General features: G+C 39.4%; 2 protein-coding genes across 3 annotated transcripts in view; both read left to right on the top strand.

Moving 5' to 3' along the window:
- The first annotated feature begins 19,044 nt into the window (after positions 1-19,044).
- LOC134650542 (anaphase-promoting complex subunit 11-like) lies at positions 19,045-59,066 on the top strand. 2 transcript variants are annotated; one of them, XM_063505506.1, is made up of 3 exons: positions 19,045-19,169; positions 19,255-19,512; positions 26,336-26,471. In XM_063505506.1, exons 1-2 carry the CDS (start codon positions 19,151-19,153, stop codon positions 19,488-19,490), a joined length of 255 nt encoding a protein of 84 aa, XP_063361576.1. In that variant the 5' UTR covers positions 19,045-19,150; the 3' UTR covers positions 19,491-19,512; positions 26,336-26,471. The 2 variants fall into 2 exon arrangements, with proteins under 2 accessions (XP_063361576.1, XP_063361569.1); XM_063505499.1 differs by lacking the exons at positions 19,045-19,169; positions 19,255-19,512 and adding exons at positions 21,113-22,533; positions 58,838-59,066 and having other exon boundaries at positions 26,336-26,513.
- Positions 59,067-64,431: 5,365 nt separating this feature from the next.
- Positions 64,432-64,798, top strand: part of LOC134653854 (protein dpy-30 homolog) — a 1,021-nt gene continuing 654 nt past the window's right edge. The window contains exon 1 of the mRNA XM_063509221.1: positions 64,432-64,622. Coding sequence (XP_063365291.1) covers positions 64,542-64,622 — 81 coding nt within the window. The 5' untranslated portion in view covers positions 64,432-64,541. The remainder of the gene's footprint in view (positions 64,623-64,798) is intronic.

Genomic DNA, 64,798 nt, shown 5'->3' with positions numbered 1-64,798 from the left:
GTGCTGGATAGTAGTTCTGCAAAAGAAAAAGTAAAAAAGATGAGTTATTGTTTATTGATTCTATGTATGCATTTTAGATGGTGCTGGAGTTCCACAAACTGTATTCAAAGGCAGCCAAAGACCGTACACGAAGGAGTGCGTGCTCATCATAGACAGAGTCACCGGGGAGATAACCCTGGAGAAGCTCTCCAGCAATATACAGGTTAAGAAGACAAGGTGGGTGTTAAGGTTGTTGGTAATAGTTTCATATTTGCGAGTTTAAATATGTTCTAAATTTAATTTCTTTCAAAATACTTTTTATACAATAAAATATATTTTATGTATTTGTCCAATTTGCAATTCTAGCTTAGTTAATAGACATTTGAAACATTCTCTATGTGTCAGTTGCTCGCATTGTATGCAATTTTGCATTAATTAATAATGTTAACTGACTCATTATACACCTTACATAGCAATCTTGAAAGGATTTGACACTTCTTTTTATAAATACCTGCAACCTGTAATACACAGAAAACTTTGTAAACTCCAATTGTTAGAAAGAGAAGTTTTATAGGCTATGAGGGTTTACATCTGTTGTGGAATCAGCAACATGGTTATCTAATGTCTTGTAGCCCTAAAAAATCGTAATTTGCTACTTTAACTTGGCTCCCATTCCCGCTGTGTCTGAATGAATACCCTAAATATTTTCATGTTTGATTGTTATTGGTGCAGGCAAGAGTCGGCGCAGAAGCCGCGACCGCTGACACCGGTGACCAGCGAACTCACCAACACCACGCAGCGCTCCACGAGCCGCACGCGCGTCGCCACCAACCGCCGCACACACACCCCCGGTACGAATGTCAGAATTCGGTTTGTTATCAGACAAGAGTCGGCGCAGAAGCCGCGACCGCTGACACCGGTGACCAGCGAGCTCACCAACACCACGCAGCGCTCCACGAGCCGCACGCGCGTCGCCACCAACCGCCGCACACACACCCCCGGTACGAATGTCAGAATTCGGTTTGTTATCAGACAAGAGTCGCGCAGAAGCCGCGACCGCTGACACCGGTGACCAGCGAGCTCACCAACACCACGCAGCGCTCCACGAGCCGCACGCGCGTCGCCACCAACCGCCGCACATACACCCCCGGTACGAATGTCAGAATTCAGTTTGTTATCAGAGAAGAGTCGGCGCAGAAGCCGCGACCGCTGACACCGGTGACGGCGGTGACCAGCGAGCTCACCAACACCACGCAGCGCTCCACGAGCCGCACGCGCGTCGCCACCAACCGCCGCACACACCCCCGGTACGAATGTCAGAATTCAGTTTGTTATCAGAGAAGAGTCGTACAGAAGCCGCGGCCGCTGTGTTTGTTATAGGTGCAGATACGCTAACACAGAACGTTCGGGAAATTCGGCGACTCTTTCTAAGACTCACCGATCTCACCATACAGATTTTAAGAAGTAGAAGATTCTATCATGCCTAATGAGGATAAGGTACGAAAGTTAGTTATTATATGAAGTCCACAGAAAAGAAGACCTTAACTGGGACTAAAAAAGTTTTTGACTGCTATTATGTGCCTTATTTACAACAATTGACTGATGAAAGTGATGAATTACTGACTAACGCAACTGAATTATTAGGTCAAATGTTTAAAATGGCGGTCACTTCCAATTCTGGTTTATCTGGGGGCACGGCAGTGCCCCCGCCAAGTCGAGCGCGAAGCAAACACTGCCGTACCATCCTTTACTGGAACCATTTCGCCGCATTTTCAGGCCCCTATTTGAGAACCTCTGGATAAGACCAGAACGCAGAAATTTTCGTCATCCAGTAATCTATAATCACGTACTTAAAATCCAAAATTTCAAGTCTGTAGGTCATTTAGTTCCGAAGTTAAGCGAAAGCAAAGTTTCGCATTTATGACACTCATTCATTCACTCATGATCATCAGAATAGAATTAGTACTTCCCATAAACTCAGAGAGCTGAAATTTGGTACAGAGTTAGGGTTTATTGGCCACATAAAGGGTAAACCTAAAAATATTGCAATATCAGTCACGTTTTAAAGATCTAAGAACTGCATAAGTAAGTTTGTAATCCCATATAAATATATGATATTACAAAGTTACTGTTGCAGTTCCTACAAATAGTAGGTAGGTACACTACGATGTACGATGTGAGTCTGAATGAAGATATGTTTAGAGACAAACCAAAGAAAGTCTGCAGCGCTAGATTAAAAGTAGTTTTTAAAAATCAGTATGCGACAACACCACAGAAAATGGATTAAATAGTCTTGATACTTGTGAAATTTCTACCATATTTACCGTCTATGAAAAAATTAAGCTGTATGCACAGCTTAATTTTTATGGTAAAATAAATTTCATTCCAACAATAGATGTCGCTATTAATATGTAGACATATACTAATATTGATAAATAATATTGGGAGAATGTGACATTTGGCTTCATCAAAATTAATAAGCTTTTGTAATATCCGCGACGGCGGTAAATAGGTACAGAGGGCCTACCGCGAACACCGAAGTTCTCAATATGCGAGCATCTTTCTCTTTTACTCCCATTAACCCATTCATGGCCACGAACCGCCGAGCGTACACAATACGCCAGGCCACCATACAAATCGTTTTTAGCTAAAACGCATGACTCAGCTTATGGGTCTCGAGCCTGGCGCGAACGGTAAATAAATCGCCGCTTATGAAGCCGGCCAGTTGGACAGCATTATGCAACATTTTTACTAACCACCGATTTTCTGTCCCTATCAAAAAAGAAACTAATTATTGCAGTTTGTAGGAGTGAATATTTTTACTTTCTACAAGCGTTTAATGTCTGACCAAGCTAAGTTGGTAGCAAATTTTATAGCCCAGCCTGTGCAAGTGTTAATTTAAACGTCATAATTTCATATAAGTATGACATTTAAATTACACTTAGGTACTCAGCCTGTGCTATCAAAATCGCTGCCAACTTAGCTTAGTCTGATTCTATTTAACTTGCCGTGTTTTTTGTTGTTGTTTTTTAGGGCAAATCTTGGAAGTTAAATTAGAACCGTTTCCCGATTTAGATGAAATTTTGCATACGTATGTAAATCGAATGCAATATTATGATGAACAAAATACGAAATCGCTAAACAGCACAGGAGGAGTATAAAGTCGCCAACGAATAAATCGTGACTAAATAATATTTCCATGTTACTCCAAAATACATCTCTAATAGGGGGGATGGGATGAATCACATCTTGAACTCTTGTGACAAATACCACATGAAAGATAATACCGCCGCCGCCGTTCGGATGCATTCCTTGTTTATTGTCCAAGTGTGTCCGATAAGCTTACACCTGGTCGGTCATTATCTTTGTTTTGGTAAACGCCATTATATTAGTAACAATAGAGAACTTAAAATGTATTATAGTACTTACTTTCTAATCTGCCGTAGAAACCACGATGTTTGAAAAAACTTGTAAATATTTGTCACAAACTATTTGTTATACAATACATATTAGTTAGTGGTGACTGTTTCAACCGCCTTGTTCTATATTGAAACGAAAAAAAAATAACTTTAACATCATTGTTAGTAGGTAATTGCCTAAGATACAATACAACGATCACCAAATATTATGACATAAAAGTACAGTGGGAAAAAATCCTCGTTGCCTTACCCCTCATACAAAACAAAATATTATTATACTACGGCTTGGTTCCTACAAATTGTTGCTTACCATCATCCAAACAGTAATCAGTTGTAAAATGGTACAATATCAAACAGCTTCAACATGAAATAAGCTTTAAAACCAGCCAATAAAGTTTATTTTAGCCTGCTACGGAAACATTAGCAGTTTTTACAAGTAGCGCCAGGCCACGGTGACCCATACCTTGAGCCCTGTCAATAACTTCTGAAATATATATATTTTTTGTATTTTTTCAATATAGATTTTTCTGTTTGCTTGCATCGCATTATGTATCTAGAATTTCAGTATATTTACTATATTGCACTGATAGTAAACCGAACTTGAATATTCGAGACCCTGTTTTCATTAAAAAAAAACGTGTTTATAATTTTTATCCTAATATGCCTTATAGAAATGATTGTTAGCTTATATGTTACTTACGTTATTACATCAAATTACGTTTCGTTTAAGTTTAAATCAGAATTTATTCAGGACTCACATGTGAGTCACTGGCCCTGCGGAACTGTTTGAGCATGACCCATACGCTGAGTCGCTGGCCCTGAATGGGTTAAGGCGTAATTAGATTGACAGAGAAATTGCCCGCAATTTGCGAACTAAAGTTTTCGGAAAAACGAAATAAACCATTAAAACAATAAACATATATTAAAAATTAATTTTAGCTTTAACTAGTAGGTACCCATGCCGTGAGCATAAGCATGGAGGTTGTGGGTTCGAGCTCAAAACCCTTGGAGGATACAACTAAACGGAGTAGCCATTAACAGGCTTTCCCCTCTGTCGAAAATAGGCGGCCAATGGTCATACACAATGTATGGACTGACGTTTATCTGACATGGTTATTTTTACGTTACGCATACATTTGACGTTCCCCTCCCCCGCAAAAATCGGCAGACTGTTTTGTACAGAAAATTACAGACATGGCGTCTCCGTTTGATTATATCCTCCAAGTCAAAACCCGGCTAGTACCAATGAGTTTCTCGAAATGTTAGAGGAAGTTCATAAGTATGCCTATACCTATTAGGTGTGTTCAATTTGCTGTGAAACCTTAGTCTAAACCAATATTATATTATCTAAGTAGGTACATATGGTGAAGTATTAAGATGTTTCATTCCACTTACCCGTCATCAACTCCAAATTTTGTAAACATTGTCGTTTTTCAGCTTGAATCGCCTCGTGCTGACTTTTTACAAGTGTAAAATTATTCGTCATGCGGAAAAATAACTCCCGCACGCCGGTTTTGTAAGGTTTCACCATGTTTATTCCGTTCATCACAAAACACAATGAATATTTAAACGATTTTGACAAACACATACCATAGTGCATGACGTTTACTGACTGCTTAAAAAACATTGCCATATGTAGTCTTTTAATTCGATGTCAAATTATTGCGCTGCAGACTTTCTTTGGTTTGTCTCTAGTTATGATATGTGTATACATAGTATGGGTATGAGTACCCGAAAAGAAGGACTGCCTACAAAAAGAGATGAGATCCCATCAAAAACATTACATGTAAAAAGGTGCAAGTCTCGCAACGCTTTTACTACAAAAAAGTTTTGAGATGTAATGTGAAACCAAGTCGGTTATTCTAATCAGTGCCAGCGGGTGTTAAAACCGTATCAATAAGATATCTTTAATTTGTAATACATATAATGACTTGGCAATCGCACATAATGCTTTACTCGTACCGTACTCGTAAATATGTGTAATGCTCAAACTGCAATTAGCGCTAGCGTTATGTTCAATTAGAATTATTTTTAATAGGTGACGATGATCCTTTTGTCATTATGCAGCCGTGCGATGGCCAAGTCATTATACGTATTACAAATTAAAGATATCTTATTGATACGGTTTTAACACCCCCTGGCACTGATTAAAATAACCGACTTGGTTTCACATTACATATTACATCTCAAAACTTTTTTGTAGTAAAAGCGTTGCGAGACTTGCACCTTTTTACATGTAATGTTTTTGATGGGATGTACTGTACAGCGAGCTGCAAAAGTGCATACCTACATTATGAATTAATTCCATTCATAAATTGGGTATGTATTTTTGCAGCTGTGTGTACATATTTGTATCAGACCTGTCATATACTCAAATGTTGTTGATTTTGATATTGGTTTTACCTACCTTTTGAAACTTTAGATTTCAAGTGCAATCGGATCATGCACAAAAAGTTCGAAATGGTGTCACATTTGATGCGGCCCATAACCGAATAAAGAAGACGACTTTTTTGGATTTTTTTTTTGGCATTAGACTTATTTATGATGATATAAATTACACATACTCTGATGACATACCATACCTATATTGTAATTTTATGTAGTAATCATCACAATTTTAAGAACCTGGTTCTTATTATTATCGGTGGAATAATCACCATTCAGTTCTCTCAGCCACTGTTTTGAGCGCCTAATACGTTACAACGATGACTTTCTCTTTAGCATGGTTCAAAAACGAGCGTCTTGGTTTTCCTCTCCTTATTTATTTATTTAAACCTTTGGGAAACAAACAGGCCGAATCAACACACATAGTAAGTCAGATAACACATTCACAAGCCACACAGTTTCCACTAATGAGTAATAACAATTATGTTGCTCAGAAACTAAAATTCATACAATTAATAAGTGCTTATGTTTTTTTTAAATTTATTTAGAAACAAACAGTCTTATAAACATGTAGGTAAATAAGCTAAACAGCTAGAATTTTTTATAATGTAGACCTATAGTTTCCTATATGCAAAACATATTTTGTAATAAACTTAATACTATGAAATGCTATCTGAGTAGGTATAACAACTGTAAAAAGTAACAATTAATAAGTGCTTATGTTGTGCAATAAATAAGTGTAAATCATCGTGTGGTGTTTCAGCGGCGCCGGCGCCGGGCAGCCAGGCGGCGCGCTACGGCGGCGCGCAGAAGACGCCGCCCAACATGGTGCGCTCGCCGCAGCGCTTCAAGACCTCCCCCCCGCAGGCCGCGCCGTGAGTAACAAACACTATTTACACTACACCGTTATCTAATAACTAGCTGTTGCCCGCGACTTCGTACGCGTGGATTTGTATATTGGTGGTTATAAATTCTACATTAGCTTAGAACATTACGCAGCAAAAGATAGCAGTAGGAACGGTTAATCATTTGTTAATTATTATACAACGCATGAGATTTGTCTTTCACAACCTGGCTACGAAGTTTCAAGCCCCTAACTGAATAAAATTGTTCTCGATAATCTCGATATAATCTCTCTCAACCCCCAGAAGATTTTCAAGTCCACTATTTAATAAAACCTACTACCTAACTACCTATTTACGAAGTTTGAAGTTCCTAGCTTTAAATAAAATTTGAACTCTCAACCCCTGTTTAAACTTTTAGGGGATGAATTTTTAAAAACGCTGAAATTACTTTTCTGGTATTGTAATAATATGCCTTTATACAACGATTCAAGTCCCGCACTCCAATAAATATTTGGGTTCCATACAAATTTTCGACCCCCTTCACCACCTTGGGGGATGAATTATCAGACTCTGAAATTAGTTTTCTTTTCTCTTAATAAAATACCTTTTTACGAAGCTTCAAGTTCCTAGCTTTAAATAAAATTATAACCTATACAATCTTTCAACCCCTTTTTAACCCTGTTATGGGATGAATTTTGAAAAACTCTGAAATAAGTTTTCTTCTGTTCTAATACTATGGCTTTATACAAAGATTTAAATCTCGCACTCTTAAAAATATTTGATCTCCATACAAACTTTCAACCCCTTTTTCACCTCCTCGGGGGATGAATTTTTAAAAACGCTGAATAAGTTTTTTGTTTTTTAATAAAATACCTTTTTACGAAGTTTCAAGTTCCTAGCTTTAAATAAAATTTGAACCCTATACAAACTTTCAACCCCTTTTGGACCCTTATAGGGTATGAATTTTTAAAAACGCTGAAATTACTTTTCTCGTATTCTAATAATATGTCATTATACAAAGATTCAAGTCCCGTACTTACAAAAAATATTGACCTCCATACAAATTTTCAACCCCTTTTTCACCACCTTAAATATTGAATTTTGAAAAACGCTAACATTAGTTTTCTTCTCTTATAATGAAATATCTTTTTACGAAGTTACAAATTCGTAGCTTAAAATAAAATTTAAGCCCTATACAATCTTTCAACCCCTTTTTAACCCTTTTAAGGGATGAATTTTTGAACACGCTGAAATTACTTTTCTTGAGAATTAATAATATGGCTTTATACAAAGATTCAAGACCCGCACTCTAAAAAATATTTGATCTCCGTACAAACTTTCAACCCCTTTTTCACCACCTCGGGGGATGAATTTTTAAAAACACTGAAATTTGTTTTGTTGTTTTTTAATTTAATACCTTTTTGCGAAGTTTCAAGGTCCTAGCTTAAAATAAATTTTGCACCCCAAGACAATGTTTCATCCCCTTTTTTACCCTCTTAGGGGTTGAATTTCCTAAAACATCGCAATTCCTTTTTTTGCAATCGGCTATTATGCATTTCTAAAAAGTTTCAAAGCATTTGTAATGGATTCAAACTTTCAACCCCTTTTTAACCCTGTTAGGGGATGAATTTTTAAAAACGCTGAAATTACTTTTCCTGTCTTATAATAATATACCCATATACAAAGTTTAAAGCCACACACTCACAAAAATATTTGATCTCCATACAAACTTTCAACCCCTTTTTCACCACCTTGGGGGATGAATTTTCGAAAACTCTGAAATTAGTTTTCTTATTTTTTAATATAATACATTTTTACAAAGTTTCAAATTCCTAGCTTAAAATAAATCTTGAACCCCATACAACCTTTCATCCCCTTTTTAACCCTTTTAAGGGATGAATTTTTAAAAACGCTGAAATTACTTTTCTTGAGTTTTAATAATATGGCTTTATACAAAGACTCAAGTCCCGCACTCTCAATAATATTTGATCTCCGTACAAACTTTCAACCCCTTTTTCACCACCTCGGGGGATGAATTTTTAAAAACGCTGAAATTAGTTTTCTTGTTTTTTAATTTAATACCTTTTTGCAAAGTTTCAAGGTCCTAGCTTAAAATAAATTTTGCACCCCAAGACAAAGTTTCATCCCCTTTTTTACCCCCTTAGGGGTTGAATTTCCTAAAACGTCGTAATTACTTTTTTTTGTAATCGGCTATTATGCCTTTCTAAGAAGTTTCAAAGCATTTGTAATGGATTCAAACTTTCAACCCCTTTTTAACCCTGTTAGGGGATGAATTTTCAAAAACGCTGAAATTACTTTTCCTGTCTTATAATAATATACCCATATACAGAGTTTCAAGTCCCACACTCACAAAAATATTTGATCTCCATACAAACTTTCAACCCCTTTTTCACCACCTTGGGGGATGAATTTTCAAAAACGCTGAAATTAGTTTTCTTGTTTTTTAATATAATACATTTTCACAAAGTTTCAAATTCCTAGCTTAAACTAAAACTTGAACCCCATACAACCTTTCATCCCCTTTTTAACCCCCTTAGGGGTTGAATTTTTCAAAATCGCTTCTTATCTCTTGTACACTTTACAAATGCAACCTAGTGTGCAAATTTCAACTTTCTAGCTTTTGTAGTTTCGGCTCTGCGTTGATGAATCAGTCAGTCAGTCAGTCAGTCAGTCAGTCAGTCAGTCAGGACACTTGCATTTATATATATAGATTAGACACGATTTCAGAATCAGAATCATTGATTTTGGTAATGTAATATCGTTGTTATTTCTTAAGGCATGCAATCTGTTATTGAATTTACACTGGTAATTGGATTTGTTTTTGAAAATAAATATGCTAACCAAGAAAATGTATAATGAAATAACGGTCATTATTTTATGTTTAACAAAAAGTGGGTGACAGTGTTCCAGGGGCTTAGCTTTATCAATACATCTTACATCTTACTAATATTTAGAAAAGAACTATATCCTATCCTATCCTATAAAGAAATATAGTCTAGTTAATATCTCGAGTTATCAAACTCGAGATATTTTATTGAAGAAATTTTAACTTAAAAAAAAAATTGCATAAGGTTTAATTTTTTTAAATTTTTTCCCGCCAGTTGTCAACTTCTACCCGCCATGTACTGATATTTACTTTTGTAACATTATTTTTCAGCTGCTTAGTATTTCCTAGTCCGATAATCTTATGTTTTAGTACAAAGGAAGAACTCCAAAAGAGGTTATGTATGTGAATGTTTCACTTTTCCACACAACTTTTGTAATTGTTTCGAATTTACGTCAGTACGTGGTCGATTGAAATAAGCGGTCGCGGTTCCATGCTAAATCAGTATCGGAAAAAGAACTCTTATGTGATTTATCTAGGATTCGAGGTGGTTTGTGGTACTAATACAACAGGTAACCTATTGTGGGGTTGGCCTCACAAATCATCGGGTGGGACGGGTCGAAAATCATCGGACGCTCGTTAAAATTCGGCAGAAATATTGATTTTTCCCCATAAAATATTCGGTGTTAGCACAGGTGTAACATTAGTGTACATTTCCAGCTGGGCGGGCGGCGGCAACAGCACGCTAGCATCGCTGCCTATGATCGGGCTGGATGAGCTGGCGGGCCCCGCGCCGGCGCCCGCGCCTGCGCACAACGGGTACGCCGCGCCCGCGCCGGCGCCCCTGCCCTCGCTGCAGCTCAACGGCCACGCGGCACACACCGGCCACACCGGCCACGCGGCACACACCGGCCACGCGGCGCACACCGGCCACGCGACGCACACCGGCCACCCGCGCCACCACGCCGAGCGCGCGCCCGAGCCGCGCGAGCCCCGCCCCGAACACCGCGCGCCGACCGCCCCCGAGCCGCACAGGCCGCCGAACCCGCAGATCAATGTCGTGAGTACTTTGCCCCCAGTCCCCACAGCCGGCACAGACACATCACTCGGAGCCAGATTGTCTGTTGACTGCTATATTGTACATTTTATATAGAACAAAAAAAGACTAGTCATATGACTACTGAAACAAATTCAGTTCAATTCACTCTTAGTTTAAGTATAATATTATCATATGTATTAGGTATATTTTTTTGTATTTTTATATGGACTTTTGTCTGAAATAAAGTGTTTTATTTTTAATTCAGATGTGTCTTGCCTCTATGCTCTTTCTTTCTATGCTGCCAACGTAAAAACTTTCCTCTTTACTTAAACATTTTAAAGCTCCATTTACCAATTTCAAAGAAACAGTTGTACGCTTCGCTCGTCAAGCGATACGTTTTAATCATTTTTCCTTTCGATGCAATCGGATCATTTAACCCCTGAGTCGCGCGACTTCATATCTGAACGCACCTTATACGTGTCCTTATAAAAGTTCGTGAAAATAAACAAATGTTTGAATACTTCCACAGCAGCCGCCCGCGGACGACAGCTCGTCGTCGTCGTCGAGCGACAGCGACTCGGACAGCGGCAGCGACAGCGACGATGACTCCGCGCCGCCGCCCGCCAACGGTCAGTCTCTCCTATATTAGTTGTGTCGATTCTCCCACAGTTCGCGGACGGCAGCTCGTCGTCGAGCGACAGCGACTCGGACAGCGGCAGCGACAGCGACGACGACTCCGCGCCGCCGCCCGCCAACGGTCAGTCTCTCCTATATTAGTTGTGTCGATTCTCCCACAGTTCGCGGACGGCAGCTCGTCGTCGAGCGACAGCGACTCGGACAGCGGCAGCGACAGCGACGACGACTCCGCGCCGCCGCCCGCCAACGGTCAGTCTCTCCTATATTAGTTGTGTCGATTCTCCCACAGTTCGCGGACGGCAGCTCGTCGTCGAGCGACAGCGACTCGGACAGCGGCAGCGACAGCGACGACGACTCCGCGCCGCCGCCCGCCAACGGTCAGTCTCTCCTATATTAGTTGTGTCGATTCTCCCACAGTTCGCGGACGGCAGCTCGTCGTCGAGCGACAGCGACTCGGACAGCGGCAGCGACAGCGACGACGACTCCGCGCCGCCGCCCGCCAACGGTCAGTCTCTCCTATATTAGTTGTGTCGATTCTCCCACAGTCCGCGGACGGCAGCTCGTCGTCGAGCGACAGCGACTCTGACAGCGGCAGCGACAGCGACGACGACTCCGCGCCACCGCCCGCCAACGGTCAGTCTCTCCTATATTAGTTGTGTCGATTCTCCCACAGTTCGCGGACGGCAACTCGTCGTCGAGCGACAGCGACTCAGACAGCGGCAGCGACAGCGACGACGACTCCGCGCCGCCGCCCGCCAACGGTCAGTCTCTCCTCTATTAGTTGTGTCGATTCTCCCACAGTCCGCGGACGGCAGCTCGTCGTCGAGCGACAGCGACTCGGACAGCGGCAGCGACAGCGACGACGACTCCGCGCCGCCGCCCGCCAACGGTCAGTCTCTCCTATATTAGTTGTGTCGATTCTCCCACAGTCCGCGGACGGCAGCTCGTCGTCGAGCGACAGCGACTCGGACAGCGGCAGCGACAGCGACGACGACTCCGCGCCGCCGCCCGCCAACGGTCAGTCTCTCCTATATTAGTTGTGTCGATTCTCCCACAGTTCGCGGACGGCAACTCGTCGTCGAGCGACAGCGACTCAGACAGCGGCAGCGACAGCGACGACGACTCCGCGCCGCCGCCCGCCAACGGTCAGTCTCTCCTCTATTAGTTGTGTCGATTCTCCCACAGTCCGCGGACGGCAGCTCGTCGTCGAGCGACAGCGACTCGGACAGCGGCAGCGACAGCGACGACGACTCCGCGCCGCCGCCCGCCAACGGTCAGTCTCTCCTATATTAGTTGTGTCGATTCTCCCACAGTCCGCGGACGGCAGCTCGTCGTCGAGCGACAGCGACTCGGACAGCGGCAGCGACAGCGACGACGACTCCGCGCCGCCGCCCGCCAACGGTCAGTCTCTCCTATATTAGTTGTGTCGATTCTCCCACAGTTCGCGGACGGCAACTCGTCGTCGAGCGACAGCGACTCAGACAGCGGCAGCGACAGCGACGACGACTCCGCGCCGCCGCCCGCCAACGGTCAGTCTCTCCTCTATTAGTTGTGTCGATTCTCCCACAGTCCGCGGACGGCAGCTCGTCGTCGAGCGACAGCGACTCGGACAGCGGCAGCGACAGCGACGACGACTCCGCGCCGCCGCCCGCCAACGGTCAGTCTCTCCTATATTTGTTGTGTCGATTCTCCCACAGTCCGCGGATGGCAGCTCGTTGTCGAGCGACAGCGACTCGGACAGCGGCAGCGACAGCGACGACGACTCCGCGCCGCCGCCCGCCAACGGTCAGTCTCTCCTATATTTGTTGTGTCGATTCTCCCACAGTCCGCGGATGGCAGCTCGTTGTCGAGCGACAGCGACTCGGACAGCGGCAGCGACAGCGACGACGACTCCGCGCCGCCGCCCGCCAACGGTCAGTCTCTCCTATATTTGTTGTGTCGATTCTCCCACAGTCCGCGGATGGCAGCTCGTTGTCGAGCGACAGCGACTCGGACAGCGGCAGCGACAGCGACGACGACTCCGCGCCGCCGCCCGCCAACGGTCAGTCTCTCCTATATTTGTTGTGTCGATTCTCCCACAGTCCGCGGATGGCAGCTCGTTGTCGAGCGACAGCGACTCGGACAGCGGCAGCGACAGCGACGACGACTCCGCGCCGCCGCCCGCCAACGGTCAGTCTCTCCTATATTTGTTGTGTCGATTCTCCCACAGTCCGCGGATGGCAGCTCGTTGTCGAGCGACAGCGACTCGGACAGCGGCAGCGACAGCGACGACGACTCCGCGCCGCCGCCCGCCAACGGTCAGTTTCTCCTATATTTGTTGTGGCGATTCTCCCACAGTCCGCAGACGGCAGCTCGTCGTCGAGCGACAGCGACTCGAACAGCGGCAGCGACAGCGACGACGACTCCGCGCCGCCGCCCGCCAACGGTCAGTCTCTCCTATATTTGTTGTAGCGATTCTCCCACAGTCCGCAGACGGCAGCTCGTCGTCGAGCGACAGCGACTCGAACAGCGGCAGCGACAGCGACGACGACTCCGCGCCGCCGCCCGCCAACGGTCAGTCTCTCCTATATTTGTTGTAGCGATTCTCCCACAGTCCGCAGACGGCAGCTCGTCGTCGAGCGACAGCGACTCGGACAGCGGCAGCGACAGCGACGACGACTCCGCGCCGCCGCCCGCCAACGGTCAGTCTCTCCTATATTAGTTGTGTCGATTCTCCCACAGTCCGCGGACGGCAGCTCGTCGTCGAGCGACAGCGACTCGGACAGCGACAGCGACGATGACTCCGCGCCGCCGCCCGCCACCTTGAGTCAAAAACAATTGCTTGTTTTTCACTCCACTATCACAGATTCATATGTAGATCGACGTTAGGGCTCCTTAGGGCGCAAGTATTAAATTAAGCCCCTTGGCTATCTTTCGTTTTTACCTTGTTTTGCCGGAAATTTGACGTCTACTTGGCTTCCATTTCCAAACAAGAATTTTCCCTGAAATTTGCGCTCACTGCTACCCTTTTACATCTCGTGCCTTCGAATCCCTCGCTACGCTCATAATTCAAAAATGAACATCTCGCTTCTTTAATAACCAACTTTTCCCTTGTTGCGTCACAATTCTTTCGTTATTTTGACCATTCTTAAGGTACTATATGTTTTGTTGTCTAGGTGATTTTAGTTATAGTTTCCTTATGACAATAATGTACGTTATCCAGCAGGTCCAGGTCCCACGCTGCCCAGCGAGCTGCTCAACGACGATCTCTGCCTCTCGGAGTCCGGCAGCGACTCCGACTGACCTCACGGAAACGCTTTTCCTTTCACATTCGCTACGGACACGCCGAGGCGGCAAGCGTGACGTTTGCCGCGTGAGTTATCTTAGGCTAGCACTTCACTACGCCTTATATGCCCGACTTTGTTATTGCATCTCTTTCCTTACTGTAAAAAACATAAGAGATGCAGTGCCGTATTTGCGCACGTAAGGCAAAGTAAATTGCCAGCATTAGACTTGAGGTAAGTGGCAAGTGTCAAGTGTGTTGTAGACTGTTCTGATTTTCACATAAGGTTAAATTCACCTAACTTGTAAGCAAGGTTTTCTGATCTGTACCTCGGCCTGGGTTTATCAGTGATGGTTTGTGTGAGAGACCACTGGAAATAAACTCCTATTTAAGAGTCATAAGAACCCACCGGCAAAAAGCGGTTCCCAAACAAAAGTTTATGCCCTCATTTTAACCTCCTAACGACCGTCGTCCTACATTAGATCATCACCCTAAAGTCCAACTTCGACTTCAAATTCGAATCAGCAAATATTTAATATGTATAACTAGCGACCCGCCCCGGCTCCGCACGGGTTAACAAATTATTGAAATTATACATAACCCTTCCTCTTGAATCACTCTATCTATTAAAAAAACAACGGGTTGCACTCCGGGAGTGCCGGCAGAAGTGAAAACTCAATGACATTGTAACAGTTTTTCGATCGTAAGACGGACACGTGACCTGTCGCGAGTTTAACGTTTTTTCCCCACCTCAAAAAGTGCACAGCGCCGCTAAAGAAGTTTTCACTTCAAAAAAACCTATTTTTAAACATATAAGCATGCATACAGACAGACAGACAGCGGGAAGCGACTTTGTTTTATACTATGTAGTGATACACTAATACATACAATAGGTACCTAACGATAGACTGAAATTAGATGAAACTTGGCATGAACATTTTAAGTAAAATAAATCTATCTGATACTAGTTTTGGTTGCTAAAAAGTGTAATACCAAGAAAATAGAACGAGTAGAAGTTTTGTATCACAATTTTTAGCAAGAAAAACTAGTACCAGACATATGTAGATATAATTATGTTATGTTCACGCCCAGTTTCATGTTATTTCAGCATGTCGTTTTAAAATGAGAGTGTTCCTTCGATTGTATAACAGCGGCCAGGTTCTTATGACTCATTTTATTGTTTAAAAGTTCAAAAACACCGAATTAGTAATTTTTGATGTGGTGGAATTGTTATGTTAATTGATTATTTTTGGCGTATTTATTGTATTCGTCCAAAAGTTTTGCATTTTAGCATTTTACGGTTGTGTGATATAATATAATATTTATTTATTTCATAATATTACATTGTATTATAATTTCTGCAGTGCAGTGCAGTTATGAATATAAATTTCACGTGCTTAACTTTTTATTGAAATAATTCAGTGGATTAGTTCATTGTTAGTAACCATATCAGTTTGATGCCTTGACGCTTGCCATGATTTCATCACTTGGCCGCATTTGCCATATACGCGGTTATCATTATCACATTGATGCGAATTCGCACGTCGCTCCGGTGTATGAGCGTGACAGCGCTATGGGCGTATATAATGTCTCGCTCACACACCGTATCGCATCTCTTGCGCGCGATATTTGGCTGATGTCCTGCTAAGTGAAGTGCCACTCTTAAATAGTAAGTAACGGTTCATAATCTGAATAAGTTGATTAATGTATTAGTCATTTTAGCAAATCACAACTAATATCAGTTATGTATTCGTGACATAACAGATTAAAAAAATGTGCCTCAAGTTTATACAGATGCTTATATTTTATGCCAATATTGTAATACATTTACATAGAATACGCCAATATTGTTTATACTTTATAGTAATAATGTTATATCTTAACATTACGTTTTATTTATAATATTATTTTTAATGAAATTGCAATAATATATTTTGTGTACAGCTAGATGAAGGAATATTGGAGGTATTACGTAATACAAATCGATTTTATTATTATTTAAAAGTGAATTTGAACATTCATTGGGGTCCATGGCAGAATTCGATCTCACTACTAACCGGCATATTCTTGGAATATGCCACAAGGTAGAGCGTTTTCACAAAATAGCATTTTGCAGCATGCAAACCAGCATTTTGAACAGTTCCTCTTGAGTTGTCAATAATCATGGCCTGTTAAAATATTAGTCTATTATTGTCCATGGCACATTCCAGAGATTAACGGACATACACAAGCCCTTATTCGTCTGGACAATTTATAGTTTTACTTGATGTCAATATCAAAAGTTGAATGTGTCTCATAAGTGTGGTTCTTACGTGTTCAAACAGTGTCCTTCACTAAACTAAATCCATACTAAATTACATACCTATCTATCTATTTCCTATTCACGCTTAATCCCAATACAATGTAATATGTTTATTATTGTAATCAAAGAGTTATTGAATGCAGGAGAGGTGTAAAGCGTAAGAAAAAATGGCGCCCTGAAGTTTGATAGCTGAACTAGATGGCGCTGTACGGCATTCTCAATCGTCAACTTTCAAAGTTCAAAGTAAGGAATAATGACTAGACTTAAGCACAGCACAGGTTCACTCCACCGCATCAGTTTTACAGTCACCTGCAATAATATGTTACACAACGGAGGCCGCAAAAATATCTGACACGATCTTATTTGTAGAGCCATAAGAGCGAGTCACATATTTTTGCGGCGATCGAATAGTAACATATTATTTCAGGTGACTGTACCACTTGCACTCATACATGTCAGCAAGGGATTATAAATACACATTATGATTTGTAGTCCCGTCTACGATAACAATAAACGTCATTATTTCAAACACAAATTACATTTATGGTGACACCGCCATACTTTGTTATTCTCAAGTCTCAGCAGAGTTGGGTTTGTCCTATTCTACTCCCATACTGAATATATTATATTCAAATTAGGTTGGTTTAGTTAATGGTTCTGTTTAACCGAAGAGGGCAAAACATTTCTTTTTACGAATTTAGATATAAGAATATGGGAATCATGTTTCTGATTGTAAAAGGTTATTGTTTGTTGCGTATGTATGTACTAGCAAAACCTGAAATTGTGTGCCTTCAGAGAATTTGGTTGCTAGTGAAGTGTGTTGCTACATATAGTTTTATAAGTGTTAAGCAATAAGGCCCGCAATTCGGTGGAACGCGTTATTTTTGAAAAATCGTATTAAACTACACATTAATTCTCAATCTGTGAAAATATATAACTAAAATCCTTATATATTGACCTTTTTAGTAATAGTGTTTGTATATTATGGTTTAAATTGAATTATACTTATTAACATGCGGATAAAAGAACTGCGTAGCAGACATTGATCTTGTGAATATTCTATCCTCGACAAGTTGAACCTTCTTGGATATATTATGTTTTAGGTTTTAGTTAAAAATTGTTTGCTCAATTTTAGGTTTTGCCGAATATTTATATTATACACGTGTCAAAGTTATATGTGCTTCCAAGCCACGTCATAGTACACTAACTCTTGTAAATAGTTACAGTACAATAATTGGACTATAACATCTTTTTTAACAAATAAAATAATGTTTTGAATCTTTTTCGTTTCATTTAGTTTTCTCTGTATTACCCTGTATTATGTATTTAACGAATAGGTACCTGTATTACGAGACAAATCTCACGACATTACACCAAGGGGAAAGAAGGCCCAAATAATCCTCAAAATCGTCGCACGTAATTAATGGACGCGCCCTAACAGGCACGGGCTACTGTTTGCGCAAGCAGCGTGAGCATGTTAGTACGCTCCGCTTGCGCAAGTGACATGCTGGACCCGCATGCTTCTTTAAGTTTTAAGGATGGAAATAACCGAGAGCTTATTATATTCAGTCTTTCTCGCTCTCACTTATAAAAATGAAATTAAAATCTTTATAAAAGTGTCTACAGATTATCGGACCGGACAGCGACTTTGGTGCGGTGCGGCGCACGTATCGATTTTACCTGCGGCCTTAAAAGCCTTAACGGATTACTACACTGGAACGCGACCTTGGTGCCTTTAGAACGTGTACGTAGCTATAAGTTAGGTCGAGAAAGAGCAATTTTGACCGCACCAAGGTCGCGTACCGTACGGTGCGCTAGTCTATTATGGCTTTAACGGCGGCTACCTTACACACGATCGAACGTGCGCAGGGCCGCACCAAGGTCGCGGTCCGGTGCGGTCGTCTGTAAATGCTTTAAGGTCTGGCGAAAAAGTTTGTAATTAGAATTTATTATTTTATTTTGGATCCCATACATTTCACGACTCTTCTCTTTTCGCACAAAGAATATATAGTGTGTTAAAAGGTCTGTTTGATTTCAAACATAGACAGAGAGAATCATACTATCTTTGTCTTACACTAGTACTAGCACCCAAAAGAAAAGGATGAGTATAGTTTTTTTTGTTCCTATTTACTGACAAGATTTGGTTGACCCAGTATAATACTGCACAGACTGTACCAAAGAGTAAAGTAATGGGACTTTTATTCAACTGGTTGGTTCACTTGGTTTAAAAAACCTAAGTGTCAATGTCAAAACCTAACTGTCACTGTCAGACGATACGATTTACACAATGAGTGTTTTTAAGTTTTTTAACCGCAAGACGCGATTTTGAGTGTTATTGATTATTCCTTCAGAATTTTTCATTTTATTTAACGTCTTTATCTTCAGCCACGCACTACGTCTAAAACTCTACCACCAAACAGTGATGCTATCGACACGATATGAAAGTGACAGTTAAAAGTCAGTGCCGTTCCAGACCTTGAATCGGTTTGTTTTGTTTGTGTCGCGTCGTACGGGAATAATCCATAAATACATTTTTGTGTAGGCTGGACGGGGGTCGCGACGTGGCGTTGGATAGCCAATGACGACAACTGCGGGATCTGTCGCATGCCCTTTGACAGTTGCTGCCCGGACTGCAAGTTGCCCGGAGACGACTGCCCGTTGGTTTGGGGCGCGTGTCGGCACTGTTTCCATATCCACTGCATCGTGAAGTGGCTGCAGTCCCAGCCCCAACAGCAGTGTCCTATGTGCAGACAGGACTGGAAATTCAGCCACAAGTAGTCAACCAAGCAGCCCTCTACTAGTAAGTATTTCATATATTTTATCTACTCAGATCAAACAAAGTTTTGTTGTTTAGTGGTATCGATTTCATTGGCAGACAGGCAACTATTTAACAAAATTTAATGTGATCTTTAATGGTATTGGGTGTTAGCAAAGCTTATAAGTTAATCACAACACCAAAGAAAGATATTATATGTCTTCTTGTTTTTAACAAATTTTAAATTGTAGTTGCAATAAGAATTGTGTACAATTGAAGGGATGTTTACAAAAACAACATAACTGCTTAGAGCGGTTAACACTTTTTTAAGAACATTGTTAATTGTTTCAGGTGTCAACCAGTGTAGTCAGTTATGTTGTTTTTGTAAACATCCCTTCAATTGTACATTGATATACATAATCCTTATTGCATATAGATACTGTTTCTTGTTGGTCAAATAAGGAGTCTAAAAGATTACTGCTATATTTACAACCAACATACCATATTTTGTGTATTGAACTCTCACATAGAGTCTGTGAGGAAAGAGACGAGTCGTGGAATGTATGGGGCCCAATACATACCACAACTCTTCTCTTTCCACACAGACTACTTATTTGTGACAATGCCTTATAGTTTATGTGGACATACCTTTAAACGAGCAATTCTTGTTTGTTTATTTATATTTATTTCGGCGATCTCAGAAACGGCTCTAACGATTTCGATGAAATTTGGTATATGGGGGTTTTCGGGGGCAAAAAATCGATATAGCTAGGTCTTATCTCTGGGAAAACGCAAATTTTTGAGTTTTTATAAGTTTACCGAGCAAAGCTCGGTCTCCCAGATATTGTGGGCATAAAAGTAAACAAGTAAGTTTGTCATATGTTATTGGTATGAAATGGAAGAAGTTTTTACTTGAAAATAGTGATGTATAACTAGCCTTATGAACCAATTTTGCATGTATAACCAGCCTTAAAATGTATAGTTTATGATGGTTCATTATTTTTGTATGTGGGTAGTTTTGCACATTGTAGTTTTTGCTCAGTCACCCCGTTGACCACAAATGCTGTAAAGGGTTCGAAACGTTGGTTGTAGTAAATCTAGCACCACTTTAGAATTGTTTTTTGTGTTTGTTATTTATGATTGAAATGGGTCCCCTACAAATTCTACAAGTTACACAAATTCAACTACAATAACAATACTCTGTATTTCGTTAATATCGAAAGAGTGGCCGGGGGTATTGTGTCGGCAAAACAATAGCGTTTCGCGCCGCAATGTGGACACGGCGAGTCGCGGCCGCGTCCTGTACGCAACAATCACTTCACGTACGAGAGGTCAACTTCTTTCCAAGTAGCTTAGTACGGAACTTTTTATAGTAAAATAAAAACAAAACAATTCGCTATTACACTGCTAAATAATTACAAATAATAATTTATATACCTACTACTTATTAATTAACGGTTTTTTCATCAATTACCTATTAGATAATCATTTCATTAATGCTCATTTAATATATTACTCGAAGTCATAAATAACAATAACAACGTGTAGGCAAAGTTGCATAAGGCGCAATACACGAGTACGCAAGTTTTAGGTGAGGTGTTAGGGCATTCAGACACACGACAAGGTGCTCGGTCGCGCGGGCTGCCTGCCGGCCGGCCGCCTCAGTCCGTGACGCGCGTCCGCGGGGACGGCCGTATACCGCACAGCGCGAACCCGAGCGCCCGCGAGTGACTACTTACGTACACATGCGCTCCTTATACTATAACTCTCCTTTTATAGTACGAGTGACGCTTCAATAATGCTGATGGTACAGACCAACACTCAACCCATGAAGAACAGCAAAATTAAAGGTCCACCTCCTATCCCGCCGCGGCCCAACCAGAGCGTCGTCGCCGAGGCCCTAGCGAAAACGAGGAAAGCGGTCGCCGACTCCAAGGCCAGCCTCGTCAAATCTCGGACGCTGTCTAAGGATCGGCAAGCCACGACCAAAGCCAAAACGTTAGACCGGAGTTCCGCTAGCCCTTCGTCGGTTTCACCCAAACAGAATGGTTTGGCTAGAGTGAAATCGTTCATTAAAGATGTCATCAGCGACCGAAGCTCCTCGTCCGATGAGAGAAAATCAAGCGGCCAAAACTCCAGGCGGAGCTCCAGCGATAGCAGCTCCATACAATCCCCAGCTTCGAATAAGAGATCCAACGAATCACTTAATTCTAAAGCGGTTAAAACATGTAAACAAATTTTAGTAAGGTCCTTGTCGACATCGAATAAATTAGATCAAGACGCTAAGGGTAAAGTCACGAAATCATCAAGTTTCGTGGAAAAAACCTTACCTTTGCGTAAAGCACCACCGCCGCCTTTATCACCAAAACCTAAGTTGAAACCAATGAAACCCTTACCTGTACATAGGAATTCCTTAGAAAGAAAGAAATCAATACCATCGTCTCCAAATTCCCCAACGACTTCAACTCCCGATGTAAGTCCGTATTCGTCGCCAGTAGATGCTAAACCTCCACAAAGCCCGACGATAGAAGCACCTTACGCCACGGTAGAGGAAGTTCAGGAATTCGACGACAGATTACGAAATAGCCCGTCAAAGCAAGTCAATAACCTCCCGGATACACAAAACGCCCCCGACACTCCTAATCGTGACGAAACTGTAAATAAAAATAACAATTCACTCGAACGAAAAACCTCTCGCGTCACTGAGATGCTAATTTCAGAAATAATTGCAAGTAGAAACAATAAAAAGAACGAAGCTAATACAGTAATAGATAAAGGCAAGGATTCCGAGAATATGAGTAACGGCAATGATTCGCCGGGGATAGTGATGAAGGATATGAATAACCACGAAATGTTGATATACGAGCTGCAGACGATGCGCTCGCAGTCGAGCGTGCCAGAGACGTTGGAGCCAAAGGACCCTGTGGTCGAAACAAGTGAAAAGTGTGATTCTGAGGACTCCGAACAAAACTATGCTATGTCGTCAGTGTCAAATTACGGTGGGAACACAGATGATGAGAGTGACCAGGCCTATGCGTATATTGTAGACGATGATCTCAAATCAAGGTAAGATGATACTTATAAAGTTCAAACAAACTTACAAATTACTACCTAAAACACTGACTCGTAACTCATTTCTACGGAATGTACTCGTAACTCATACTATAATATATTAGTGACAAAAACCTCCTGTGCCCGAGGCTGGATTCTAACCTTGATTCAAACCAGCAATTTCAGCATTTGCTACTTTTTCTATTGGAATTATTGTGTTTCTACATTCAAACAACACCAATCGAAATAATCATAAAGTTTTATGTCTATAAATTCTACGGCAATGTAGGCAGATTTTGGCAGATTCGTATTCGAAGACGTGTAGGTACCTAAACAATAGACGCTTAATCCGAGTTAGTGTACGTACGGAAATACGTTTGTACGCCTAATTTAACCAAACAATCGTGAAAGGTAAAGCCACTATCTGCGTTGTATAAGCGGCGCGTTATCTTGTTAAAGCTCCGCTACATTGTTTTGCTCGTGTCCGTCTTCCGCCGTTACTGTTTACGTGCGAGTACGTGGCGCAGCTAGCCGGCTCGAAAGGTCAGTCGCGATCAAACCCGGTTATCTTCGTCCGGCTTAGCCTCCGTACTAAATATCACCTTTCCAGGTCACTTTTATGGTCAGTGCATCCCTTACATTATTATTGTTATGGCTATAGTCCATATAGCTATAATCTTTGAGTATATAGCCTAAGGAGATGTGATACACGGGCGACCCCCTCCGGCAAAGTACATTGGTCAACTGTTCAAACACGTTATATAAAACTACTTGAAGTCGCTTCACCGCCATTTTGCATCGTTCCGTGTCGCGAGACGTTTCTCCTAAAAAATGGAGACTTGTTCAGTATTATCGTGTAAAAGGTGATCTGATAGCTCAAATTCGCAACAAGATTGCGTTTCCTATCATAAATAAGTATTTATACTAATTATTAAATGTATATTGAAGTACAATCTCCATTTAAAGAAAAAACCGTTGCGATACATAAACGACAGAAAAATGTAAACATGAATACAGTGGTACGGGGACGAATCGGTCTTAAGGGATGTGACAAAGTCAAAAAAGCGACTCAACATTTGAATGATTGAATGAATGATTCATTCATTCAATAACTGCAGTTTGTTTAATATAGCTGATCAAGCAAATAATGTCAGTAAAAAAAAGGCGCGAAATTCAAATCTATATATATAAACGTGAAAGACCTGACTGACTGACTTAAATCAATGCCCAGCCCAAACCGCTGGGACTAGAAAGTCCAAATTTGGCAAGTAGGTTCCTTATAAGGTCTAGGGGTCCACTAAGAAAGGATTTTTCAAAATTCATCCCCTAAAGGGGTGATATGGGGGTCCAAAATTAAAAAAAAACTCCTGCGCGTGCGAAGCCGCGGGCAAAAGCTAGTTTTCTATAAACCCGGAAAACCCGCGGGCGACAGTTCATTCCACAGTTTAGCTGTGCGTGCGGGCTAAGACACAAAGACACATAAATACAGACAACCATACATACAAACAATCATTTTATTGGCTACCTAATATCTTCAATGTACAGAATTTTCACTTTTACAATTTTATAATAAATAGTATAAGACAATTCAGTTCATTCATCAAACTGATTTGACTCATTCTTCAGATGTGACCCATCACTATTATGTTCGTATGTATGCTGCATAGTTATGTGAAAACTCTGTCTGTGTGCGTGTAATTTTTGATGTGTTGAATTTTATTGTAGTGTGCGTTTGTCGCAACAGCAAAATCTGTGTCTGTTGAGTTACTTATCTTTTGGTGGTGTGCTGTAGGTGTTTACCTTGCCCTCCGCTAAAAGTGGTGAAAAAATTTGTTCGAAGAATTTACGTTATCACATCTCCTTAGGCTATATACTCAAAGGCTATAATATACTGATAGACTTTTAGATAGATTTAAAAGTTTTCTTGGCAAAAGGAGCATACATATTTAGATAGCTTTTTAGTAGGTGTTCCGAAGTTGTAAAATCTGTACGATTCCTAATCTAAACGCGCTTTATGCAAATAAAAAATAAAAGGAGAATCTTTTTATAGCAGTTTAAGTTTAGATCCGAATGTTTTATGATATAAGTCCTTTTAATTTAAATTAAGTGTTGCTAATCGTTTAAATTAGAGAATAATGTTACAGCAAAAATGTTAACCTTAACAATATTTTGTTTTAATCAAATTTACCTACATACTAATCAGCACCACACCGTTAGCGGTCTGTGAACGTTGTAGTATGACTTGTATGCATATTACGCGCGCTATAAATGGACATGTTTCCTGCTAAGTCAAAGTCAATTCATGTCAATCGAATTCTGATTTACAGACCCTATATGCTACTCATCATCTTCCTCGCGTTGTTGTGGCTCATGGGAGCCTGGGGTCCGCTTGGCAACTAATCCCGAGAATTTGCGTAGGCACTAGATTTTACAATTAAGCGACTGCCATCTGACCTTCCAACCCAGACCTTATTGGGATTAGTCCGGTTTCCTCACGATGTTTTCCTTCACCGAAAAGCGGCTAGTAAATATCAAATCAGATTTCGTAGGTACATAAGTTCCGAAAAACTCATTGGTACAAGCCGGGGTTCGAACCCGCGACCTCCTTGAAAGTCGCACGCTCTTACCGGTAGGCCACCACCGTTTCCAGCTTTCCCTATATGCTACTCTTTAAAAAAACTCAATACATATATCCAGAACATTATACAATACGAGTATAGACAGATCACTTAGGTACTCGTACCTATCAAATATTTTACTTGGGTCATTTTAAAGTAAAATGATAAATGACCTAAATAGCTACTTAGATATGTCTCAAATGTACGTAATAACTAATAAGTAACTGCGTAATACGTTTAAATTCAAAGTTCCAGTTATTATTTTTACTATTTATGTAAACGGTATCTAAGTAACTAAACTATAATACAGGTGGTTGTGCCAGTTGTAATGTGTGTACACACTTACAGACACTTAATACTATCGCATTCCTTAAATGACTCCTATATATACTTATCCTACTAAATACGGTCGGTTTTACCAAACCGTCTGCCACTGTTAAAAAGGGGAATTTTGTGAATTTTCATAGTAATTATGGGATTTTGGAAAAGATTCTGTGACCGGCCCTTAATATTTATTGTATTTTACTACTAGATCCCGAACACTAGTGTGCTTAAGGTGAGAGAAAAAGGCCTTTTTCAATATAGGTACTGCAAGAAAATTTCTATGAACAATGTGCAAGATTCAGCAAAGTTGGGTAACTGGAGCAAATTCGGTGCAGCAGTACCTGTTAACAGGCTCTATTAGAGATAAAGCACGGATTCGTTCCCGCACTGCGCCAGCCCTCACATTTGCATTGCGGCCACAAAACACCGGTAGACTCAACAGTCTACTGTGCAACCACAGTGATATAGGTCAATTAAGTTTGCCAAATTAGCATTTTAATTCATTCACTTTATAACTTACAAAGTTTGTATTGAAACAGAACTAATAAACGTAACTAATTATAATTTTGTTTATTTCCATGGCTTTAATGGTAAAGAAAAACATACTCTAAGAATCTATCGCATAAAAAAGCCTAAATTTCTCTACAATCAACATAACATCTCATAAGTTTCCTTTCCACTAACAGTTTTGAATGATTCACGGTTAGTTTCACTAGGCATATCGACCGGGAACAAGATGCATGTAACGGGAAATATCGGGAGCTCGAAAACAATACAAAAGGTAATCACGATTCATATCCCGATCGATATAAGAAGAATTTCCACTAAACTGAAGAATTAAACAACAGTTTGTTCTAATGATGCATTTGTTTCAGGTTACGCAAACAGTTCAAAGCCATCAGCACGATGTCGCTGCAGGGCCTCCCGCCGCTGCCCAAGAGCCTGAGCGGCTTCGCGGACAACGAGCCGGAGTCCCCGCCCGCCGCCCCGCTGGACGACGAGCGGCCCCCCACTGATCTCGACTCGCAGCTCACCTATTTGAAAAAAGAAATGGTAAGCATAATATGACGACGATATGATATGATATGGTGACGAGTGGCGAAAGCCAGGGGAGGCCTTTGCCCAGCAGTGAGACACAATATAGGCTATTAAAAAAAAGCATAATATGTTTGATTTTATCGGTCCATGTAGGTATTTAAGGTGTTTGTGTGAACGTGCCCAAGAATTAAAAAATATATATCTTAAAAATAATAATAGCCGACATAAAAACAGAATTAGAATTATTTCAAAAACAGGTACTTAGTATGGGAACAGAGATGAATGAGGAATGTATGCAACTTAGACTTTTTTACGATAAATAAAGAGACAGAGGCGACTAGGGGTGAGAAGTTTGATGTGTGATAATGATAAGATGATGATTTAATTTGTTTTTAAATGAACAAAGTGAAGCTGCGTTTCTTATTGGTGGAGGAATATTATTCCAGCATCGCGTGGCAGCATACCGGAAGGTGCCACGAAAGCTAGTCGAACTGTGTCGCGGGCAGATAAGGCGGGAGGCATGTCTTTCGAGCATTTGAGAAAATGTAAATGTAAATTAGATAACTAACAGATGGTGCTGTTATAATTTGGTCGGATGTTTCCTAATTTCAAATTTAGTGTAGTGGGTAGTATTTGGCCAACAAAAGCCAATACTTTATACCTACATTTTCAAAGGTTCCCAAACGTTAACTCGATGTGATTTAGTCACTTGTTTTAAGTTTATTTCTAAACTATTGAAAATGTTTTTTTCTAGTATGTTGGCAAATTATCTACATCTGTTTTTTATAATGTTTATTAAAAAAATGTGACGAGCTGTGTAGAAGGGATAATTTTAAAAGGTGGATTTTACGAGCAAACTGCCTATATTAATTTTACAAGTTTCCTCTATTACCGCGTCCAGATGTTATTATTGCCTATTAAAGTTATAATTTTACACTATAATACAAACGGAGGATGTATCGTATATATATATATATATATATATATAAACGGTGGATGTATCGTTTATTACAGGAACCTATCGCCTTCTTTATATGACTCACTATACTATGAAGCTAATAGTTACTTATATGTATACAGTTGCCAGTTCTTATCATGTTTACATGGATTCTATGATTGGATGTACATTCCGTATATTTTTGTTATTTATTGATTTAAATGAAATGTAGAAACAAATTAATTATACAAGTATCCCTTTTTTTATTTAATACGAAAAAGGTAAGCAATGATAAGTAAGTAGAGAATAAGTAACAATTTGTTAATGGTAATTACTGTAATAAGTAGAAATTTGGTTGAAAAGCGAGTATGTATCGCATAAAAATATTTGCAATAAAATCTGCACAGAAACACCGAACATGGAAAGGCGGTCAATCATAGCATACCCGTTTACCGTTTTAGTAAATACTTGATGAAAAACTTGCGTATCGTGACACCGAAAATAGAATAACTCCCCTGTTACCTACAGCTCGTACAGATATGGTAACATGACATAAAATAAACACTGACTACAGACATGCACTCGTACCTACACAAGGTATACAAAGTTCGCTTGAATTTTATGATTTTATCATTTTTATGTGTTTATACACGGGTTATTTCAGCATAATGTATGTATCATAAAAAATAATTAGGATCCGCCTGCTACTTCGTCGGCATAGAGTGGCGGTTTTCATGGTACCTAATAAATAATCTATGTCATGTCCCTCCTTGAGACTCCAATCTCTATACCCTTTTAAATTGCTTCAGCGGTTTAAGCGTGAAGAGGTAACACCATATTGAATTCTAAATAAGTACTCTACGAAAATCCGTTACTCCCAAAACAAGTATCGCCGCGCGTTGTAGCAATGCAAGCAATTACAGATTGCAGGCACGTTTGAAAAAACAGATGTTGTACGCATTTTCAAGTTTATCGCCGGCCGCTGGTTCACGGAGTAATGTGCGTTTCGGTTTACGCGTTCCCTTTTACGTGTTTGGCAACATTCAACATGTGCGTAGCGTAGGCGTAGCACCGATATGTTTGTTCTCTCTTGCCATCAAAGAATTCGTTTGAACTATTGTATTGGTACAAAAAAGTCACGTGACTACTTCCATGCATTATTTAAGTTTCAATAGGGAATATTACGCAAAAGTCTGTGTAGGGGGCGCCACATCAACAACAAGTAAACAATCTAAGGGTCTACCGCAAACGAGAGAGTCGACATTTTGTTATCTAACCTCTTTATCACTCTTGCATATTCGAGCGATAAAGAGGCAGATAGCTGAGTTTGGATTTCGCGTTTCCCGGTAGGCCCTTTGTAAGCAAACCGCCTTGATGTATCAATGTCATATTTGATTGTCTGTGAAAACTTGTCAAAAAACAGTTTAAGGTACAGTATGTATAAGTTACTCTATGGTATACTTAAGTCGCCAGTGCTGCACTCTGGTGGCAAAACATTGCAGTAATACTCCCTATTGGCGTTTCCTAATTCCTATCAACGATTCTCATCTTGGCTAAGCCTTGGGTTACCAGTAGGGAATGCTCCCGGGAATTCCCGGTACCGAAAGTACCGGGAAATCCCGGGAAATTTCAACTTTTCGGGTACCGGTACTGATACTGAAAATCCCAGTTCTTCGGTACTTTTCGGTACTGAAAAATGAGTAAAGTAAAGCGCATTTAAATTAATTTAAAAGTTGGCTCGTAATCTCCGTAGCACCCGTGTAGTACGTGACCTCGGAAGCGATAACTATTAACTACCCAAAGTCCCGAGCCTGACGCACTTACAAGTACTTAGTTATAAGTATTGTAGCTGTTGTAGTTTGATCGTATATATACATATATGAGAAGAAATAGACTAGCGGGCCAATCCGAACGTACTTTATGTCTAAAATGTTATTTTGTTATTATTCGCGCGTACATTACCTATGTGAAAAAGAAAGACGCAAACTAGAAACAGTTCAGTATAGTTTTAAAAACTTTAGGTGAATCAACTAGTGGATTACGCAAGCATTTAAAAAAGGTTATTTTAATTGTCCTTAACGTGCAGCCAGACCCACAACCAGGACCCAATACAAGACATAACTACTCACATACTACTTCGAATCTGAAGGTAAACCCAAAAATAACAAAAATGACATAATTTGTCACATGCTTGCACTCGTCCGAGTTCCTTTTAAACTTTTTATCATATCTCTCGATTTGAGACAGCTGTTTGAAGAAGCTGGTCAATCCCTGTCAAAATCTGCCAGCACAATCAAGAAAATTTTACTCCAGGTATATGACCCAAAAAGAGAATATCTTTGTCAAGAACTACAAATTTATATTTTTTCTTGATTAGTGATAGGTTACAAAACTGTTTGGTCTTAACAGTCGTTAATTTACTTTTCCATTTGTTGATTATTTAAATTATAGTTTATGACATCTTTTTCTTATAGATTTTGTGCAAAGTAATTATTGAAGAAAGTAAGAAAACTTCACACTTTTTGCTAGTGTTGATCTTCGCCATTTTGTTCTTTCCTAGGTTGTGCTTAAACACTTATTTAAACTGAAGTACATAAAATTGATTCTTTATTTTCTGTTTTACTTATGTAAGTAATACTCAGTACCTACCGAAAAGTACCGAAGTACCGGGAAATCCCGGGTCTTTCCCAGTACCGTAAATGTCAGTCCCGGTTCTGGGAACAGTACCGGTACCGCATTCCCTAGTTACCAGGGTGCCTATGCCTAGCCAAGATGCCAATCATTCGCTCCGTAGCGAGAGATACGGTAATCTCTAGGGAGTGCTCCCGGTACTGGTTTTCCATACAAATACAGTACCGGAACCGGTAATTCCCGGTTCTCGCCATACAAACTCAGTACCGGGAGCACTCCCTAGTAATCTCGCTCTATCAGTCTTCCATATTAGTGCGACAGAGACAGTTGCGTTTTGTTCGCTACGCAGCGTGAACGATTAGCATCTTGGCTACGCACCCTGTCCGGAGTATAGTCCATTTATAATCAAATTACTAATTTAACTCATCCGATATAATAAGCAGTAAGCTCGCTTTAGGATAAATATTTTATTACATTTCGTATCTTTTAAAAGTCTTCGCACCCTTCACATTCACACTTTCTTTCCGACCTGTAAATTCCATCCATATGTTCAATACAAAATTCATTCCTTTAGTGAGTTCAGGAGAGCGATTAAGTGTTTTCGTACCACTTATTCCATTGTCGTAGTCGCATGCTTTGCTTTGCTTTTTTAGCCAAGGGCAATATACTTTGACTATAAAACAATTATTCAAAAATTAGAGAAATAAGTACATATTCATAGATGTATGTTTATTCGCAGAAGTAACAGAGGACCGCAAGAGGATAGCTCTTGCTATCGAGCGATAGAGAAGCAAATAGATGAACGAATGAACGAAGTGCTTCGCAGTAGGCCCTCAGATAATCGCCGCCGTCATTATCGCAATACCGCTCAGCAGGCTGTGACGGTGACGCAAAAACGCGTAATGGCAGACCACGATGCCTCATGTGCTCTGTATCTGGTGTGTGAACGATGAGTGTAATGCATTTGTGAGTGTCATCATACCTTTAGATGCCATCATAGCTATGAGTACATAAGTATATACAAGATAAACAATAGATAGTGCATACTTGTAATGTGTAAAGAAGCATTGTTTAGTTCTTAGGGTACCGACACCGCAATCGAAATCGCCTTAGGTTCAAGTTTCGGCTTTTTCATAATGCAAATAATGAAATTTAGAGTCTTATACGCAGCGGGTATTTTTCCATAAAAACTAAATGAATGTCATCACGCTATATCTCGACATAATGCCGCATTCTATTGTTTGTTCATTTATCCGCTCATTCTAAGAAAGGATATATCAGATAAGTATTTGATTGTATTTTTTTTTCTGTAGCCCGGTCGTCCGTCTCCTATAAAAGCTGTAAACTGCTGTTTTTATAGTAACCACAGTATCCGAAACCTTGCCGCCTTGTTTTCCTAGTTTACCCCACGCAACAGATAGGTACTATCAGCCGTATTCACTGTTCAATAACAAGTTTAAAGCAATTATCAAGTATTTGCACGCAGCCTTGTGCCGGTAATTAATTTTCATCCTACTAAGTTCTTACGTTATATGCAAAGTGACTAGATTCGAGTTGTTTTTGCAGACAAACATTACCTACTTAACACTTTTTTCTCTTGTGCATTATGAACTTCACATCATACCGATTTCCCTGTTGCATGCAGTTACATTATCCCAATCTGCAGGCCTTTACAAAAGCGTCTACCGATTGACTAATTAATCTAAATGACTAATGATTATTTAATATGCTTTATGTGTGCGTTTTTCTTGACTAGCCTTAAAGGTTAACTGGTAGAGAATTTGTGGCATTAAATCTACCTTTCGTATGATACGTTATTTTTTTATGCGAAAGTGATTAAGCACAAATAAATCTATGTCTCTATCCCTAGGGAAGGAAAACCTAGGCCTAGGGATGAACTAAGTCTAGTGCTCTGTGCTTGTGCTCTATTAAACTTTGGGACCTATCTAATCAAGAGTCGGGTAGGCTTAATTACTAAACTCTGATTAGTATTATTCTACTTAACTTAATGTTTAAGAAAACTAACGATATTATCAAAGTTTAAATTGACTGTTCACTTACAGTTTGACCAGTGTTTATTGCACGTAAACGTAATTAACAACGTATTAACTATTATCAACGTCCATCAAACATAATGCAACTCTGTTAAGTAAACATTACATACAGCTAATATAGGTGAGTAAGTTTTTGTGCCAGTTTGGCCGCGATTATTATGACACGGTTACACACAATTACCTATTCAGTGATAGTTTCGAATCCGATAGAGAGAGGTGTTATTAAGTAGAATATATATAGAAAAGAAAGAAATACTAACTAGTAAAATTTAAGATTTTGACTCCACACTAGGGAGTCTGTTACTAGGCGTTAAATCCAACCAGTTTACGCTGAAAAATTAGCTGCCTAATATGTTGGTATTGTGCACTCTCTGTTGAAAAATAATCTCTTAATCTGCATTATTATTTATTTGACCGGGAGGATGCTTGTAAAATGGAGAACACTACTAAAGTACTAGCAGGTGGTCATGCGTATTTTGAATTGATTAAATCTTAACACGACACTGTAATAAAAATATGTCTAGATATCTAGGTAACGTTGTCTACGTCCGGCTTGCCCATAAAATCAAATTGACACTCGTTATTGTTTGCATATATTATCTTTAGATCTCTTACGTCGGGTGTAGTGGGCGTAATTGCATGCAGCTCTTGTTATGGCTCCATTTACGGCGGATCCATGGCTATTAAGGAAACAATAAAAGATCAATAATATGACAGCAGGTATTATGTTTGAATTATCTACTCAGAGTTGTAATAAGTTTGCACTCCCAGTCCCAGTCCCAGCATCCCGTCCAAACGATATCATATATATCATCATGTACATATACGTAGCGTCGCGTTAGGTTTTTTGACAAGTTCTGAGACTATTTATTCAAATTTATGGGGATCCCCATACTCTTGCTTGCAACTTTACTAAAGAGTCTCAAATATAAATTCACATAAGTTCGAATCGAACTTGAGATCGCTGACCTCCCAGAAATAATTTGTTCGCCTAGCTATTACCTAAACGTTTGCTGTCAGTATCATCATCTGTTTATTAAAGTGTTATCGTTTCTCAAAACAATGCCTTTTACTTTCCTTTTAAGTTCTTTGCCGAGTGCGGTGCACCTTATGTTGCCTGTTCCCTAAGTATATACACATTTAGAAACCACTTAGCCAAATGGATCCCTTGTAAAAAGTCCGCTAACAGTGACTTGTTTTCTCCATCTGCCTTGTTTAACTTTCAATCTTAAACTTACTTTTCACGTAGCTGGTTTTATAAGGAATGTAATGAAAGCCGAATTTTATCTGCGTGTCGAATAAAGTCAACTTTCTATGCTCTTTTGTAGACGAGCCGTCTTCCCACGCAATTGTTTTCCGTTGCCCAATATGTACCGTAGCTGAGCTTGAGCAAGCCGATACAGTTATATCATGTCCATGTAAACAACTCTTGTTTGCGTCAAATTAACTACATACCTACTTAATAGATGCAATGCAATATTTTATTTACCTACTCATAAATTTGCGTAACATATTAAATATAACAATAAAAACATTACAATCCTTTGCTACTTCTTCCATGAAATACATAATCCTAGCTTTATTATACAAAACGTTGCTTGATTACAGTATTCAGATTACGGCTACACAATATGCAAATTCAAATTAATAAATATATCATTACATAACCCATTCAAGCTTGTTTTGGTTACAGCTAAATTAAACCTGTTATCGAATCGCTTACATAGCATCTTCGATTCTGTTTAAAAATACCATAGCATTTAATTAGAATATTTATATGGTCGACATTTAGTATCTAGTCCGCGGCGTGTGCCAGCGATTGATGTTGTACATTTGGCGCTGGCTGTTAACCCTCCCGCATTGTCTGTCATACGGTCACATCCGCATCTCCGGCAGGCAAGCCGCCAGGACCAAATAAATCCCATACTACGATTATTGCTTACTCGAACCTAGATACATATTTAATGTTAATAGTTTACGTCGCAAATACTTAAGAGATAATAAGGCATCCGTAAATCTACATTGGTTAGTCAACATCATTGGGATTAGAATGTTTAATATGAGTTCTACGAATACTCGAATAGGTATTCGAACTGCCTATTAACCCTGTGCCCGCATTGTCCAATATGATGTCATTCGACCTCATCCGCGTCGGGCAAACCGCCAGGGCCAATATAATCCCCTAAAGCGAGGTAACGAGCTGCTTGCTTCCCGAAACTGCTTACCACAGTCTAAATTGTTTGTTTATACTATTTAAACCAGTGGATTCTTTCAAATTTTGATATTTAGGGCAAAATGGGAATATTAAACATGTATTGGCGACGGTTGACCAGATCAGCAAATGATAGTGATAGAAATCTCGACCCTCATCATTAAATTCGTTTTCGGATAGAACATGGAGCTATTAAGGAAGGGCTTGTTAAGCTAAAACTGATCGATAAAAACCAAAGATCCAACCGAACTCTGTTAAAAATACAGTCCAATTAAAAATGTGAAGTCGGTACCTTTTGTAATAAACAAGTAGTAAGGACTCCACACTATTACAAGACCGTGGCATGCAACTGGGCTGGAGGGAGCACGTGCCAGTATTTTTAGCACAAGCGACACCCGGGGGCGGCTTGCGTCACATCGCACCAAATCTCCGGAGTAAACAGGACTAACGGGAGTAGGGCTACCAGATTCAATGTCTGATTTCCTGACAAAATTCTTTTAGCAAACTAAAATCCTAACAAATGTCAGTATTTGAGTTAGGTACTTTTCCCTAAGCTCTGCTTCTTACTACGTACTTATATCATGCGATGATGTTTTTTCTGTTTAATCAAAGGGTAAGACATAAAACCTCCACCTTTAGAAGTCGTTAAAAAATCTGATTTTACGTATCCGGTTCAGCGTATTGTTGGGCTCTGAAGCAGCAGCTAATGATGCATTCGGTAGGTATATAAACTCCGGTATAAGATGAGATGTATATACCGTATTCGAAAATACAAACAATGTCAGGAAAAATCCTGACGTCTGGTAACCCTAAGCGGGAGGATGCGTCATTCCTTACCACACGTTACTAATTTAGCCGTAATCTGTCCGGGCGTGTTAAAGGCTTGACGAACTACTGAACAGATTTAGAGATAAACGTTTATCCTCATATACTTCGAATTAAATTATCGTCACCTTTCAATTGCGTTATTGATAAACCCTTTTAAGCTCCGTTAATACTTCTTCAACTTCGATGCAGTTTTTTACTCAACTTTTGTTATTCTACATATTAAATCGTCAACAGTTCATAGAACTGCGATGACATTCTAATTTCGAGCTCGATTTAATGCTCCAGCTATAAATAACCGTGTAAACGGGGCATTAACTAATACAAACTAATGTTAGACGAAGCTTTTAAAGAATACGACACGCCTCGTTTATTGAGTGATGTTTTTGTCATCAGTTCCAAACAGATGGTTTTCTTATTAAATTAGCTTTTGTTTATGTAACAATCACGTATCCCTGCCACCAATGATTAGTCAATTTGTTACTCCCATAATTAGAATAGCACATCTTTGATCAGCTGTCCCGCTAAAAGAAAGGCCGTCGACCTCGTGACAGCATCAGCAGTGACATAATGCGTCACGATTGGATTACTGACGACTAACAAGTCATTAATTTACTTGTGTTGGCAGCGTTCCTGTTGCTTCCCGAGTCGAACGGTCAGGCAAACCACTGCGATCGTAACTTGAAGTCCATAACGACTGCGGGATTTAAACGATCATTACTATTTAGTTTGACTTAGTGACGTCGACTCGCTCGGTAAGGCAATTCGAATAACAATTCTAAGCACTCACTAGCGTAGCGTCAATACCTAATTGGATTCCTTTTTTGGTGCCGTCCCACTTCTCAATCGGTTTTGTTTTACTCCTATTTTTGGACTGTTATAAATAGTCATGTTTCTGAATCAGTACAAATGCAATGACCATTGCGCTTAATTGGATGACAAATGTCAATGTTCTTTATTTGATTATACGAATCGTTTAGATATGTAATTCCTCTTGTAAGTTGATTACTAAGCGTTGTGTTGTTCCGTTCAGATTGGGCCTTTATGGTAACAATTTTTTATGTAAACAACAATAAGTATATGTATGTCTTTAATCTTTATATATTATGGGAGCAATAAGAGTGGACATGTTATGAATTAAACTGTGCAAGTAAACGTTGTACTCGCTCTATTTTCTTTGTAGGTATTAAATTTTCTAGAAACGAAAACTAATACCAAACATCGATATGTCTTACCTACTTTAATTTTCATGCCTAATGTTATTTCAGCATGTCTTTTTAAAATATGAGCGTTCGATTGTATGGCAGCGGCTATATTCTTGTGCCTCTTAAGCTCTCGTAGCGATAGTAAGTGTACTTGTAGTCCACCAGAACAATCGACAAGGTGATGTTACATGTCATTAGCGCCCGAGCTCGTTACCGGTTCCATAACGTTGCGTCAGTGCGAGTCTCTTCACAACTGCGGTTGGCAGTTGGCACCTGTCCTGCTGTGCTGTTTAACGGTTCTATTAGCACGTTATGCACTTATATCGCAATTCTAATGCGGACCCTATTTAAAACTAGAACGTGTCATGATACTCATGATGCGTTCTGTTCTGGTCTTCCTTATTTTTGCCTGAGTGTTGGCGACGTCAAGTATATCTATAAGTACATCTTATACCTGCGGGCTCAGCACGGTTCCATTTTTATCGACTATCACTATACCCGCCACTTTCGCACTTACATACTTGTTAGAACGTGACAGGCATGGTGACAAACGATAAAAATGCGACCGTGCTATACTAGGGCTGTACTACATATATGTATATTCGCGATAAACACAAAAACTACTGAACGGATTTTCATGTGGTTTTCACCTATCAATAGACTGAATCTTGAGGAAGGTTTAGTATAGGTACATATAATTGGTTAGTGTATAATTATTACTATTACTTAAGTATATATTGCATAATTACCATTGTAAAAATCAAACTAGCATAAGTTTTATTGAATAAATATTATCTTATCTTATTATCTTATCTTATCTTAATTTGTTAAGGGTAACCCATGCGAAGCCGGGGCGGGACACTAGTATCAGGTTTAAAATAATCTTTTATTTTAATATTAACGCGCCCCAAAAACGTGTTACGGCAACGGCTTTAGTTTTTAAGCCCTGAAAGCGTCATTATATTGGTAGATTATCTAATATATTACAGTTAATTTGATCATATTGTCCAGTCACATTAAGAATAAAGGGAAGAAATAACTTGTCTACTTATATTGCACAAAACTAAGTACTTGCATCCACATGTAATGAAACTGTAACCACATTTCGTTCAAGCGTGTACAATTTTGTTCGTATCGATTACTGGAATCCACGCAAATCACCCACATCTGGTGTATTACACGGCTCGAGTGGTTTATTAGTAGAATTTATTGCATTCACTTTCTTTCTCTTAACATCAGTCAATAGATCATTGATGATGTTGACCATACTCATAGAGGAAAAAAATCTCGATATTATCAAAAGTACGAGTTAGCATTTAGGGAGAGGAGATGCATAGGTATAGGTCTACTTGTAAAGAAAGGAAAATTGGACATTGCGATTGTACTAGAAATTGATTACTCAGAACTTGTTGCAGTGAACACAATTGGACATATGCCATGTCTATGAAAAGTAAAATGCTTTCGAAGAGAAAACCTGCATGAACGATATTTTCTTCCCATTTGCATACTTAATATCGAAGCAGTACTTGTGGCATTTCCTTCCATCTTGTCTCGCGTGTCCCTTATCCGCGTGTGTTGAGTTGACGTTGACGATGATTAGGTGGTTTTTGTCGCGATAGTCTGAAGCGCACACGCAATGAAGCGCGTCGGTCGCGCCTCGTGCCCGCCGGACGCGCAGGCGCGCGCCCGCTATGTAATACTTTCACACATATTCGATAAATGCAATTTCACCTACAATCCATCTGTCGATTTGTTAGCCGTTCGTCTGGCTCGCATTTGGTCCAGGTCGCTGTTTGTCCAGTTCGCGTTTGGTCCAATACGCAATTTGTCCTAAAATCCGGACCAAAAGCGAATTGACTTAGTAGCAGTTGGTCCCAATCGGAGTTCGCCATATACGCGTTTTGACACACTCGCTGCTCGCCCCAAATGCGGTTCGTCCTATACGCAAATAACCCTTTTTCGTCTTTCTTTGACTAATTGGACGTTATATAACGTAATATTAATGACATCGTCAAACAGACAACAATGTGTTTTAGCTACATTCCATGCTTCGTTAACAAGTCTGTTACTTGTTGATTTTAATTTCCTTCTATCTTAACGCTTATAGTGTTTTAAAGGTTAAGGAAGTGTAAAACATAATGTATCACTGGTGTTATAAAGCCAAGACAAGGTCCTAAGTATAGGTTTTTTTTGTTGATGTTAAGATAAGTTTTAAGTTGTTTTTTAAATAAATAAACTGTTTTGCCCAAATGAGAGTTTTCTTTCAATTATTACGCTGCTTTAGGATTGTAGGTATATTATCTGATTTTAACATCTCAAACCGTGCAATAACTCCCCTGCCTACTCGTATCTAGACGAGTAGGCAGGGGAGAGTGGTTACCATTCGTATATTTTCTTATTGAAGGCCTTGTAAAACAAAGGCTAATACAATATTTAAACGTCCAATTAGTCAAAGAAAGACGAAAAAGGCTTATTTGCGTATAGGACGAACCGCATTTGGGGCGAGCAGCGAGTGTGTCAAAACGCGTATATGGCGAACTCCGATTGGGACCAACTGCTACTAAGTCAATTCGTTTTGGTCCGGATTTTAGGACAAATTGCGTATTGGACCAAACGCGAACTGGACAAACAGCGACCTGGACCAAATGCGAGCCAGACGAACGGCTAACAAATCGAGATCTCAGATTTCGCTGATGAATTCAGTGATTGTAATCTTTGTTATGTGGAGCTTTAATTGCGCCGTCCATATTGCTGTGTTTGTGCTGCATAACTATTTACGCAAAAAATGCGTTTTTTTACCAATCTAGAATGATTTAGTTTAATATCCACTAAATATGATCCACTTAAAGCGTTAATTGGAATAGATGTTGCTCAACAACTAATGGGGCTTGACCAGTCCATGAATATAATTTGATTTAATATGCGATTTGAATTCATGCTAGAGAAATTTAACGTCCCTGGAGAAACTGATTATACAGAGGGTCGCAATATTACCGAATGTTTTACATAACTCCGTTTATCAAGTTAACGGTCTCGAGGTAGTTGGTGGGCCCTAATTGTACATCAAGGGCTCCACGAATTTACATATTTCAGTCCGTTGTTCTTACTTTATACAGTATATATTTCGAATGTAACGTTCGTGGGCTGCTTTTATCGTGTTCACATGTTGAAGGATTGTAAAATACATATCAGCCATCTTCAGCCTACATTACAAGTCCCACTGATATGCACTCGTGTACCAGAGAGTTAGAGCTTAGGTACAAACCCAATGCTGAATGGAAACGCTTTTCTTGGCACTTTCCAGGGGTATGCGCTTAAGAATATGAGTTATATCTATTGATTGCAAACAACATTACAAACAAAAAATATTTGTATCATTGTATCACTTACAAACAAAAAATAATGATAAATGTAATGCTTCACGGATGAAGTAAAAATGACGTAAACTATTTGGGTTAATGACATACTCGGATAGTCGACTCGTGGGCCTTATGTCGATGACGTATCGTTGCATAACTTGATGCAAATCCGCTCCGTTGTTTATGATAATTCTTTCTACCTATTTTTGCCATAAATTGTGATAAAACATACACACCGGCCCTACATAGCTGGCGTTAAAAACTTCCAATACGAGCTCTGAATATTATTTCACTTTGTCCTTTGTAGGTTGTAACTTGTTATGAAACAAGTTTCGAGGGAAATTTCTAGGAAACATTTCGAGTAACAACACCCGGTTGCGAGCTATGTTGTTATAATTTTAACGTTGGGGTTGAGTTCTTGAATTTAGTTCGTTGTTTAACTTGACGACCCAGTTTGCTGTTGTTCTAATACTGGATCGCCCGGGCTTACTTACTTTATAATTTGTTATTTTTAGTCCGTATAAGAATGCAGAAGATGCTGGTTCGAGGTCTACTACTTGGAATCGTCCAACGTTTCGTATATTTTGTACTCTTTCCGTGGTGATTAGATTAGTTTTCAGGCCTGACTGTCAAAACTGGCGTGTGATGTGCAACACTTTCGGCTCGTTCCGTTCCCGGTTTGGTCATGCTTTCTTCGGCGCTCGTTAACGAATCTTAAACTACTTATTATTTTAACAACGCTTTGCTTCCAGAAAAGGCAAAGCAACTTGTTTCAGTTTAGACAAAAAAGAAACGACCAAATGTAAGTCGCTTGGATACTTCTGCTCATCCATATGGATTCAAGCTTTGTTAAATTTAGGAGCGAAAAAAAATGGAGAACTTTAAACTGAGAACATTTTCCTAAAACGTTTCCAATAACTTTATTGATTTATTAATCGCCCCGGCAGTCGCAATTAGTTGGTTGGTACTCTTGTGCTTAAATATCATACCTGGCTAGTGACTATCGTCTTGCTAGAAAGGTACAACATAATATTTATATTTATCTACTCGATTAGATTCAAAAGCTTTGAAATGTTTGAGGAGGCAAATATTGATAACAAATGCTTTAATTGTCATTCATCAATGTCGCGGTCGCGGAAGCGTTTAGGCGAGCCCCCTAATGACCCATTCATGCCTTTTCTTTCATTCCGCCCGTTGGCCGTGACTCACGGTTTTCATGCGCGACTCTCATCGCAATGCGTTTATAACTTCATATACAGGCATTACTTATCACTGGCATAAATGCGTCATGTAATACACGCAGTGAATGGTAAAATAGTCTTTAGTACCTGTAGTTACTACTTATGGTTCACAATACAAGGTGTAAAACAGACAATCTTGTCGTTAACTATCAAGTAGACAAACATAACGGTTTTGCAGGGTTGCCATTATTAGCAAGTAAATTGTCATTTCATTCTGGAAAACAAAGAGTCCAGATTTATACGAAGTTATCCTCATTCGATAAAAAGGACCGCTTATTATAACTATCAGAGTTCAAGGATTCCATCACATCAATAAAAATAAAAACTCTTAGCTGTGATAATGCAAATGTGTATGTGCTGTATTCTGGCAAATGAATAATTTTTATTTGTATTTGTAATGTCCGTGGGTCAAGGTATTAAAAATCTGTTTATAGCGTTCATACCTATATTGCAGATGATTGAATCCATGCAAATAAACAACCTCTACGCAGGCACTTAAACTTTTATAAGGCCAGATCAAAATGCATCTCGCAGACAAACACAATTTCTAAATAGTGGCACGTGAAAGTTGGCGCCGGATGTCCACGGTGAGGTGAGGCCATATTCAAAATTCAAGTTACTTGCACATTCGGCGAGCACTCGAACCCGGCATACGTGAAGGAAACCGGGTCGCCAACAAGCCGACTTGCGCTAGCTGTGCTGCTATTGCTCATGCTCAGGCCGGTGGGACGGTGTGATAGACCAGTGTATTTGTGACCTCAAAATACTAGAGGCGGTATCCTAGGTTGTTTTTTTTTAAAGCGTTTTCTTCTACGGTCGCATTTAGACTTCTTCAGAGCAGTTATAAGATAACAACCGCTTCATGTTGTTCTGCTTCTACTTACGTCCACCAACAGTGATCACCTCGTCATATTCTAGCTTCCCACTTGTCGTCACAACGTTGGCACGTTGTCGCAACGCACGCAAGTTCGCGATTCCGCCGCGAATTAGATATAAACAAAAGAAACGTGCTGGTTCGGAGCTGGAGTTTGCTGGATCTCGTAGGTTAGGTTCGACCTGTATGTACTGTACCAACAGTAGATGCATATCGGATAGCACACGTTTTACACACACGCTTTTCGCTTCGCGCTTGTTCCTCTCCGGAGCTTATAAAGCGTTTGGAATTGCAGTACCCCTGTTCCCACGGCGAAGCGATACGATACGACGCCGCTGAACAGATTCGTTTTGCAATTTACGCTTACGTACGCTGAAAATATACTCGTAGCTGTGAAAAAGAAAGTGAACACTGTAACACTACACGGGTTTCGCAAACCCAAGAAACAATAGAAGCGACGTTTCTGTAATGGACTTATCTGCTGACTAATCGTTATATGATCATTGCATACAAAGATTAGTACAGTCAGCTGCAGAGATAGTTGGACCTCCCTGCAAACTATACATATAATAGAAGACGATGCAGGAGTCAGTTATCTCTGCAGCTGACCGTACATATCTGTTGTGTATACAGACATATTGGTTGATGTTACATATTTAAATGTTGATATGAATTCCATATGGGCATTTCTGTGGCCGTTTCCTAGGCTATAATATGTAGGTATTTGCATTTTTTTACAATGTACAAGCATTTGTTAGTTCCTGTGCCCATACACGATATTATATGAGGAGACCAATAGGTATACAGAATATACTTTGTGGGAGCTCAAATTTCCAAGGATGGTTTGTAATACAATGTAACCTTGGAATTAATTAGGTTCTTATTAAATTCTTACCAAACTGAATAATTTTCATTATGTTTTGTTAAAGAATTATTCTGTAAAATAAACCACTTACTTTCAATTTAACATTACTATTTGTCTAAGGTTGACAGTATTAATGACGACTTTATACTTAGGAGCACACGGCAAGTTCCATCGAACTGAGCCTACAATGCCCCAAAAAACAGTGTTATAGTATAGAATATGCTCCCAACCGTGGGAAGGGTATTGCAGCTATGAGGTCTTTGGGTGGTCATCAGAGCGTGACCGAAGGCCTCAGATCTCAAGGCGTTTATGACTCACTGTGACTACTGCGTTGTTATTGTTACTACCATTACCGGCCATTCAAGTGAACCAGTGCAGACAGATCTCCGTAATACATTGTTAGGGATTTCGATGTTACACTTAGATTTGTTCCACCAATTCTCGGTGTACAAGAATAACATGCTTATTAATGGGTAGCTATTCGGCCGTGGTTAAGCTTCCTTCCTTCGTCTATATCATAGAGTAATTGCTTTGTTCGTTTTTGTGTTATCTGCGGTTGAATCGAATAAAATGGAACACCAGCACCACTGTACCTTTTACTGAAATGGAATTATTCCAAGTCCAATGTGCATTATTTAGGCGTTTTTACTTCCTCCGCTACGTAATTGTAATTTGATGCCCCAAACGTATCAAATGTGCGATTGAAAGTACATATAAACGGAGGAATTTATGATGCATTGTTTCAAAGCAAGACCACCAACCAAACTCGTTTTCACCTGATCATGTTTCATTCATGCCCGCTACGGAACTCTCGTCGGTTCCAACTCTGTCATTCTAACCGTTTACGAGTCATGTGCGAGTCGTGGGCTCGGGGGAAACAATATAATCTCATTCTTTGATTTCACATAGTTCAGAAGTCACTTTACACTGGTCAGTGCGAGAACTCTGCATGCTAGCTCTTTCATTACCAGTTGGAATACGCGGCCAAACTTAACCCCTATTGAAAATGTTATAATGGATGGAAATATGTTACTGTCACTTTCTGCCAAAACTCCGGACTTAACTAATTTAAAATTCTAAAGTATTAGTAAAATATATTCACTAATTTGCTAAAATTATGGAGACCAATGAACCTATCAATAAAGCCGTGCTCTGGTTTTGTATCGTTGCTCCAAATTGTTATTGTAACCGATAATTTTTTTATCATGAAATTTTGTATCGTATTTCCGTTTGCTGAAATAAATGGCGATATCTTTCCTAAGGGCGTTCATATACTAACTATGATTTCATTACTTCGTCAGCAAGAGATATGAAGCCACCACGCGTGTTGTCAGAGTCATATGATATGAGTCATCTTTGTCGACCTTTCCCGCGTCTAAATTCGCGCAGCCAACGACCGCTGCCGCGGCGAGGATCCCCCGCTAATTGATAATTAAGATCGCATCAGTCTGCTCTGCTTAATGCAACCACCACTTCATCAGCCAGGTATACTGGTAGTCCTACTCCTGATATTTTACACTACGGAAAATTTTATAGTTTCTCGTCAAACGACACTTTATGCCTGTTTATTATAATGATAATAAAATAATGATTATATTTCTAATTAACTGGATGACCTATAATATGCTAAAACATTATTTCATAACATCATATTTAATTCGCTATAACTATAGCTGACATTTCGTAGAAATCCACCATTTTAGGTCCTCTTTGACGAAAGGTCACGGTATTTGGTGAAATGTTAATTGTTTGCTATGCCAAGGTGATTGGGGCATAACAAAACCAAATACAATTAAATTTTGTTAAATGAATATCAATAACTAACATATTTATAGACGATTATGTTGTTTTTAATAAAGAAATTTTAATTTAATTTAATAGGTCAGGTTGGAAAGTTTGATCAAACTTCGGCCGACCAAGCGACCAATTGTCGTCAAGCCACCGGGTACCGTACCGTCCTCAAAGTCAAACACAGTCAACATTAAGACACCATTCCGTTTTCATTATTTAGTATCATTGTAGCAACCGAAACGTAGATAATGTGTGTGATTGCCAATTTCATGAATATCATCACCGTAATTTTTTCTGCATTCGATTGAGTTGAGTTGCTAAAGAAAGTCCTTCACAGTCGTGAAAAGGCCGTATAAGTATGTAAATCGTAATGATATCTCTTTCGCTCGCTTGGTTCCATTGCGAGATTCTAAGTTGGATCTAGGTTTCTACGCCTTTAATTCTTAAGTATACGTATGTACTTTAGTTCGAACGATGGCACCTTGTACTACATAGTCAGTCGAGGTCACTGCACAAAGAGCCAAATCTGGGCACGTGTGAGGAATACAGATGCAATGTTTATAATGTGCATTGTGTCGTCATATCGTATTCTATGCGCCTCCTCGACTTACAAGCGATGCACGGCACGCCTCTAAATTCATGTTTTGATTTTCCGTCGATTTGTGTGGTAATTGAATCTCGACTGTATTAGGTTTATTTTAAAATAAATAGAGTAGTTACGTATGCATGACAAGAAACTGCTTGATACATTTTTTTAAACGCACCGAGTTTTTATGTAGAAATGTATTCAGGAATCAATACATTCTTAAACAAGTTCTGTGTATATAATTACCACTAAAATCGGTTCAATTACGAGTATATGTTTGCAAAAATCTCGAGTAAGGCTTACACTGTGCATTCTAACACAAGAGCAAAGATCATTGAACACGTGTAAAAACCGGACCAAATATATTTAATTACTAATAGACTCTTAGCTAAATTTTAAAACATCTTCATTTTATGAAAACCGAACGTTGTAAAAAATAGTTGTAGGCCTTGAACGCAGCAGTTCGCTTTTAAGACACTTTTGTAATCTCAGTTTTTTTGTAGTGGAGATGTTCAATCTTATTACATTCGCTTAGCCCGAATTGGGTGATTCATAATGCCAGCCACGTCTGTTTGCAATATCTCTTGGCAGACTAAGGGGTATGATTCAGCCCAAATAGCGCTACATTTTATATAGGGCCTTTAGGAGACTTTGAAATCAGGACTTCATCTTCATAAATATTTACGAAGAATTAGCTCATTCGTTTGGAATTCCGTTGCAGGTAGTTTTTACACGGCTGTAGGACAACGCAGACTAAAATATGTTTTGGTTACACGACAGAAAAATCGGTTATTGATGAGTTTTGACTATACGTAATATATCTAAATATCTAAAAAATATTTTTCATTCCCTAGAATCGTCAAAACTACGGAATAGTGAATTATCTAGCGATGTGTCAGTCAGTTTAGGTAGATGACTACAGCCTAGCTATGGGCGCCGCGCCGTCAGACCGCGGCGCGCCGCCGCCGCCGCCTGATCAAAGCCCGGCGTGACGCCGTGCCATTGACAATCCAACCTCTAGACTGAGCTTAGGCCAATTCTTTCATAAAACCGATGCTGCCAAAAATACGGGGGCGCGGGGGGACGAGGTGAGCGAATCCCGTGCCGTGATTGGTCCGTTCAAAGACACGTACCAATCACGGCACGGGATTGACTCGAAGATGGAGTAACGCTACCGTATATGTGGCAGAGGGGGTAGCGCGACTATGCCATGTCTAGAGGTTGGATTGTCTGTGCGCCGTGCACTCCAGCGCCAACTAGCGGGAGTCACGGTTCGCTATCGAAGCGCATCAGAGTTGAAAATAATATCTAGTTACGATAGATATGTGGACACAATTCGACAAATAGCGCATTATTAATATTTTAATTCATAAATTAGACTAGCGCGTTAAAAAACGAGTCTTACTTTGCCTCCAGGTCCTTCAAAAGAGTAGGTAGTTGCCAAAGCATAGTCGCTGCACATTGGTAGGATTTGCGAGAAGTTGAGCACCTTCCTTCGGGGACTCGTGCGTTCGGGTCTCTTGTCAAAGCTATCCAGGGGAATTACTGCACGCCATCTTTTCTGTCTCTGCACATGGGAAATGATTCATCGGTCGGACAAGCCGACATTCTGGGTAAGCTCTTTGCGTACAACTTGACACTGGATGATGGGAGAGCCGCGCCGCTAATATATCGCAGTGGGAGAGCTGTATGGCGGATGTCCGGTTCAACCAATTAAAGCTCAGTGCGTAAAGCACTTCTTTACTTCGACGACATCTCGAGTGAAGTTCAGTTCCACGGCCTTTTAAAAGGTCAGGCCAAATTAGTCTCAAAAATGCATCGGTGTGCTCAACAGATCGAGATAGTATTTCACACTGGCCCACCTCCTACAGCTTTATAAGGCACGGATTTGCCCAGTTGCCCACACATGGAATACTGTTCTCATCAGTGGGCAGGGGCACCCCAGCACCAGCTTCTCCCTCTGGCCTGCATCCAACGAAGACTGACGAATTGGCAGTTGCCATCGTAATAATTCAGATGGGCGTGACTCCTTGGCGCTGCGTACAGATGTGGACTCGCTTTGCATTTTCCATGGCATGTACCTACTTGTACAACGGGGAGTGCTCCAAGGAATTTGTTTCCCTGCCGCTTCTTTCCGCAATCGCCCTTCGCGACAAGATTTCTATCTTCACCACTTAGATGGTTGGCAGTTTCTTGTGCGTTTCTCCAGAAACTTCCTGCCTCGCACAGCTAAACTGTGAAATGTGGATTGTGGAGTAAGCCTGCGGTATTTCCGGACTGATACGACCTTCAAAGCTTCAAGAAAAGAGCGTATTCCCATATTAAATTCCGGCAACGCACTTACGCGCGAAGGTAATCGTTTACCGTTAGGTGTTACGTCTGCTCGTTTGCCTCGTATATCATTAAAAAAAATGATTTTAAGGAGCCATAGGTATCCAAGGTCATCAAAATCCATGGCCACGCCGCCGGCGTCACGCCGCTGCCGGCCTCTATTTGCCGGCGCGCCGCCGCCGCGATTTTAGGGGTCGGCGCCCATCTCTACTACAGCCATAAATAATTCTTGTGTAATTATTTACCTAGGTACCTATCTACCTTTCTATTAAACTATGAGTCGTATAAGAACATTAGCCGTGTATATAAGAACATTTATTTACCTTTACCTAGCTACGTTTTACATTATATACGGTATACGACTATAGAACTGAATTCTAAAGTTTACAAACAACTTATAAAAATGTCAAAGATATAGCAGTGGAACCAGTTTGTGGCAGTTCCTTGTGTCGGAGTCGCACGAAGGTCGCGCGGGCGCAATGCCGAGACGATGACGTCTCACCTGTCCATTCATTATAGTTTCTGCCATCGTTAAAAAAATAGTTATACGTCACACGTAGCTAAGGTCTTAACAAAATGAGTCAATCGGTTATACGATGATCCAGTTACTCGACTCAGGTAAATTGGTATAAATACACATAGTGTAATTTCCAATAATAATATAGTTATTTGTTTTTGTTACGTTACGAATTTCGGAGTCACACTTTTACCAGCAGCCAGAGGCCGAACACACAGTAAACGATAAAAATAATCTGCAAACAAATTAGTTAAATTAACTAACTGAAGAATACACCATTATGTACCAAACCATAATGGTGTATTGTTCAGTTAGTTAATTGACATAACATGACCAACTTAAACGACGATTTTTATCTTCTACATTATAAAGAAGTTGCACATTACGCGTTGCATTGTTTTCCTACCGGAGAGAATCAGGAAGAAATCGTGACCAATGTTGGCAACAGTATGTGCCGGGGCAATTAGCCTGCTTGCATACTTTACCGTTCCCGCGGCGAGGCTAGTCGGACCGCAATTTGCCAAGCTTCTAACAAAATTTCATGTCTTTTTGTATTCGGCATGTCATCAGGATGATACTACTGCATTTCTCAGTTTTAGAGCTATACGAGACGAAACGATCTTAGAGTGAAATAGGTATCCTATCTAAGCTTATATTGAAGACATATATGTAGTTATATCTATAGGGACTAAAAAATTAGGTCAGTTCTATTTTGATAGGTAGCTTAACAAATCTTAACATATGCGGCATTAACGATAATTACGAAATATCATGTTCATTCATTAGTTCATTAAATCATTACATATTCTTGTTGTCCCTTGTTTATGCCAAAATTTCTGTTACATACACATATTATGATATCATAGTCCGAATTAACCAAAACGATGACCCTTATCTAGTTAACTTATGACATTTGAGATTTATTTAGTGCAAAGAATAAAAATTCAGCTGTATGACCCACAAAATGAATGGAACGATAAGGGCGGAAATCTAATTAACGATATCAAAAGTGAAGAGGTCGACTGTCTTCTGCACTGTGCCAGGTGCCTTTCTATTGTTCAATTTCTATGAGTTTCACGTCAAGCTCAAGAGTCAAGCTCTTACAATCCCTACTAATATTATATATTATATAAATGGGAAAGTAACTCGGTGTTGTCTGTTACCTCTTCACGTGATTTAGATCAAATTTGATATTGAGGTAATTTGAGTCCTGAGAAAGGACATAATATAGTTTTCTCACAAATATGGCAGTCAGAATCTATTAGTATAACATAAAATACAATCTTAGGTATGATGCTATAGGAAGTATAGGAACTTACGAGTAGCCCTTAACGTTATAAAAGAAACAGTGTAATGGGTAGGCAGCTGCGAATACCTTGTTAATTGTGGCGGCACGCGCACGGCCTGCGCCGACGCAGCGCCGCACAAAAACGGCGCTCCAATGGCCCCCTGCGTACAGTCTAATGAGAGATGAGAGGTATTATTACAGGATTTTTTCCTGTCGTAATAGTAACTTACCACTCGAAGTAAACTAGGCCTCCAAACCTTAAGGATATTTATGTGAAGTAGATTATATGAGGCATGAGGTGCAACCAGCTTATTTCATTTCATTTCAGTGACTACACTGAGAACAGTAGGTAATATTTCTAGTAAGAGGTAATGTAACTTTCACTATCACTGTTGTTTGTTTATCTTGGCACGTTACCGACTGGCGTTTGAGTAAATAATATTTTAATGTGTTTTATTCTGACATTTCTGACTAGTTGCCAAATTTTATAATTCATATTATAACAATTTCATTTGTCAGCCCATGGATTGACAAGCTCCATTTTAGCGCTGCTGACTAACGCACCGGCCTACTGTTTTTGCTGATTCGTAATTTCCAAACCGGATAGTCACTGAACAGAGCACCGCGTTTAAATACCGCCTTCATGTGTTAGCTTGCACTTTAAGTTTTGGGTTGGCTCTCGACTCATTTAAACTCATTAAGAACGAGTACGTGGAATGGCCAATCGTGCAGGAATTCGTGCATTAAATTAAAATTTGAACGCGCTGCGATTCCAACCAGAATGGTTTCGGTACCACTATTAACGCCGAGGTTCAATTCAATTACAAATTTAGTAAAATTTCAAAGGCCAGGTTCTAGCGTTCCTTCAATTCATTTATCACAGTTGCAGACATATTACCTGTTCATATTATCGATTCGAACGAAACGACGTGGACGTTATGTGACCTAACTAGTTATGTCTTATCGCGTGATCGCAACCGCAGTAACCTCTAGCAACTATTTAGTCTAGTAATCTCCAACATTTCGACTAGGTACCTACTTACTGCAACAATAAATATCTATGATATTTTCATAGGTTACAAATGTTACAATCTTGTAGGATTTTTTTTCGGATGTAGCAACTCCGTCACTTTTCAGCACTTAAAATACGCTATGAAGCAGCGCTATTGAGTTGCATTGTAAACCATTTTAAACTAGCATACTTATGTATTTCTAATTTACTTGAGTACAGTACAGGTCGTAAACGTGAAAACAACTAAAATAAGCGGTAGTGGTCTGAATTAGTGCCCACTCGTAGATTAGGTGATCTGTAACCCATTATCATTGATTATTTGATAATTGAACATAAAATATTACGTTACTAACGAAATTCCTTTGACATACTTAATTGCCTTAATGCGATAAACTCATTTTACCCGGTGTTAATGAAATAAGTATTTAGTGCGTATGTAGTAACCTATACTTGCTTCAAGTTAATCATTACCTGTGACTTCGTTTAATGGCCGTCAGTCTCCAGATTTAGCTATTTACAGGGTCTCATTACTTCAAGTTTAGTAGTTAAATCCTTTAAACCTAATGAAGCCTTCGTAAACCCTGTACTAAGCTAAGGCTAAGGCTGTCCATTGGAATTTATCAGATATTCTGACTTAAAATATATTGTTATAGTGTCATATTCTTACTGTAAGTATATGAACAAATATACTATGAATGTGTATACTATGAAAAACGCTGAATGAGTGCTCAAACCAACCCACATGTCTTCGCAATGTGTCCAGAGTTCTTTGACACTTAATAGGTGCGACAAAAAGCGCGTATCGACGGTACCAATAAGGGCAGAGCATTACGACTGGTAGCTTCGTGGGTGGACTGGTCCCTCGAGGCCGCGCCGTTTTTCTAACGCCCTCTCGTACCTAACTGTTCATGCCACTGAGCAAGCTGCTGCCCCGGCCCCGTGACGAGCTATTTGAGGTTAGGAACAGGTACTTAACTACTTCATTTCATGTAGATATATACCGTATATTGGAGTTAAATATCAACGTTTTAATAGCTTTAGGCAAATAAGGTTAAGTAAGCTCCAAAAAGGCAGCAGGATCCAGTGTTCATGTTGCATGTTTTATACAGAGCTGTAAGATCAGATGAGTTCTAAAATAATTGTATGAAAGACTTAATACATACTTACTACGACAACACTAAACAAAACAATTCAGCACTTTGCAAATATATTTTTAATAACATTCCTATAAATTTAAGCATTGTAAATATTGAATATTCATCCAAAATTACTAGTTAACAAGCTTTTATTAGGTCGACCTGTATGTAATGTAAACTATGTAATGGAATCTTGCAAGTTAAATTTGATCCACTTCCCGGTTTCCGATTTAGCTGAAATTTTGCATACACATGTAAGTCGGGTGACAATGCAATATTATGGTACCATCGAGCTGATCTGATGATGGATACAGGAGGTGGCCATAGGAAGTCTGTGATGAAACTACGCAACCTAATTGTGTTAGGGGTTTTTAGATTTGTCTCGATGAGTATTAGTTGTCTGTCGTAAGAAAAGTATAGTCAGCGATAAAAGCTTGTACCAAAAATGAATTTTTTGCCAAATCTTATTTATATTTAATAATCACGTTCAAGGTTTGACTATACATAGCATACTTATCCCGGCTAGATATAAATTATTTATTTATTTATTGCATACATATATTCATAAATGTCTGTGGATTCCGTAAAACTACACATACACACACTCTCTTTAATAACATGTCGGAAACTTTTATTAGATTATCTGAGTAACAGAACTGAAATAAAATTAAAATTAGACTACTCCTAAGACTGCACGTTTATAAATCAGTTTTATTACGCAAACCACAAATTACCGTGAACAAAAGAGTAACTAAGTACTTCTACTAAGCAACTTCTTTACGGGTTGTCCAACCACAACACAGAGACACATTGCTTCCTGCTGGCTTAGGCAATAAACACTATCTCTTCGAATCTCGTAGTATTGAATTCAAATAAGCCTATGTGAGACATGTGGGTGCTCCGGTGTCGGCTCGGGGCGCCGGCGCCGGCTCGCCCTGCGGTGAAGGGCCCGGAGAAATTAGCAACAATACAAGAGGACATTCTATGGTAATTCATTGCGTGTCATAGAAAGGAATGCATGCATTATTTATATAATGGTAAATATTATAGTAGGTATACTGATGTTTAATTATTTAAATCGTAATTCAGTTAGAAAATCCCACCGTCTACTACGGCCACCCATGATCAGTTTGAATTTAACTGAACAGTTATCACATTCATTAAAACATTTTATTTGACCACTGTATTTTAATTGAAGTCTTAGTCAATTTACAAAACAGGTATAGTTAAACTGATCAAATAAATAAACTGTGTGTATGCTCAAAAGAGAACTTAGTCAAGTTAGACAAGATGGGACTCTCAAAACCTATTGCAATTCATTTGTTGAGTTTGACTATAAATAATGAGGAAAAAACAATAGAATAGCGATCTATAAACGTAAATCTAGAATAATTTGACGTTGTATGCAAATGATAAAGTTACGTGGCTGTTGCGACCGAATCGACCGTTGGAGGAAGGAAAGTTGCGGGCGGGGCGCTTCAGGGCATGCAGGACTGCAACTACTGCAAGCTGCACTTGTTGCACTACTTCCTTTAAGTTAAGCTATGGTAATGCTCTTATTGGAATCAATTACCTTTCTAAACTAATACTGTGTTATCTTATGTAAATTCAGTTGTCGACAAACTTTGCCAATGGTCATTTCTGCTATAGTTACTACCTGCCATTCATGGATATTTGATGCCAGTGCCATGGCACTGCCATGCCTAAAGTAGGTATTTTGTTCAAATTGAGGTTAGTAAGAGTAGATGAATGTAGTATGAGTAATGAAGTCGATACACTTACCCAATATTGGATGCAACGGAACGGGCACAGTACAGAACAGATAGACCGGGTACAATGGCCCGGCAGCCCTAATAGGAGTTTCCTTTGAACTAGTTGTTACAACTCGCCCGTTTGTTGATGTTATTGTTCCGAGAAATAGCTGGCGTTACGGCTTTCCTTGCGGCGGATGTTAGAGAAATAAACGCTAAAATTGGTCTTGATTAAACGTCAAAAGTTCGATACCTTCTATACGATGCTAGACCTAAACCTTTAATTTAAAATTCATCAAACGCTGGCAAATTTATTTTATATCCTGATCTGTTGACACGTTCGACGTTCAATAAGAAAATAAAAAGGTGGGTAGTATACATATCTACTAGCTGCAATGCATTGTAATGATGTACAAGTAAATTAACACCAATTTGCCTCTTTCTGAAGATGTAAACTAGGTACCTTCGACGGCTTTCCTAAATACTTGTGTGATTGTTGCATGTTCAAATCAAATTCGAAATGTCAATGTTTAGGCCGTTGGGGCGTTGATGGACCTTTTAATACCATTAAGGAGTGTCCGACACCCCTATCATGGCTCTATTACGGTAATCAGGAAATCATAGGGAGCGAACGACTGTTCGGTGTTACAAATTTAGACAACCCTTCTAGCAATTAGGTACCTATGGCAGCATACTTTTTCCAATTAATAGGAAAATAGTAATTGGTCAGCAGGCCAGTGTTTAAAAGATGCGTTAACACAACCTGCAAATATTAGACCGGCAAGAGAATTTGGTATTTACATATTTTATTTTACTTGGGTCAAAAACTTTCGAGAAAACCTACGTATTTTTTGTGGACATTACAAAACTTAACAATTTGGAATATTTGGATACATTTTTCTACGACTATTATCGTACAACTTTTAAGAAATAGAAGGTTAAATAACAGGCTTATAAGGATGAAGTAAGAATATTTTGCTTTTAACCCCTTTTATTTTATTATGTCTACAGGAAAGTCGTCTAACCTTAATTCATACTATAATTTTTTAGACACATTTTGGTATTTTAACCAGGGATCGGAACCGGTTTTTTGCAAAAACTTAGAAATAACCATATTTTTCGAATAATTCTATACTCGAAATGTAGGACTCAGTTGTGTTTTTAGGTTACGACTTCGTATTATTAGATTGCCCAATTAGAAATGAAGTAATTAGCAAAGAACGAAAAAATACCGTTTCCGTTCCCATACAAAAAATACCGGTATCCGATCCCTGATTTTAACGATTATTTCCATGAGTTTTACCAACTATTACTATTTTCTATTAGTACTTCAATTTACACAATCGTTAAATGGTTTCGTGCTTCACGCCGCACGCGTTTTGTCTATCTATAGTGTAGCTAGGTTACCTTCAGTCATGAAAACTATTTGGCACAGCTGCTGGTTGAAATGTTTACATTTTCCTTGAAGAATAATATTTGTCTATACAAATGTGCGTTCGTGTTCATACATTCACATGCCGACATTTATCACATATTACGTATATGTATAATTAACGCATTCGCAATAAACCTCAATTCTAAAAATATTAATCGGCATTGATAGATTATGATGACCTTATCTGACTTCATAATCAACGCAGTTTATACATATAGGTACCTAAGCCCATCTAAGTAATAATATTTAAAATTATATTTAATTAATAAATAAGCAACTTCCTCTGCGTTGATCTTGTTTATGGCATCCTTAAGAGTTAACGATCTTGTATCTATTTGTATGTACCTACTTTGACATGTGTTCAATTAAATCACAATCAATCAATCAAATAAAACATGTGTTCAAAAAAATTCAAAAGTGTATGGCAAATTTGTTCCATCAGTAGTATACACGATAGAGAAATAAACGTCCACATCTTCATTATCACACATTATCTTGATTCCCTACACCTACCATAGTAATTCTTTTATTTACGTTTCATGTATCAGTTGTTCTAAATTGCATTATATTGAAGTACTGCTGAGCAATTTAAAATCTGAATATAAATTGGTTGGGATTGGCCTGAGGCGTTCAAATCAAAGAATATAATACTCGTTCAAATGCACTTGTCGTTGTGAACCGCTATCATAAATTTTTATTGTAACGTCTAGCCCAGAGGTATCAATAAAATAATATTTATTTTTGTTTCCTTTCCTACGCATATCACAATAATCTTAACGGTTGAAATTACTTTAAAAATCACATTATGTTAAAATGATATTATCATAGTCTGCACCTGCAGTGATTTCATATATGGGGCGAATGCACTTTCTCTAGAAATTCAAGAAGATTTCGATCTAGAACTTACTTTTCTATTGTAAATAAATCAGTTTTCTACATATACAAATAAAATTGACCGGGTTTTCTCCGTATATTGTTTACATAATCGAAACATCGAAATCGAAAAAAGCTTTAGCCGAGCCAGCGTGTCATATAGGTATGTATTATTTCACGCTGTTCCTTGTGTAAAATATTATAATTGCAGGTAACTTGACATTTTGATTGCATAAGTGATATATTGTATGTTTTAGACATGAAACCCTTCTGGCCTAGTTATGGAATAATAACATGACAAATCAATAATTGAGCCACGTGTGAAGCCGCATAAGTGTTGGTCATCGGCACATTCTCGCTGCGAACGTCGTACATTCTTGAACTTGCGTCGCATAGATAATGTTACACCACATTCCGATTAGTTGGATTTACTAGAAGCACCATTATTTTGCGCGATACTTAGGTACTTAATATATTTGCTGAAAGAGTCATTTAGATTAGGTATATAAAGTATGTTTATGTTATGGATGATAGGTAGTGCTTGCTGTGGTTGAACACTGTAGGAGAAAAGAACAGAAGCTTCAGGAACATTTACACAGATTCCGAGAGAAATATATACTTAAGCTGGATCTTTTCAGTAGAAGAAACTTGTAACTTTCGTGTTAGAATTGGGAATTTTCATATTATTTCTACTCAGAATCGTTATCGTTACCGAAAAATGTCTATTTGGTTACGTTCCGCGTTTTCAATACAATTAACCTTCTATTCTAAATAAGTGAGGCTCAATTTGCCAGAGTATCCAATATCAATATCTCTCACGCGTCCCACAATTTCTCTGTCAGCAGTGATATTAATCAGTGGAATGATAACATTAATTGATCGGCTAGTGAAGCCTCACTGGTTCCATCTCTGGCGGACCCTGACACCACCACTTTCCCGCTTTCCCTGATTCACAACATTATACGATTATGACAAACATAGTAATACATAGTTCCAGGCTTAATATTATAAATGAGAAAGTCTATCTTTACTTAACGTTTAAATTAAACCCCGAACTATATGAAATATGAAACTTGATATGGACATAGATTAACTATGTCATTTTGATAGCTTTAGGGTACATTTTATACAAAATATGAGAAACGGTTAAATACCTATGAGAACGGAATTTTGATGAAAATGCAACTACGAGTTCTGTAAGGACGACGCGGTGGAAAAATTTGCCTTCTTATATCTGAATTGTAAATATAGGTACTTGTCTCAAGCGGCCAAGTAAGACGTGAACGTTTCTAACATACCTAGTGTCCGTAATGGGATCTCCGCAGGATTATATTAAATGACGCGTTTTATGGGCTTATTATATATGGTATCTTCTTATTAGGCATGGCTAGATTCATAACCATAAGGACCGGTACGATAGAGATCTTATCAGCAATCTCTGTAATGCTGAGAAACTCGACTTTTCCACTAATCATCAGGCTCCAAAGAAAACTAGTTAGACTAATGATAGAGGCGACTTATTATGTGGGCGAACTACTGATTATTAGCATAGCCGACGCACGACTTCGGACCAAACATGTAATACACTGACTTTTCGATTTAATAAATATTTATTTAGCATTATTACGATGCTTGCTATTGACCGTTGAGCAAGAGAATCATTGGTGACAGTTAGTTACTTGCCGGGTTATTAAGCCAATGCCACACAGATATTGTTTTTATTATTTAACCTGAATAACGCAATCGGTAACTAATTTAACTAATTAATTTAAAAAATAACATGGTGCTTTTTAGGCTATAACCGTATACTTGGCTTCCACTGTCGGAACGCCGCTCCCATTAAATCGGTTTGCAAATCATTCTGCGAAATTGAACGATCGAGTAGCCCGGTTCTACCGTTTTCTGATTTAGGATCTGCATTGAATTGTGCTCATGCATGCGGCTCATATCATATACCTATTATCGACATGTATGAACGGATGTAAGACTTCTAAACTGCAAAGATAGTTTTAATAGTGGATATTTTTATCGAGATCCTGTTCCAGTAGTCAGCAGCTTGCAAGTTCATTCGGCCAGTGAAAAGAAGGCCAAAGTTAAATATTGAATATACGGGACACTTGGGACAATCGCGTCATCACTTCGTTCGGAGAAACGCAACCTCGTATATCTCTACCAACTGACTGGTAGTCTATATTATTGGCTGGTGTAAGATATCAATAAGCAGTTCGGTTATTTGTGTGGCCCACATCTTGTCGTGATCGCACCGCATTCCATGCTAATGCAATAGTCGCGAAGGCCGCACCGCCATTAAGTATTGTCATTTTCTTATCGGTGATAGCGGCACCAAGAATATATTAAATTACATAGGTCTTTCAATACTACTTAGGTATGTACTTACTAACTATTAATTATACTATTGATGATGATGAGTGTAGTTCACGAGTTTCCTTTCCTATTATCAAGTTTTCAACTGACTAAGTGGGATTTTTTTCATTCCAGTTGTCCCTAGCCCTAGTTCCCACTGTGGACTAACGGGAACTAGTCCCCAACAAATGACTTACTAGATATCAGAAAAATTTAGTCAAATGTTCTGTTTAATCGTGCTTGAGAAATCGCAATTCATTCGTGAATCATTTGGTACTCGTATTTGATGGTGTTCGTCTCCAAAAGCCATTAAGCAATCGAGACCGAATAGGAAAGTGGAATCAGATGGCTGCGGAACAAATCATAATAAATGATTACTGATCGTTAAAAGATTTGGCGGTACCGATAATTAAAAGTATTGGAAATGCAAATGGGATCCCCCAATAATATAGAGTCCACATTGTGTTAGATTTTCTTAATCTCACGGTTACAATGTGAATTAAGTTGTAACCGTCAGATTTAAGAAAACGATTTCTTAACTGCCCACCAACCCCCATCACTTATATCATAATCTGACACGCTCGAGTAACTACAAATATCCCCTCTTAGGCTCCCCTACCACAGATCATCGCCTGTGTGAAGAGAAGTAGACATACACTGTAAATAATCAAAGAGTGAAGTAGTGCAGTGTTAAAAAGCTGCTGGAACCTAACTGGAAAACTAGTTGCTATAACCGTACCGTTCGAGCACCCTGCCCAGATATATGCAGTATACAGTCAATGCCAAGTGGGACGCAATCAGTTTTTTATTTCCTTGCTAGCACGATAGCGGGTCTTTTCTATAGGATGCGCACGTGAATTGTACTCGTATTAGACACCAGCACAGAAGCTTTCTGTTTTTTGGCTCTCCTGTCAGTGTCAAGTTTAAGTTTTCGATTTAGACCACCAGGTGGCAGGATTATTTTGGATCAATATCCTCATACTTCTACGGATTTCTATTTAATATCTAAGTACGATATACATAATTAAAGTGTCCGTTTGTATTGATTCCAGGCGAGCCTCCGTCAGTTGGACCTGTCGCTGCTGTCGGAGCTGTGGTCGCTGAGCGAGGCCATGGCGTCCTGGCGCCGGCAGCTGGAGCGCGGCCCGAGACTGCGCCCCGCGCCGCCGCCGCCGCCCCCGCCACACTACCTTAGAACTTAAATCATCTTTTCAATCTCCACTAGTTAACACCGTAAGAACAGACAAACACTTGAAACTTTTCTTAGAAATTTAGAATTCTGCTAACACCTGTTGTGGGATAGTTTTGACAGACATTAGTATGTACTTACATTTTTTCTTTGAGGAAGCCTTGTTTATATGAAGTTTCTGATTTATACATAAATTTGTTGGTTTATTAGATAACATAATTCCTGCAATGAGGGCGCCACTGGACGGTCTTAATGCATACATCGTGAAACTGTCTCTACGTCATACTGTACAAAAATAACACGTACTTCTAGACATCTTATGGACACTTAATATACTTATTACCTAACTGATTGTCGTTTGTAATAAAGGGTATCCAATTTCTCCATCCATTGTTTCCTTCTGTTGCAACATGTTGTAAGATCCCGTTATTCCCGTTACGTGAAATAACTGAATTAATGTGAGTCTACATCGTCACTAAATTTATAAATCTTAATTTGTAATGTAGGATTTTAATAGTACATTACATACCTAGGGAAGTGAATTCGTGAATGCTCCAGATCGCAGGTGTTTGTGGCCCGAACCGAAGGTTAGGGCCATAACTATCCGGTGGCGAATGCACTAGTCCCAAAACGCACTATTAGTCAATACACTCTAATTTCGAAAGCCCCTCTTCTCATAAGAAACTAGGCCCAAAATACCATATTTCCAAAAAGGCTCATTCTCGATTTACACGAGAACCATTGAGAACTAGTCCCAAAATACACCTTTCCCAAAATACCCCAAATTGTGTTCACCTGTGCGTGGCGTAATACTTTATTCTCATAATGCGTAGGTCTCAAAACACTCTAGTTCCAAAATACCCTATTTTTTTGGAATGTCTCTTTGTGACTGCTTTCAGCCGTAATCATTACCCGTTTGATGCCTAAAATTTTTTTTTCAAAAATAGGATTTATTTAATTATTATTTTGAGCTATACAGGGTGTAATCGTTAAGTGTTGCTCGGCGATAGTTCCGTAAATATAGCAGATATCAGAAAATTTCAAATTGATATCGAAAGTGCATATAGTGAAAGTGAAGGGCAATATACACACGAGTGTTTTAATGCCTGTGTTGATAAAGCAGTGTATGGAACTATCATAATTAGGTGGGCGAGAAACTACCCTCATTTATGGCATTAAATAATTAAATAATGCCATAAATGAGGGTAGTTTCTCGCCCACCTAATTATGATAGTTCCATACACTGCTTTATCAACACAGGCATTAAAACACTCGTGTGTATATTGCCCTTCACTTTCACTATATGCACTTTCGATATCAATTTGAAATTTTCTGATATCTGCTATATTTACGGAACTATCGCCGAGCAACACTTAACGATTACACCCTGTATTGCTCAAAATAATAATTAAATACGTAAATCCTATTTTTGAAAAAAATATTTTAGGCATCAAACGGGTAATGATTACGGCTGAAAGCAGTCACAAAGAGACATTCCAAAAAAATAGGGTATTTTGGAACTAGAGTGTTTTGAGACCTACGCATTATGAGAATAAAGTATTACGCCACGCACAGGTGAACACAATTTGGGGTATTTTGGGAAAGGTGTATTTTGGGACTAGTTCTCAATGGTTCTCGTGTAAATCGAGAATGAGCCTTTTTGGAAATATGGTATTTTGGGCCTAGTTTCTTATGAGAAGAGGGGCTTTCGAAATTAGAGTGTATTGACTAATAGTGCGTTTTGGGACTAGTGCATTCGCCACCGGATAGGGCCATAAATATGCGATCTGGGGCTTTACGAATTAACGCCCGTGGTTTGTCTAAGTTTTACGTCTTGCTTTGGCCAGGAAGTGCCACTCCCACTTACGGGCTTAGGGTGACGTAAATTATAGAAACAATTCCAAACGCATTTATCAAATTTCAAGTGACGGTGTTTCTGTTGTTTGCTTTTATGAATAAGTTATACCTAGTCTGGCCAACCATTACGACACTGCCCTCAGACCTTCATCAAAAATATACCTTTCTTTGGGATGTTAATATTAGCGTAAGAATAATATTATGACGTAATTGGTTGGCTAAACTATCTAAATAACATCGCAGATCACCACAGATGTAGGTAATGTGTATATTGTGTGGAAATAATATTTAGTTGCAATTGTAAGATTTTTTAAATAAATCGTGACTAAGTGTTTAAATTTACCTTGTATTTCTTTTCTCATATGTCCATCCTAACGAAACATGACTACTAGTAGAAAAAATAAATAATATATCGTTTAGGTACGTCACCATTTTATTTACAAACTTGATAGAACGTGACAAACGTTTCTGTCATGAGACAGACAATATAACTTAGCTTTTTGTATATGGAACAAAAACGTAATTTTCTTTTAGCGTAAACTACCATTATCTCATTAGGTAAGAATGTGGGGAATGCGCATACACGCTATAAGTAGGTAAATTATAAGAGAACAAATGAAATATGTAGGTACAGTCAGCAGCAATAGTAGCTAAGCGGTGGAGGTGTTCAAAATGATCTTGACGCGATTTTATTGTTAATTAAGAGAATAAGAGCGTGTCAAGGTAATTTTGAACACCTCGCCCGCTTAGCAACTTCTGCTGCTGACTGTACAGACCTATACAAAGCTATTGGGCTTTGCACCCTTGCATTCACATTTGTACGCAATGGTGCTAAGATTAGATTTGCTGACTGTACATTCATTATATGGTGAAATAACAGGTGAAACGATGAGAAGTATGAAACTTTGAAGTGTGTTTTTTTTGTAAAATATAAGTTCGAGCCAAAATAACACAAAACACGTGTTGTTGTGTTCTCCAACATATAATCAAACCAGTAATTAACTAGCAATTTGCTTGAACAAAACTCTACAGAAGTTATCTTAGAGCGTTTTGTCACTTTTCAGTACTTTGGACGCCAATTTCTCCCAAAAGGTTGAGTATGGGCAGCTAAAAAAAATACGTGTCTGTTATTTTAGACTACTTTATAACATGTTTATAACATATATAAAAATAAATCAAATCAGAGCCGGAGAGTTGGGTATCTATCGGGTTCCTTGTTAATTAACATTTCAAAGTTTCATACTCTGGACTCTGGCGTCATATTATCAAATGTGGCGCTTAAGCTTTGGATTCCTCCGAAAACGGTGCCGTCATATTACGGCCGCTATATAGCGTTGACTGACGTCACTAGAACGTTGTCTATAGATGGCGCGGTTTCCTAGACAGCGTTACGTTACGTTGATTGTCAACGTAACGTAAGATGACGGCCGTCATGACGGTGTCGATAGTTTCGTGAACGTTTTATTAGATAGCGGTGACGCCATTTTGAATAAATGACACGAGATTTGAATAAATGATTCCGTACTACGATTATTTTCCTCTTCTGATGATATTTCATCCTCCAAGTAAATTATAGATGATCAAGCAAATCTTGTCAGTAGGAAAAGGCGCGAAATTCAAATTTTCTATGGGACGTTATCCCATCGCGCCTATATTTTTCAAATTTGCCGCTTTGACCTTGGTGGATGACGGTGTGTTATGACGCCGTGGTTCTTTCCACATGTCGCCACCGTAAAGACGGCCGTCTTTTGCGGCCGCTATATGACGGCCGTCATATGACGGCACCGATTTCGGAGGAATCCAAAGCTTTATACATATTATATATATATTATATCATATATATGTCGGAGCGAGACACCAGAAAGACGTATTGCAGCATTACAGTTCATAGTTAGACGCCTGTAAAAGTCGATTAGCAATGTTTGGCTACGTATTATTTGCTTGTAACGAAATAATAAAGTTGCGTAGTGAATAACGCCACCATCTATTGGCGTATTGATGAACTAAAATGACAGGTAGAAGGCTTTGGAACGTCAAGAGGAGTATCTTGAGTGAACGTAGGCACGAGCAGGCATTTTTGTTGTTATGTTGGTAGACTGGTCAGGCAGGTTTACCAACTTGAATTGGAGGCGGGAGCGGTTGGCTCCGCCGCTGGAACTGGCTTCCTTCTTCTTGATCGGACCGCGCTAGAGATCGGACGTTAGCCAAGCTCGTGCCTAATTCGCTACGTTCCTGAAGGCTTACACCTGAAGGATTATTCTGAAAGCTTATAGATTCTCACGTTGTTTAACCGTTTAGCTAAGTGTTTTATTCCAAGTGTTATTTTGATTTCTTATGTGCCATTAGAAGCTTACTTTTGTAAAATAAAGATTTGAACGGTTTCATGTGATCTTTTTATTTTGATTCAAATAATTTTGGAATAGTGATTGGTCGTTTTGATTATTTAGTACTAAAATATAGTAGGCACTAGTATGGGTAACGAGTCTGAATGTTTATTTCATGAGTTGGTAGCATACCTACTATTTTGGCTGTGAAGTAATACATCTAGGTACTACCCCCACGTGCCCACCGCCATTAGGACCATCCGTTCTCCGACATATATATATTATACTACTCTTTGGTGTTATGACGCCGTGGTACTTTCCACACGTCGCCACCGTAAAGACGGCCGTCTTTTGAGGCCGCTATATGACGGCCGTCATATGACGGCACCGTTTTCGGAGGAATCCAAGGCTTTAGCTGACGTTATATTAGACTATTAAGCCGGCTTCCCACGGCCCGTTTTTTCACAGATCTGACCGCGCCTCTACAGGTCGAAGATCGTGGGAACGGTCGCATCCGACGAGGCCTGTCGTCACCCGTCCGATCCATCGGGAGTCGGTAACTTCAAAGGCACGTCGCGACGGTGCCTGTAGGGGCGCGTCTGCGTCGGTTCATTTCACCTGGGACAGCGCACAGGCCTCGTCGGATGCGACCGTTCCCACGATCTGTCGGCCTGTAGAGGCGCGGTCAGATCTGTGAAACAATGGGCCGTGGGAAGCCGATGTAATCAACCGCACAGGCATCCACAGGCGTGGCGCGATCCGGCATGGCCTGTAATAAACACGGGCCGTGGGAAGCCGGCTTTAGACGTATTAGAAAAGTAATCAAACAGAAAACTTTAAAAGAATAGTCTTAAATAAGAAAAAAAAAACATGAACCAATCTGTTCTTTTATTATAATAAAAAATATTATAATAAGGACAATAAGTTTCCAATAACAGTCAAGTGACAGAAAGCCAATGCATATAAGTTACTCTATGGCCAATGCTGCCAATAATGCACAGCCAAAAGCTCAGCTCAAGAATGCCCGGCCTGATAATATACAACAGCGAGCCATAACACACTATCGCACCGCATCGTGAACTTGGTGCGTCGCACCCATTAGTGAGAGCGAGAAAGAGATATCTGGTGCGGTGCGATAGTGTGTTATGACCTTGATTCCCAGACGGCCGCACCGGACTCTGGTGCGGTACGGCTGGGTACGGCGTACGTTCGATCGTGTGTATAAAAAAAAGTGACATATTGACATTGCCTAGGCCTTGGTATCGCTGGAAGAAAAACGATAACGATCTGCCAAACAACAAAATTTATTTGCCTTCATACAAGTGCAGTCCTACTTAAAATTATAAATATTGCAGTAATTGTATGTATAATATATAACTGCAACCGATGTCCGATATTTCTTTGGAAGCGAATCACGAAGCCGTTAAAGAAGAGCAACCGCCGCCCAAAATACCGGATTCCGTAAAGGTTAGAAGCATAACATAATACTATTGTTTTGTAAACTATTCAGTTAGAAAATTTAGTTCAATTATTCTTGTATGTGTAATAGTTATTATATTGCTAATATATTAATCAATAAAAACTTTGTTGATAATGTTTTTGTAGGCAATCCTAATAATATTATAAAATGTAGAGATTGTGCC

This window comes from Cydia amplana, chromosome 1, assembly GCF_948474715.1.
Source record: "Cydia amplana chromosome 1, ilCydAmpl1.1, whole genome shotgun sequence".
Lineage (NCBI taxonomy): Eukaryota > Metazoa > Arthropoda > Insecta > Lepidoptera > Tortricidae > Cydia > Cydia amplana.
The sequence above is the reverse complement of the archived record's forward strand: the minus strand, read 5'-3'. Positions and strand labels throughout refer to the sequence as shown.

Excerpts from the sequence above, each read along its gene's own strand:
- LOC134650542 (XM_063505499.1), top strand. The coding sequence starts at position 21,266 with ATGCTGATGGTACAGACCAACACTCAACCCATGAAGAACAGCAAAATT. Across the intron at positions 22,534-26,335 it reads GACGATGATCTCAAATCAAG|GTTACGCAAACAGTTCAAAG; the intron begins GTAAGATGATAC and ends CATTTGTTTCAG. Across the intron at positions 26,514-58,837 it reads CCTATTTGAAAAAAGAAATG|GCGAGCCTCCGTCAGTTGGA; the intron begins GTAAGCATAATA and ends TATTGATTCCAG.